Source organism: Callithrix jacchus, chromosome 4, assembly GCF_049354715.1.
Source record: "Callithrix jacchus isolate 240 chromosome 4, calJac240_pri, whole genome shotgun sequence".
NCBI lineage: Eukaryota > Metazoa > Chordata > Mammalia > Primates > Cebidae > Callithrix > Callithrix jacchus.
The window spans coordinates 156,280,085-156,346,392 of NC_133505.1; the positions used below are offsets into that span (position 1 = coordinate 156,280,085).

At 39.8% G+C, this 66,308-nt stretch overlaps 1 protein-coding gene, 1 non-coding gene and 1 pseudogene across 2 annotated transcripts; 2 read left to right on the forward strand and 1 right to left on the reverse strand.

Annotated features, from left to right (window-relative positions):
* Positions 1 to 1,052: 1,052 nt before the first annotated feature.
* On the reverse strand, positions 1,053 to 59,375 carry PPIL4 (peptidylprolyl isomerase like 4). The gene is made up of 13 exons (XM_035296936.3): positions 59,276 to 59,375; positions 52,384 to 52,451; positions 52,231 to 52,295; positions 51,812 to 51,929; positions 40,133 to 40,275; positions 39,523 to 39,619; positions 38,258 to 38,374; positions 31,600 to 31,724; positions 30,126 to 30,192; positions 22,477 to 22,588; positions 20,595 to 20,691; positions 14,990 to 15,137; positions 1,053 to 8,222 (listed from the first exon to the last, which is right to left on the reverse strand). The coding sequence occupies exons 1-13, from the start codon at positions 59,343 to 59,345 to the stop codon at positions 7,971 to 7,973; spliced, it is 1,479 nt and encodes a 492-aa protein (XP_035152827.1). The 5' UTR covers positions 59,346 to 59,375; the 3' UTR covers positions 1,053 to 7,970.
* Positions 20,129 to 20,190, forward strand: LOC118153331 (U7 small nuclear RNA). Its single transcript, XR_004742574.3, has one exon. It is a non-coding gene; the product is annotated as a U7 small nuclear RNA (small nuclear RNA).
* LOC103792673 (NADH dehydrogenase [ubiquinone] 1 alpha subcomplex subunit 5 pseudogene) lies at positions 54,553 to 56,895 on the forward strand (annotated as a pseudogene).
* Positions 59,376 to 66,308: the final 6,933 nt, after the last annotated feature.

Here is a 66,308-nt window from a genome sequence, read left to right on the forward strand (position 1 = left end):
AGGCTGGAGTGCAACCTCCACCTTCCAGGTGGAAGCGATTATCTTGCCTCAGCCTCCCAAATAGCTGGGGTTACAGGTGTGTGTGGTTTATCACCACACCCACCTAATTTTGTTTTTTGTTTTTTTGGGAGTTTTTTTTTTTTGTTGGTTTGTTTGTTTGAGATGGATTTTCGCTCTTGTTGCCCAGACTAAAGTGCAATGGCGCGATCTTGGCTCACTGCAACCTCCACCTCCCAGGTGCGAGCAATTCTCCTGCCTCAGCCTCCCAAATAGCTGTAATTACAGGTATGCACCACCAAACCCGGCTAATTTTTTGTGTTTTTAGTAGAGACGGGGTTTCACCATATTGGCCAGCCTGGTCTCAAACTCCTGACCTCAGGTGATCTGCTCACCTTGCCCTCCTAAAATGCTGGGATGACAGATGTAAGTCACCATGCCCAGCCAGTAATCATACTCTTAAATGCATTGATGAGACTGCAAGACAGGGATATTCCTCATGACACAAATATATTTGCGAAATGGTGGGCAGGCCACTAGCCAGGATGACCCTGCCTGCACAGCCAGGGACTAAGGACTTCAGGTCACAGTGATGAGGGATATCTATAAAGACAAGGCTTTGGGCCTAAAAGAGAACTGGGAAGCTAAGCCTGAGATCTTCACATGAAGCTAGAAGGGTTCGCCTAAAGCAAACTTGTCAGAGAAAGAGAAAGACTGGGCTAGAAAAAAGCCAGCTGCATTTTCCCTGGTTCTCCAATCATGGGGGTATAGATAGGCGATCTTAATACTAGACATGTTTCCCCTGATATTTTGTCAATTTTCATCAAGGTCTAGGGGTCAAAAATACATTATGCTTGCACATGGAAAGTCTAAGCCAGAAATGAAATGGCCCGCAGTGATTGCATCACCGGGAGTCTGCAAGGTAAATATGCATCCTCTCTGGAGAAAAGCATCTTCATTTTAGGTACCTTAGGAGTCCCAACGTATGTCCTCCCAATTTAAGGGGGAAAAAAAAATCTGAAACAGATAAGGAAATAAGCCACTATGCACAAGGGTCAGCAGGAAAACTTTTTTAATTCTTAAGAAATTAAGATACTGGAATTATCAAAAACACAATAGAATTATGTAATTAAAACAGAGTGGAAATAAGTGAGCCAGGAACAACAGAAAATCAAAAATAATCAGGCAAATTCTAGAAAGAATCAAACAGAACTCCTAAAAAAAAATACTGAAATTAAAATTTCAGTAGATAAGTTAAATAGGAGACTAGGCTTTTATGAAAAAGAATGGGGGCCCTGGAATACAGACCTGGAAGAAGTATTCAGAATGCACTATCTGGAAAATATGAGTTGAGATACAAAGAACAGAATGAGAAAGCCTTACATCAAACCGACTAAGATTACAAAAGGAAGTAATCGAATGTGAAGAGAGACTATTTCAAGAGAAAATGGTAGAGAAGTTTCCAGAATAATAAAAAACATGAAGCCGTCAGACACAGAACATAACAAGATAAAGGAAATCCCTATCTAGACACATTATAGTGAAATTCTAGAATACTAAAGACAAGGAATACCTTAAAAGCAGCCAGAGACCTTTTCAACAAATAGTGCCAGTGCCAGTCGATGTTCATAAGCCAAAAAAAACTCAAAATCTCAAAATGGATCACAGTCTTAAACATAAAACTAGACAATTTTTAGAAAAAAATTGGAAGTATAGAAAAATTTCAGAAGCTAGTGATCCGCAGAGTTCTAACTTTTGACACCAAAAGCATAATCCATAAAAGAAAAACTGATAAACTTCAGAAAAATTAAAATCTTGTACTCTACAAAACTCTGTTAAGAAGATTAAAAGACAGGCTATACACTGGAGGCTAGATGTGGTGACTCATACCTATAATCCCAGCATTTTGGGAGGCCAAGGCAGGAGAATTGCTTGAGACCAGCAGTTCAAGGCCAACCTGGGCAACACAGAGACCTCGTCTCTACTAATAATAAGAAAAAAATTAGCTGGGTATGATGGCAGGCACCTGTAGTCCCAGCTACTAAGAGGCTGAGGTGAGAGGATTGCTTGAGCCCTGGAGGTCAAGACTGCAGTGAGCTGTGATCGAATCACTGTACTCCAGTGTGATAGAGCGAGACTCTGTCCCAAAAAAGAAAAAAAAAAAAAGGAAGACAAGCTATGCATTGGGAGGAAACATCTGCAAGCAACATATCTGACAAAAAAAAAACTAGTATGCAGAATCAAGAACTCTCAAAACTCAAAAATCACAAAACCTAAAAATTCAATTAGATGTAAAATAACATTTCACCAAACAGGGTACGCAGATGGCAAAATCAATGCATGAAAAGATACTCAACAACATTACCAATTAAAGAAATACAGGCCGGGTGCAATGGCTCACTCCTGTAATCCCAGCTCTTTGGGAGGCCAAGGCTGGTGGATCAGCTGAGGTTTGGAGTTCAAGACCAGCCTGGCCAACACAGAGAAACCCCGCCTATACTAAAGATACAAAAGTAGCAGGGTGTGGTGGCACATGCCTGTAATCCCAGCTACTCAGGAGGCTGAGGCAGGAGAATCACTCAAACCCAAGAGGCAGAGGTTGCAGTGAGCTAAGATTGTGCCACTGCACTCCACCCTGGGCAACAAGACAAGACTCCAGCCCAAATCAATGAATAAAACAAAACAAAATAAAAGTGAGCTATTGATCCATCAACAACCTGGGAGAATCTCTGAAGAATAAGGCTGACTGCAGCTAAACGAAGCCAATCCCAAAAGGAGGTTTGGTTTATAATCCTGTAAAACAATCCTGAACATTTAATCCTGCATGGTGAAAATCCCAAAAGATCAAAGTGCCTAATCTAAAATCCGTAATGTCTCAAATTCCAAAAATCACAATCACAGGATACCGGCATTGTGTTAGGCAGAAGTACAACTTTCTCAGTCTTTATTTGGAAATTAAGTACGGTTTAAGGAGGTATGTATGGGTGCCGAGTTGATAAGAGGTAATTTTAGGTGTCAAGTAGACTGGATTAAGCAATACCTAGAAACTTATGATTTTGAGTGTGTCTGCGCAAGTGTTTCCAGAGATTAGCATCTGAGTGAAACCCGTGGAAGACACTGGTTGTTCTTAAAGTATTTCAGATGACTGCAGTTACAAAACTGAGTGTACACAATTACCAACCATCAGGCTATGCATTGAGACATTTCCCTTTTTGACCTATTTCTTTATAAACACCATTCATCTATACCCATGAGACTGTCATTAGTAGGGCAGAGAACTGGTTATGCTTGCAAAAATAAGTAATGTTGCCTATCTTATTGTGTAAACTGGCCTGTGTTCTGTCATGTGTTAGTATTTCTCAAATAACTCCTCTTTTACAAATGTAAATAACCTGAGGTCAGGAGTTTGAGACCAGCCTGGCCAACATGGTGAAACCCATCTCTACAAAAAAATACAAAATTTAGCCAGGCACGGTGGCACACACCTGTAGTCTCAGCTACTTGGGGAGGCTGAGGCAGAATAATCTCTTGAAACTGGGAGGTAGAAGGTGCAGTAATCGAAGATCGTGCCACTGCACTCCAGCCTGGGTGACAGAGAAAGACTCTGTCTCAAAAAAAAAAAAAAAAAAAATGTAAAAAGTATCTTTTAAAGAGTTTTAAAATTATTCTTTCCAGAATTATATATTTTGGATTGATTTTCAGGATTTCAACCTTCATGACTATGGCATTTGAGATTATGTACTTCCGAATTATGACTGACTCCCTCAAAAGGCTACATAATATAGAATTCCACTTATATAAAATCCTTGAAATGACATAATTATAGAAATGGAGAACAGATCAGTGGTTGACAGCGGTGAAGGAGAAAACAGAAGTGGCAGGGAAATAGATGTGCCTATGAAAGGATGGCAAGAGGGGTCCTGGTAGTGATGGAAATATTCTGTATCTCCGCTGTGTCCATGTTGGCATCTAGGTTAATACTGTACTAGAACTTTACAAGATAACATCACTGGGAGAAAGCAGGCAAAGGGTACACAGGTTCTCTCTGTATTATTTCTTACGACTGCACGCCAGTCTCCAACTGACTTCCAAATTGAAAGTTTAATTAACAGTGAAAAAGCAATCAGAAAGAAGTCACATTATATCGAAAAGAATGACATTTGGAATGACAAAAGATTTCTCCCCATTAGTAACACAAGTAAAGACAGTAGACTGATTCTTCAGAGTACTGAAAAAAAAAAAACCTGTCAACTTAGAATTATGTACATACAAAATCAGCTTTATAGAATGAGTGACTTTAAAACATTTTCGATAAATGTAAAGTAAGAGTTTGTTATCAACAGCTGTCACTGGAGGAACATCAAAGGACGTGCTTCAGAAAGAAGGAAAATTATCCTAGGTGAAAGGCCTGAGATGCAAGAATGAGTAAAGAAACACTTCCAACATATAAAGTAAATCTAAACCAAAAATTATCTGTACAAAAGCAGTAATAATCAGAAGGTCTAATATTTTTTCTAAGAAACGGTACCTCACTATGCTGCCCGGGCTGGAATGCAGCAGCTGGTCACAGGCACAGTCACAGTGTACTGCAGCCTCTAACTCCCAACCTCAAGGGATCCTCCTGCCTCAGCCATTCAGCAACCGGAACTACAGGTGTGCACCACTGAGTGCAGCTCAAGGTCTAATTTTAAGGTTAAAAATCGTAAGCTATGACTAAAATACTGGATGAGTGACTTAGCGAGTTCCAAGACTTTCAATTAGGAGGGTAAAGATAGAGCATTACACTTTTTAAGTATGGATGTAATATTCCAAAGCAACTCCCCAGAACAGAGGGGGCAGATCGATGAGGGTGGAATTAAAAAACATTTGATTCCAAAAGAAAAAAAAGGGTTGAAAAAAAACATAAAAAGCACAAAATAAGGTGGTAAGAAACAAATCCAAATACATCCATAAACATAAAAATAAGCTCACCAGTTAAAGTTCAGATTAAATTTAAAAATAATCAGCCAGGTGCGGTGGCTCACCCCTGTAATCCCAGCACTTTGGGAGGCTGAGGCTGGTGGATCACAAGGTTAGAAGTTTGAAACCAGCCTGGCCAATATGGTGAAACCCAGACTCTTTAGAAAAAAAAAAATACACACACACACACACACACACATTAGCCAGGCATGGTGGTGGCTACCTGTAGTCCCAGCTACTCAGGAGGCTGAGATAGAAGAGTTGCTTGAACCCAGGAGGCAGAGGCTGCAGTGAGCTGAGATTCCACCACTGCACTCCAGCCTGGGCAACAAAGCAAGACTCTGTCTCAAAAAATAATAATCATCTAGCTATATGCTATTTATGAGACATACTAAAATATAACAACATTCATCAACAAAGCAAAATGACAGTAAAAATCTATCAGCTAAAATCTACCAGCTAAACTATGTGCACCTCCATCAAAATTAAAAACTTCATTGAAAATAAATTCCCAGAGAAATGTAATAAAAATGACTAACATTAAAGAAATAGAAAGACTAATAATTCTATAATTTTTGAAACCTAATCAAAGAAATTTTCTCACAAAAAATGCAAAGTTCAGACAATTTTATAGGTAAGCTCTATGCAGCTTTTAAGGAACAGATAATTTAAATTTTTTTTTTCTTCCAAGAGAACAGAGAGGGAGAGAAAGAGAGACACAGCACTCCCTAACTTATTCTTAGTATCCACAATCTATTAAATATAAAAAGACAACCTACTATATAGCCAAGGTAAGATTTGCAGGGTAGAATATTGGGTTTCCCTTGAGTCTTCAGCTAAACAACAAGCAGTGTATGCATGTGAGGTAATTACACACAGCTGGGAAGAACCAGCACAAAGGAACAAGAAATACAACTGGGAGCTCAATAGGGCTCAGTAACCAGGAGGATTATTCAGAACAGTATTACCTTCATAGTGGGTCAAATTAGTGCTAAACTGTCCCGGAACTGTCTCACTAAGCTTAAAAGCAAGCTACAAAATGATCAGATTGTTTCCAAGTAACTTTATGTCCCCAAACAGAGTTCAAGATACTTAAATAAAAGAACTTAAGCTCAATGTTAAAAACAGAATTACCAGGCACATAATGAAGGAAATTACAACCCAATATGGGCAGTGTAGGGGTTGGGGTAGGGTCAGAATCAATCAATAGAAACAGACCCCAGAAATGATGCGGATGACAGAATGTGCAAGTACACTGAAACAGCTCCTATCAATACGCTCCAAATGTTAAAAATAGAGGAAGGCATGAGCATGTGAAGAAGACACACGAGAGATAATGTCCCAGACACAGCCTCTAAAAACTAAAATGTCTGAGGTGAAAAATACCTGGATACGATTAAAAGGAAATTAGATACTTCAGAAGAGAAGATTAATGAACAATGAGGACACAGCGGTGGAAACTACCCAACATGAAACACAGCAAGAAAAAGGCTTTTTAAAAAGCTGAGAAAAGCATCAGCACACTGGGAGACAACTTTGAGGGGCCTAATGTACATCCAAGTCATCGGAGCCCCAGGAGAAGCATGAGAGGGGCAGAGAGACAGAAAAACAAAATAGAATGGCCAGGTGCGGTGGCTCAAGCCTGTAATCCCAGCACTTTGGGAGGCCAAGGCGGGTGGATCACGAGGTCGAGAGATCGAGACCAACCTGGTCAACATGGTGAAACCCTGTCTCTACTAAAAATACAAAAAAAATTTCGCTGGGCATTGTGGCACGTGCCTGTAATCCCAGCTACTCAGGAGGCTGAGGCAGGAAAATTGCCTGAACCCAGGAGGCGGAGGTTGCAGTGAGCCGAGATTGCGCCATTGCACTCCAGCCTGGGTAACAAGAGCGAAAATCCGTCTCAAAAAATAAAAAAAAAGAAAAGAAAAACAAAACAGAAGAAAAAAATGTCCCCAAATTTCCAAATTCTATGAAAACCATAAACCCACAGGTAGAATAGCTACAGCAGAAGAAACATGAAAAAAAAAAAACCAAAAAAACAGTATCAAGCACCTATCAAACTGCTTAGAATGAGTGACAGAGAGAAAACCTTAAAAGCAGCCAGGAAAAAAAGGACATCTTACACATGGAAGAACAGAGAATAATCTTGCTGGAAATCACAGTAAGATACCACTTAACATTCACTAGGTTGGCAAATTTTTAAAAGTCTGAACTTAACAAGTGTTGGAGATGGTATAATACAAAGGTAAGTCACAGAGCCAGGAGGGGTATAAACCAGCACAGCCACTTCAGAATATAATGTGGCATTATTTTATCAACATATCAAGCAACATAATTCCTAGACAATGTTCACAGCAGCATTGTTTCAACAGCAAAAATAAAAATAAACAGAACTCAAATGTCCCTCAAGAGAAGAATAAGCTGTAGTATATTCATATAATACTATGTAGCAATAAAAATGAAAGTCACAGAAGTAAACATTTTGCCATTTATATAAAATTCAGAAACATACAAAATTAACATTTCATTTACAGATACATACATATGTTGTAAAACTATAATAGGCAGATGACAAACACAAAATTCCAAATAATTACTTGAGAGGGAGAGGGCACTTAAGGGACTTCTAAAATGGAGGCCATATTCTGTATTTTAAGCTGGCTGATGAGTACACAGATATTTACATCTATTATCCCTTTACTTTATATATACATGCTTATGTATTTTTGTAGTATGAAATATTTCATTAAAAAAAGATGAAAATGTAAAATATTTCAAAAATGAAGACTACCATTTATGTTTAACAATAAAATTACTGTAAAAAAGTATACAAAGAAAATGTTCAGTTCTTTATTTTTTAATGCCCTATATAATCAGTATTAATCTAAAGGGCCACAATCCTAGTATGAAAAAAAACAAGCTTTGACACAAAATCTAAGCATCTGCTTTCCTGACACGCTAAGTTAGACAAGAGTAAATATGTTAGCCACTCAATTCTGCCTCTTCATCTTTCATCTGTACTTAGATTTTTCTTTATCTTTGGATTTCTTTGGACTTCTGCTTCGGTCTCTCTTTTTACCCCTTTCTCTTTCGTAAAGATCTGTTTGGTATTTGGATTTGTGACTATTACTATAATGGCCATCCCTCTCTTGAGATCGGCTACGACTTCGGTTCTGAGTTCGATCTCTCTTTTCACTCTTTTGTTTCTCCCAACAGCTTTCTTCTTCTTCATAGTGACCAAACCCCATTTCTCTATAGATATCCTGTCAAAGGAAGGGAGAATTACAAGTGAATCAGTAAAATCATCATGTTGTGGGCATTTTCAATTAATAAAACTTAGAAAGACTATCATTAGCAGGCTGTTATAACAGCTCAAACGTGAACACCACCACTAATGTCAAGAATCTTGTAAATTACAAAGCAATAAAATAATTCAGAAAAAGGTTTAACCATTTTTTTAACAATTTCATTGCTTTGTATTTAATATTTTGGCTGAAATGAAGGATCAGATCCCAAAATATGAAAATGAAACAGCTCAACTGAAATTAGAACATGCCTTTAGAAAAATGCTGCAATATCAAAAATTCTGATTATTATAGTCTTATTCCCACCTCCCCATCCTTCACTCCCCCAAAATGTGGCCCCATTATTGATCTGCAATAAAACTACTAAAATCCCCACAAGAATCCTGTGAGAAGATATCACTGAAATAACTCAGCAGGAAGAGATCTTAGAAAGTCAGTAAGTCTTAAACGAAAAGAAAACGGGTTAATGTATACTTGGGTCTGAGCAATTTATTTTTAAAGTGTTTTACTTTATAACAGCTCCTCTCTAGATCTTCAAATACATCTGCTATGTTTAGAAACACAGAAGCTAGAGAGGAGGTGCCTCTGTCACCCAGGCAGGAATGAAGTGGTATGATTACAGCTCACTGCAGCTGCAACCTCCCAGGCTCAACCGATCCTCCCACTTCAGCCTCCCAAGTAGCTGAGACTACAGGCATGTGCCATCACACCTGGCTAATTTTTGTTTTTGTAGAGACGGGCTTCACCATGTTCCCCAGGCTGGTCTCAGACTCCTAGGCTCAAGCGATCCCTTCTCACCTCAGCCTCCCAAAGTACTGGGATTATAGGTATGAGTCACCTCACCCAGCTGACCAGGCTTACATTAAAATTATTACATTTCTTTAAAATGAGTTAAAAAACACTAGAAGAATCCTTTGCCCCAAAGATAATAAAACTGCTAAATTTAATTCTACTCTTAGACTAGAGCCAATGCTCTTTCAAGAGATACTTTGTAAAATTCAACTTTCTTTAAGATTGCCCAAGGGAAAGGCAAAATTATAAGGACTGAAATCCCAAGGGTCTCAACTCTATCACCAGACATTACTGTAGTAGATATAAATGTCAAGGCTTAAAATCCAGAGTGATGAATACCTATGGTTAAGGACTGGGTTTTAGGCAAATTATTAATTATTCCATATACTGTCTAGATACTGTACCCCTTGAGTTTGGCAGTGTGTGAAAACAGACGTAACATGATTGTTACCATAATAATCAAAGTGTTTGTGGAATACATTATAAACCAATTTGTGATTTTCCACACAATCCAAATAGTTCTTGTCATATTGTAAGAGTCCCTGAGGTAGAAAAAATGAGTAGGCATTTTGGTTTAGCCCTTTACCATCTATTTTCTAGTAAATTATGACATTTCTAGATAAAAGAATTTTTGTGCTTCCGACATATACAAAATAGAAATATCCATATAGTATTATATCTGTACATCTTATCCTTATTTCTGTACTGGTTGAGACAAACTTTTCAAAAGCAGAGACTGTTGGCTGATACATAACGTCATCAAATCCTCAGCATGTTATTATACAAATGGGCACTTAAGTGCTTTGAGTATTTAAAATAAAAGAGATAAAAGATTATATAGCACTTAATTCTTTTAAAAAATTGAAGAAGCTGAATATTTGAATTGGACTGAAACTTTAAAATCACTCCTACTTGGGAGTAGTTTTCAAAGCTACACAAGCTTTGAAGTCAAGCAGATCTGGGTTCAAGGAGTCTTTGACATTTAGGAGATGTGTCAAACAAGAAGTACTCTTAAGGTTAGACTAATTAGAGAAGGTTTCACGGAGAAGTCAGGATCTCAGATGAGCCTCAGAGGATAAGTGAGCTTGGGTCTGACTAGGCTGCAAGAAGGCTAATGAAAGTAGCATAAGTGAAAACTGGAAAGCAAGGAAAAATGAGCACTGTTTGTATGAAGGGGAAAAGTTTAAGTGGCTGAATGAGGCCACGTAAGAGCAGATCCTTTAAGTACATGCTAACACGGTGCTAAGAGCTTTAGGGGTGCAATATTATCCTCATTCTAGAAATAGGGAAACTGAGACTCAAGAGATCTGCACAGGTTGGAGATAATTATTTAATCAATCAGTAACTTGACATCCAAAATTAAAAAGGGGGGAGTGGTATAGAATAATGGGGAAAAAATCCAACATCTGACTGATTCAAATAAATGTTAAAACTCTAGCTCTTCCACTAAACTATAAAGGCCTAAAAGCCTGTGGGATTGGTATCTCCATATCTAAAGTGAGAGAAATGAATTAAAGCTCTAGGTCCTTTCCAGTATGAACTTCTAAAACTTATATTATTTATACATTTAAAACATAAGACATGATGACTAAATGGCCAAAAAAGAAAGAAAAAAACAAAGAACACAAAATGGCCAATTTAAAGAACCTAACAAATGACTTAATATAAGCAGTCAAAAAAAGTCTTGCTCAGGCCTCTGGGACCAAATCAAGGATCTGGTTAAATCTTAATCACCAAAGTAACATTAAATCACTAAAATGACAGCAAAATACAGTCAAGAATACAAACATTATGAAAACCCCGGTGGAAAATGGACAACCAGCATGAACACTGTCAGTAAGGCAACCTCCAGCTGAATACTCATTTCCTGTAACCCCCGTAAAACCCAAACCTCAACAACACAAAACCACTTCTGGAATTAAGACATGAGGTGGAAAATTAAACAGAGAGGTTTTTGAATTGATAAGCCTATCTACTCAATAAAAAACAAAGAATTTGAAGAAATAAGTTAAAATACTCTTGGGAAACCAGACCTACCAAGCAAAACACCAACAAATAGGAAAATATGAACTATAGCTGAAATTTGTCTAGTACTGAAAATTCTCTTTAAAGAATTTAAGAAAAGGAAAGCAATCAAAATAATAAAAAAAATTGAGGGCCACTAAAATCTTAAATACTGATGCTGAGTTTTATTAGGAGAAATTAATGTAGCTATATTATTAAATCGAAGTAGAAAACGTTTTAAAAATGTAATGTAAAGATAGAAGTAAAATTTGATCATTTTCAGCATTTAATAATTTTATAGTTAATATTGCCCTAAAATTAAAACTTAAAACTACCTTAAAATTCTTTTTAAAAATACTAACAGTATTCCCCCAAAATCTTGATGCTTTTACTTCAAGCAAAATGAGAAGGATTTTTGCTACTGTAAGGTTTCAAGTAATCAAACAGCAGAATTGAAAAGATTCACACAAAAAAAACACAACCAGTCTGAATTTTTTTAGACCTCTGATTATATCAAACACACCAATGTTTATTTATCTCAGGCTTAAATTCATTGAAGGTTCCATGTACAAGGGCAGGATGCAAAGCTGGAGCTAAAAGCAGCACATGGTAGGGGGAAGGAACTCAGAGTTTTTAGTGGAAAACATGCTAAACATTCATAGGAATGTGATCCAGTCACCAGTGAAAAAGACTGTGACCTTAGACTAAAGTAATCCATAGAGTACAGACATTTAAGAAGGAGGAGATGTGTTTCTGTTAGATCACAGTGGAATACTGTACTGAGACAGTACAAATTTTGTTAAAATAACAACAGAGTTTAGGAAGGAAAACTGACAAGAATATACCCCAGGTAAGAAGAGCAGCAAGAGTAGTTAGGAGTGCAAGTAGGAAATTAAACTATGGTTCCACTACTTACTAGCTGTGTAAAACTATGGGCAAGTAACAACTTTTTTTGTTCTCGCTTCCTTTGTTGTGTGAAAAGGGGATGAAAGGCCGGGCACGGTGGCTCACGCCTGTAATCCCAGCACTTTGGGAGGCCGAGGCGGGTGGATCACGAGGTCAAGAGATCGAGACCATCCTGGTCGAAATGGTGAAACCCCGTCTCTACTAAAGATACAAAAAATTAGCTGGGCATGGTGGCGCGTGCCTGTAATCCCAACTACTTGGGAGGCTGAGGCAGGAGAATTGCCTGAACCCAGGAGGCGGAGGTTGCGGTGAGCCGAGATTGTGCCATTGCACTCCAGCCTGGGTAACAAGAGTGAAACTCCGTCTCAAAAAAAAAAAAAAGGGGATGAAAGAACCTACCTCACATTGTAAGGACCAAAAAAAATGTTAACTACTGCTGCTGCTGCTGCTGATTCTACTACTACTACCACCACCACTACTACTGCTACCACTATTGCTACTACTACTACTGCTGCTGCTGCTGATTCTACTACTATTACCACCACCACTACTACTGCTACCACTATTGCTACTACTACTACTGCTGCTGCTGCTGCTGCTGCTGCTACTACTACTGCTGCTGCTACTACTACTACTACTGCTGCTGCTGCTGCTGCTACTGCTACTGCTGCTGCTGCTGCTACTACTGCTGCTGCTACTACTACTGCTGCTGCTACTGCTGCTGCTGCTGCTACTACTACTGCTGCTGCTACTACTACTGCTGCTGCTACTACTGCTGCTGCTGCTACTACTGCTGCTGCTGCTGCTACTACTGCTGCTGCTGCTGCTGCTACTACTACTGCTGCTGCTGCTACTACTGCTGCTGCTACTACTACTACTGCTGCTGCTACTACTGCTGCTGCTACTGCTACTACTGCTGCTGCTGCTGCTGCTACTACTACTGCTGCTGCTACTACTACTACTACTGCTGCTGCTACTACTACTACTGCTACTACTACTACTGCTGCTACTACTGCTGCTGCTACTACTACTACTGCTGCTGCTACTACTACTACTGCTACTACTACTACTGCTGCTACTACTGCTGCTGCTACTACTACTACTGCTGCTGCTACTACTACTACTGCTGCTGCTACTACTACTGCTGCTGCTGCTACTACTTTTTTCTTTTTCTTATTTAAATTTTTTGCAGAGACTGAGTCTCGCTATGTTGCCCAGGCTGGTCTTGAACTCTGGGCTGAGGTGATTCTCCTGCCTCAGCCTCCCAACATGCTGGGATTACAAGCATGAGCCACTGCACCTGGCCTACTACTACTTTTATTACCACCACTGATTCATGTGAGAAATATTTGAAGGAACCAACAAAAGTATGGCCTAAAACAGGATGAGTCATGAATGATGGCAGTCTTTAAACAGCTAAAGGGCTGTGGAAAGAAGAAATTCCATATCTGCTAGATTATAGCAAAGAGGTAAGAACATATGACAAATATTTACTTGCTAAATTTTTTTAAATGAATAACCCATAAAATACACAAAATACCCACAGAGGGAAGAAGGAAATGGGGAGGGAACAAGAACAGAAGCTAGGTTCTCTATATATACCATTTTGTAGATTTCATTTTGGAAACAGTTTTTAAAACTACAAAACAAAAAATTGTCAAAGCAACCCTTAAACATTAAAAATAAAAAGAAACAATTTAACTGAAATATAAATCTAGTTAATGTCATAACCACAGAGAGAAACTATTTCAAGTAACTCTAAAACTAGTAATTTGCTTCAACAGTTTAAAAAAAAAAAGTAGTAACAATAATAGCCATCGTAGAGAATGTTTGCAGAGGCATTTTTTTTTCCACTTAATCTCAACAACATGCCTGTAAAGTATTTCTCACTTTTCACTGAGGATAAAACTGTGGCTCAGAAAGTTAAAGAACTTGTCAAGGTCACTTGATGACTAGCAGTATGGAAATGTAAACGTTTCTAGCTCTCCTGACAGCAAATCCTTGACTTTTCTGCATCTTTACTTCACGTTCTCATCATCTTGAGTTTCCTCCCTTTTCAGCTCAACCCACTGAAATCCTTCTCATCTACCAGGGCCCAGTTCAAATGCCTCTATGTGGTAAAACAAAAGCAAAGAGCTCTGATGGGGAAAAAAAAATCAGTATTTTTTTGGAGACATGGTCTGGCTCTGTTGCCCAGGCTGGAGTGCAGTGGCACGATCTGGGCTCACTGCAGCCTCTACCTCCTGGGCTCAAGAGATCGTCCCAAGTAGCTGAGGCCATAGGTGCACACCACCAGGCCTGGCTAACTTTTTTTTTTTTTTTTGTAGAAATGGGGTTTCACCATGTTGCCAGACTGGTCTTGAATTCTGGAGCTCAAGCTATCTGCCTGCCTTGGCCTCCCAAAGTGCTAGGATTACAGGCGTGAGCCACCAGCACCCGGCCTGTAAACTGTTTTTTATTTAAGTAAGAACCAAAACACAGGTTGGAAATAATTACTTTTCTTCACACTAAATTTTCTTTGGGGAATTTTTATTACTGTTTTTAAAAGTGTGCTGTTCAGGACAGCTTTTTAGGATGCTCAATCTATCAGTGCTGTTTTTATTTCTTATATACAATATGGAAGAATATAAATGTTTTGTAGGACATAAAATCTCAAGAGCCCTTAAGAGCTATACATCACACTTGATGATAAATTAAGCAGATAAATGACAGTCTTTTTCAGCACAAACACACTTGTTTTTGATGGGAATAAATGAGTATCCACAGGTATGGAAATCACTCTTGCTTCACAATGTGGAAGTATTTGATACATCAAGTTATGTCAAAAATGACCTTTTATTATTTGTGATAAATATGTTTGAAAATTAAAACCCAATAACCCAGTGCAAACATTCTACTTCTTAGGAACACTTCCATCTCTGCTTAGAATGATCCCTTACTTCCTAAGTGGTATCACTAAGGCATCATTTACAGAGGGATAAAACACTTATTTCTCCACATCTAAGTCTTGACATTAGAGGTACCTGATTAGGATTTTTGATTGGCATGTAGTCCTCATCTTCTTTTTCTTCAGAGCAGTGCCGGGTTTTCTTCTTGTGTTTTTTACTTGTGTGTGAGTGACTTGATTTTGAGTCTTCTGCCTGCTCATCTAGTATAAGATCGTATTTTGCACTGCAGCAGTTAGTTAAGGATAAACGTGAGAAATAATGCTGGTAAGACATCAAAACTTAAGAATCTGGTAAACAAAGATCATAGGTGAAAAGTAACTTTAAAGCAAAAAGCATCTCAAAAGAACAGAGTACATTTCTTAAACAAAACTAACATTTTCTTTCATTATACAGTCAGGAGAAATGGAAAGAATCCTAATCCTAAACAATCTTAAAATAACAACTAGTAGGCAAAAAAAAAGAGGGGAAAATAAACATGTTTGTCAAAATAATAAAATAAACAGAAAATGAGGTACATCTTTAACCAGAAAAAAACAAGATATTATAAATTCCAATGCCCAGAAAAGCTATATAAGATAGCAGGTATGTCCCTTGTTTTAATTCAGTACTACAGGAGGAAATTCAGCAATGCATATCAAGTTATCATGTTTAAATTCTTTTTTTTTTTTGAGATAGTCTTTCTCTGTCGCCCACACTGGAGTGCAATGGTGCAATCTCAGCTCACTGAAACCTCTGCCTCCTGGGTTCAAGCGATTCTCCTGCCTCAGCCTCCTGAGTAGCTGGGATTACAGCTACTCACCACAACAACACCCGGCTAATTGTTTTTTTTTTTTTTTTTTGAGACAGAATTTCGCTCTGGTTATTCAGGCTGAAGTGCAATGGCACAATCTCGGCTCACTGCAACCTTTGCCTCCCAAGTAGCTGGGATTACAGGCATCCGCTACCACACCCAGCTAATTTTTCATATTTTCAGTAGAGACAGGGTTTCACAATGTTGGCCAGGCTGGTCTCAAACTCCTGACCTCAGGTGATCCACCTGTCTTGGCCTCCCAAAGTGCTGAGATTACAGGCATGAGCCACCACACCCAGCCTTTTGTATCTTTAGTAGAGACAGGGTTTCACCATGTTGGCCAGGCTGGTCTCAACTCCTGACCTTGTGATCTGCCCGCCTCCGCCTCCCAGCTAGGATCACAGGCATGAGCCACCACGCCTGGCCATCATGTTTAAATTCTAGTAAGAATTTATAAATAAAGTTAAATGAACAAAAGTATACATAATAGCCAGGCGTGGTGGCTCACACCTGTAATCCCAGCACTTTGGGAAGCAGAGACAGGCGAATCACTTGAGGCCAGGAGTTCGAGACCAGCCTGGCCAACATGGTGAAACCCCATCTCCACTAAAAATACAATAATTAGCCTGGCGTGGTGGCACACACCTATAATAACCCCGGCTACTTGGGAGGCTGAGGCAGGAGAACCGTTTGAACCCAGGAGGCAGAGGCTTCCGTGAGCTGGGGTTGCACCACTGCACTCCAGCCTGGGTGACAGAGTGGGACTCTATCTCAAATTACAAAAGCATAATAGGATTACTTTTAGTATCCAAGTGGGAACAACAAAATACCTAGTAATAAAGATATACTTAAATATATTATAGTACTTCAAAGAGATATTATAAAGGAAGTTAACAATGATAAATGTTACAGAAAAAAAACCTAGAAAGGTGTTTATGAAAATTAACATGAAAAAAGCTTGAAGCAAAAACTACATATACTATACAACAATTATAACTCCACATAAGACAAAGGCTTGAAAGAAACAAGGAGAAATAAAAAGTATCATGTGTCTAGGTGATGAAGCTATGAATGAATCCTTTTAAATTTCATATAAATGTGTTAAAAACTCCTTAATGTTTGAATTCAGAGATAAGTATTTTCTTATATCTTAGAATAAGATAAAATATATAACAGTTACAACTTCTGCTGAAAATAATCTCGACCTCAAAGGTGGGTTTTGAGGAAGGCTGACATGAGCTGCAATGGTGGTTTTCAAAAGAAAGCTTATGAGGAAGCCCAACAGGCAGAGCTATGCTAGTTCCATGTGGGCCCACAGTAAACACTTCTGTCAGGACTGGAGGCTCAGGTCGGCTTCACAAAGCCACAGCTCCACATTCCCCACAGGAATGTCTCACTTCTACATAAAAGCAAATGAAAGACACTGTCCCTCCTGGCTTCCCAAGAGATAGCTAAAGAGGGTTTGTCAGCTCATACCGTCCTCTTATGACTCCATTATCTCCAACTTCTTCCATCTTTTTACTATGCCACACTGTTTCCAGGGCATCTTCTGGATCTTGCCTGTTCCAGATACACATTCCATAGCTCCTGCCTATGATTTCATCCTAATGTGTGCTCTGCACATGCTGCTCCCTCTATCCAAATTCTTCAGAGCAGTGTTTTTTTTTTTCCTTTTTTTTCCTGAGACTGAGTCTCCTCGGTCAGTGCACTTCAAACCCAGGCTGAAGTGCAGTGGCCCAATCTTGCCTCCCTGAAACCTCCCCATCCCTAGTTCAAGCAATTCTCTTGCCTCAGCCTCCCAAGTAGCTATGATTACAGGTGTACACCACCACACCCAGCTAATTTTTGTATTTTTAGTAGAGACAGGGTTTCACCATATTGACCAGGATGGTCTCAAACTCATGCCCTCAAGTGATCCACCCACCTTGGCCTCCCAAAGTACTGGGATTACAGGCATGAGCCACTGCACTGGGCTCAGAGCAGTGTTTTTCAAACTGATGACTGTAGTCCATCAGTGGGGTACAAAATCTATTTAATGGGTCACAACAGCATTTTCTAAAAATACAGAAATACAGTATATGCCACCTAAAATTTTTATTTTATTAACCTTTTGATTCAAATGTGTGTGTGTGTGTGTGTGTGTGTGTGTGTGTGTGTGTAAGACTGTACCGTGACTGTACTGGGTTAAGTTAAAATCTGTATTTAAAAAAAAAGATGGAGACAGGGTCTTACTATGTTTCCCTGGCAGTTCTCAAACTTCTGGGCTCAAGCAGTCCTCCCAACTTGGCCTCCCAAAGTGCTGGAATTAAAGGCATGAGCCACTGCATCCAGCCTATTTCTTAAATGATGGATCACATAAAAGAAGACAGCATTCCACCTCAGCCCTCCTATCTCCCATATTAGTGTCACAGCTTTAATGTCACTTTTTTCAGTGTTGAGGGTATTCTCTAACCTCTCGCCCCCCATTATGAGTCCCATATCCCTTTGCAGTATTTCTGTGCAATAGTTTAGACATTTAGTTAATGGTAATTAGTCCATGTCTGTTCTTTTTCCCCACTCTAACAATAAAATGTAAGCTCTGGCCAGGCGCAGTGGCTCAAACCTGTAATCCCAGCACTTTGGGAGGCTGAGGTGGGCGGATCACGAGGTTAAAAGATCGAGACCATCCTGGCCAACAAGGTGAAACCCCATCTCTACTAAAAAATACAAAAATTAGCTGGGTGTGGTGGCGTGCACCTGTAGTCCCAGCTACTAGGGAGGCTGAGGCAGGAGAATTGCTTGAACCCGGGAGGCAGAGGTTGCAGTGAGCCAAGATCGTGCCACTGCACTCCAGCCTGGTGCCTGGCAATAAAGCAAGACTCTGTAGAAGACACTTGTTATATTTCTTGCTTCCTCACTTGCCCACTATCTTGTACCTACCACTAAAATCAACAGTTTTAGAAGACATCAAATCCCTCCCTTTGAATAAAACACAAATTTGTGAGCTCACTGCCCTCTTTTCTCCAGTTTCTTCCCTGAGGCCTAGTTGGGCCAAGTTACTTCCTTCTCCTACTTCTATTTTTGATTGTTCTTATTAAGAATCTAGATTTACAGTAATTTCTTTCTCTCAAGGCCCATAAAGTAAATGCCACCATGCCTTAATTGACTGACAACAACTTATCTGCACATCAGACTATCCCCTAATGGCATTTCTCTGTCTACATCAACATCAGAGGGCTAGAAGCTACACTATTCCATATAGGTATATGTGTGGTTGTTTCAATTAATTAAAATTAAAGAAAACTTAAAATTCCCCATCTTCTAGCTACAGTTATTAGTAAAAAGCCTAAATTTAGTTTCAAAGATTTAGTAAATATATCTCAAATGTATTCCATTCATACCATTTATGATTTAAAGCTTTCAATCATATGCTAATATTTTATATTATTCTGTTAATATTTTCAGACCAAATCCCGGTTTCTTGTTTGGTCTGTCTGCATGTGAAAGCCTCTCCTCATGCTGATTTTATCAGCTTCCTTCACTTTATCCAGCTCTAACACCTCGCAATGCTTTATGCATTGTAGACAGTCAACACATCCTAAAACATGAATATAGACCAGGTCAACCTGATACTCATCTTTCTTGATGAGTACTTAGAAAAGAAATGTCTACATAACATGTATGGAAAAAAAATTCCTGAAATACCAATAGAAACTAGGAAACAAAGACGCCATTTACCAGAAAGAATCACAAAAGAAAGAACTTTGGCAATGTATAGAGTGATATGTTTATAATGGGAAAAATTAGTGAACAAATTAAAATGTCATAATATAAACAGTATCTTTCGGCTGGGTATGGTAGCTCAAGCCTGTAATCCTAGCACTTTGGGAGGCCGAGGCAGGCGAATCACGAGGTCAGAAGATCAAGACGATCCTGGCCAACATAGTGAAACCCCGTCTCTACTAAAAATATAGAAATTAGCTGGGTGTGGTGGCACACACCTGTAGTCCCAACTACTCAGGAGGCTAAGGCAGGAGAATTGCTTGAACCTGGGAGGCAGAGATTGTACTACACTCCAGCCTAGTGACAGAGCAAGACTCCATCGCAAAAAAAAAAAAAAAAAAAGCCAGTATGTTTCATTGCTTTTTACATGTCTCAATCTAAAACTTGGAAGAACCTGAAGTAAATGGTCAAGTCAATGGATTTCTTTTTAATTCTACAAAAGTGAACCCTTGCACTCAGTAGAAGCCCAATACATGTATTGTTTAAATTATAACATACTATATAGAAAGATGTAACCTAATTGTGTAACAGAGAACAATAGGATTTTGTTATCTACATAAGAAAGTTAAACATAAGAGTGGCACAAAGGATTCGGCTTAGCAATAATAAATTTCTGATTATGAGGAATAAAACATTAAAATTACATATAGAAAATACAAAGCTAGTGTTACAGCTCTTTTAAAATTTGTCTAGCAGGCTTTCCAGTTTTTGTAGGAAAGCCCCCCAAAAAAGAAAATACAAATCTTACCTGAAGATCTGCTGAGAATATGCTAAGTAGGAAAGTACTTAACCTAGAGTAGGAAGGTATTGATAAAAGAATTAGGCTACAGATTTCTTTCAACCTTAACTTTTTCAATATACTAGAGTATAGTGAAAAAGCAAAGTATATGTAAGATCTTGAAAAGAGATAATGATAGAACTGAAATGTCCTTTGACATGATAAAAAAAATTTAAATTTAAAAAAAAAGAAAAGAGATAATGATAAACTAAGTTACTTCCTCACAAACAATCTGGATTCAGGAACTTTGTCTTCTATAGCTTTTGTGACTTTTGATAACACATCACACAGAACTCTACACATAGCAGATAATCAACATATATTAACTAACTGATTCTTGGTAAGGATACTCCTGTTTGGGCTTTACTTTATCTTTCAGAACCAAATTAGATGGATTATTTTGTTCTTTTTCATATTCCTTGAAATCACTCTTGGTGTATTTCCCACCTATTTATTAAAAAAAAGAAAAAAAAAAGAGCTTAGTAAAAAAAAAAAACACCTAATCAAGAACAATAATTATTTTATAAAAGGTGTAAGAGTTATTTTATGAATCGCATATATCGAGAGACAGAAAAAGGGAATAAAAGAATCATGGTAATTCCATCTCCATTACTAATTTAACTGATATCAGATATCCATTTTGCTAGGTAGCCACATGCTGCCACCTAACGATATATGTGAATATTACAACATCAAACTTTCAAATAAATTACACACAAATGTAGTGTTCAAGTAGAGCCACTGAGTCCATGACATTAAGTCAAGTGGAAAACGGAGAATTTGGGACCTGAGTTTAAGATCTGAAAGACCAGGTTTGGAAGAAGTGAGACTTTAAGAGACCTTTTAAGATCTAACAAGAGATACTCTGCTGCCAAATGGCAACTTCCTTGCCTACTTTAGTCACATTAATAATTTCTTCCTTCTCTCCCATAAAGTAACAGAATCCACCAAACAATTCAGCAATTCACAACTAGTGTTTTTCTTTCTTACCAAAAACAGACAAAAGAAAGTTCATTAAAATCATGGGAAATAAGTGTTATAGAAAAATAAAGTAACCCTAAAATTCCCAGTAAAATTTAGCATTACGTGTGAGTAACTATCAAAGTAAAACCTTTTAAAAACCCAAAACCTAAAAACTATTTCAACATACAAGAGACCCAACTTTAAGACTGACATGCTACCAGGAATTTATTTGACATATGTGTATGTATATATGGGAAATTTAATATGTATAGGGGCAAAACATACTGCCATGGAAATGAAAGAGTAAACATTTAGAAAACTTATCAATAGGACTGGTTCATTTTATATACTCACATGAAATGATTTCTTAGATACACTGTTAAGTGAAAAATGCAAGGTACAAAAACAGTATGTATAGACTGCATCCTTTGTATTTTCCTTTTTAAAAAGAGAAAATCGTATATATATATAGGCATGCAGATATATATTCAAAGACTATAGGGGAAGGAAAATTAGTACCAATAGGTAATAATGGTTGCCCCAGAAGAAATTAGATACGAGGAGCAGGAATGAATGAGACTTTTATCTAACTTTTCATGGACCTTTTCTATTTTGCATCATATGACAACTAAAACAAACTTTAAAAAATTTAACTTGTGTACCTAAAAAACTCAAACCACCATAAAGTCAAAATAATTACTTTGGAAACATATCATGTCTGCAGTGGGTAATTAGTAGTTTATAATACAGTCAAACATAGAAAATATAATTTTTCCTCAGTTTAAAATACCTACACACAAACACACTCTACCTCAGTTTCTACACAGCAGGTATGCAAAATTATAAATGGCAGAAGTTACATGAATTAATATTTCCCCTAATTAATAGCACTCAATCAAAGGCTCAGATAAGCATGAAAAGCAGAACAAAAATAAGGCCAGGTGCAGTGGCTCTCGCCTGTAATCCCAGCACTTTGGGAGGCCGAGGTGAATGAATTACCTGAGGTCAGGAGCTGGAAACTAGCCTGACCAACATGGTGAAACCCTGTCTACTAAAAATACAAAACTTAGCTGGCCGTGGTGGCAGGTGCCTGTAATCCAGCTACTTGGGAGGTTGAGGCATGAGAACGGCTTGAACCAACAGACAAAGGTTGCAGTGAGCCAAGATCACGCCACTGCACTCTAGCCTGGGCAACAGAGTGAGCCTCCACCTACAAAAAAAAAAAAGAAAGAAAGCAGAACAAACACAAAAGAAGATAAACTATCATACCTTTTCCTTTCCATTTAACCTTTGCAACAGACTGGCTAAAATCCACATGTATTCTTCTGTCATCTATAAGTACATTGTCCATTTTGAAGAATGCTTTCTCACAATCTTCTTCCTGATAATAATTATAAAAACTCAAGCATAAATCTTTATGGAAAAGATTTCTGTAGCTAGAATACTGAAAATACAAAAAATATGTTATTACAAAAACTAATGTTTGAATACTTATTACACACCAGACGCTGTTAAATGCTTTGTATCTATTATCTCAAATAACTCTGGTAACAGCCCCAGAAGTACTATCTAATATTATTTCCATTTTCTCAATAAGAAAACAGACATTTAGAGAAGCATGGAAGTTGTTGGCAAGGGTCAGAGGAGAATTTTAAAGAGTTGGACTGCAGCAGACAGATAAATACACACTTACTGACTGTATTATACAAGTTCACAATCCTTTTTTTTTTTTTTTTTTTTTTTTTTTTGAGACAGAGTTTCACGCTTGTTACCCAGGCCGGAGTGTAATGGTGCGATCTCGGCTCACCGCAACCTCTGCCTCCTGGGTTCAGGCAATTCTCTTGCCTCAGCCTCCTGAGTAGCTGGGATTACAGGCACGCGCCACCATGCCCAGCTATTTTTTGTATTTTTAGTAGAGACGGGGTTTCACCATGTTGACCAGGATGGTCTCGATCTCTTGACCTTGTGATCCACCCGCCTCGGCCTCCCAAAGTGCTGGGATTACAGGCATGAGCCACCGCGCCCAGCCCACAATCCTTTTTACTCAAAATCCAAAAACATCTTGAAAAGTGAAAGTTGTTTTGTAAGTTTGGTGTTAAAATTTATTTAGCAGCAACACTGGACCTAATGGTAGGTTACGACTTTTTAAAAATCCTCTTAGTATAAATTTTCATTTGTTGCACTGCAGAAATACTTTTTTTTTTTTTTTTTTTGAGACAGTTTCGCTCTTGTTAGCCAGGCTGGAGTGCAATGGCTCGATCTCAGCTCACCGCAACCTCCACCTCCTGGGTTCAAGCAACTCTCCTGCCTCAGCCTCCCAAGTAGCTGGGACTACAGGCGTGCGCCACCATGCCCAGCTAATTTTTGTATTTTTAGTAGAGACGGTGTTTCACCTTGTTGACCAGGATGGTCTCAATCTCTTGACCTCGTGATCCACCCACCTCGGCCTCCCAAAGTGCTGGGATTATAAGTGTGAGCCACCGCGCCCGGCCCAGAAATACTTTTGTGACGGCTTATGAAATGCTGACCCAGAAGGATATTACATAATCACAGATGTAATATGTATGTGTGTGTATGCATACACACAGTATTACCTTTCTGAATTCTGAAAAATTCTAAATTAGGAAGTCTGCTTATTCTCAGGGGTTTTAGAAAGCAAACTGTGAGCCTGCAATACCAAGGTCTGTGCTACACAAGAATCCTTCCTGTCAGTAGCTTCCCAACTCTAAATCCCTGTTTCTGACACTGACAGGAACATATTTCAACTTAGCACTGATCAATTTTCTTTTATATTCCTGGAAACTTATTCTTACTAGAGATAATCCAAAGAGAAAAAGATAAAATAGTTATATCATATTTATTTATTACATGTGTCAAAAATAAAATTAATTATAAACTCATGAAGATACAGACAAAGCTTTATTCATCTTTGTAACTACATCATTTAGAACATCACAAGCCATGGTATCTAAAACGCAGGCAATCAGTGTACGTTTCAATAAACTGACTGATTATTTTCAGGCAAGTGTAATTCTATAACCATGCCATTTCTGCAAAGAGAAAGTGCTCAGATCACTTTTCAGGAGGATAGTATTTGCAAATACTCAATTTACTTACACCTAAATAATAGTTAAGAAATCTCTTCAAAATTAAGAAATTGATTCAAATATATATATATATAAAAATTCAAAAGTCAAAAACAGCTATCACAATCTTCAAAAATAACAAAGTTAGAAGACTCACACTGTAAGTTATCAAGACATTATAAACCTACAGTGATTAACACAATGTAACAGTGGTATATGAATAGACAAATATATCAGTGCAACAGTATAGCATCTAGAAACAGACTTTATACATATATGGATACCTGATTTATAACAAAGGTGGTATTACAGAGATGTGGGACAGGACAACTTTTTTATTATTTTCATCAGTAGAGACCTCAGAGAAAAGGACAACCTTTTAATGCTGAGCATCGCTTGGCAATCCAAGAAAAATGAAATGATGTAATCCACATACACAAAAAGCATTTTACAGAATTGAATGGAAAACAATTTCACAACATAACTTCTAAAAATAATACAGGAGAATATCCTCAAGTCTTTGAAGTAGGCAAAGATTTCTTAAATAGACCATTAAAAAAAAAAAATATTGACAAACTGAACCATTAAAATTAGAAATTTATTTATCAGAAGACACCATTAAGAAATGAAAAAGGGGGCCAGGCGTGGTAGCTCACACCTGTAATCCCAGCACTTTGGGAGGCTGAGGTGGGCAGATCACAAGGTCAGGAGTCCAGCCTGGCCAATATGGTAAAGCCCTGTCTCTACTAAAAATACAAAAATTAGCTGGGCGTGGTGGAGGACACCTATAGTCCCAGCTACTTGGGAAGCTGAGGCAGAAGACTTGCTTCAACCCAGGAGGCAGAGGATTGCGGTGAGCTGAGATCGCGCCATTGCACTCCAGCCTGGGCAACAGAGCAAGGCTCTGTCTCAAAAAAAAAGAAAGAAAGGAAAAAGGCATGCCTGTGGTCCTGGCTACTCAGGAGGCTCAAGTTGGAGAATGACTTGAGCCCACAAGTTCAAAGTCCAGCCTGGGCAAAACAGAGATCCTATCCCTTAAAAAAAGAGAAAAAAGGAAGAAAAAAAAAAGGAGGCTGCTGAGAGAACGATCCAAGATGGCCGATCGCTAACATCCCGAGATTGCAGCTCTCAGGGAAGGCGCGGAGAACTAGAGGACGCCACACTTTCAGACAAATTCTGGTCGCTCACGGAGCAGAAGATCCTCCAGTGGAGGAAACACATGGGTGGCCAGCGCGACTCTCGTGGCTGGCGCAGCGGTTCCGCCGGCACCCCAGCGCGGCACTCGGAGCAGAGTAAACAGGTTCGGAGGACCCGCACGGGCCCCCAGCACGACACCAGAGCCCAGCGCAGCGGCTGTGACAGCACCTAGGCGCGGCAGCGCTCGGTGCAGAGTAAACAGGACCGGTTCCCCTTCTGACCGAGGTTTGGAGTCCTGGGAAGGCAGAGTCGCCTACTACGGACACAAGAAGGAAGCCAGACAGGAGAATCCTGGGCAGAAAAGCACCATTAGTTTTAACGCCGCTGCTCTGGCCCTGGGAACTAACAACCTGGACACCCATGCAAGAGACCTAATCTGAAAGTTGGTAAATTCAAAGACGACAGGAGTATAAATTTACAATGACGGGAAGAAACCAGCGTAAAAAAGCTGAGAACACTCAAAGTCAGAACGCCTCTCCCTCTAAAGATGATCACAGTTCCACATCAACAATGGAACAAGGCTTGATGGAGAACGAGCGCATCCTGATGACAGAATCACTCTTCAAGGAATGGATAATAACAAACTTCGGTGAGTTAAAAGAACATGTTGTAGCCCAACGTAAAGAAACTAGGAACTTTGAAAAAAAGGTTTGATGAAATCCTATTGAGAATAGACAACTTAGAGAGGAGTATGAGTGAATTAATGGAACTGAAGAATACAATACAGGAACTCCAAGAAGTATGCACAGGTTTAAACACTCGAATTGTTCAAGCAGAAGAAGGGATATCAGAGGTCAAAGTCCAACTTAATGAAATAAAATGTGAAAAAAAGATTAGAGAAAAAAGGATAAAAAGGAATGAGCAAAGTCTCCAAGAAATGTGGGACTATGTGAAAAGACCAAATTTACGTTTGATAGGTGTACCTGAATGCGACGGAGAGAATGAATCCAAGCTGGAAAATACCCTTCAGGATATTATTCAGGAAAATTTTTCTAAACTAGCAAAGCAGGTCAACATTCAACACCAGGTAATACAGAGAACACCACAAAAATATTCCTCAAGAAGAGCAACCCCAAGGCACATAATTGTTAGATTCACCAGGGTTGAAACAAAGGAGAAAATACTAAGGGCAGCCAGAGAGAAAGGTCAGGTTACCCACAAAGGCAAGCCTATCAGACTTACAGCAGATCTCTCAGCAGAAACTCTACAGGCCAGAAGAGAGTGGGGGCCAATATTCAACATCCTCAAAGAATAGAACCTTCAGCCCAGAATTTCATATCCAGCCAAACTAAGCTTCACAACTGAAGGAAAAAGAAAATCTTTTATGAACAAGCAAGAACTCAGAGATTTTATTACCACCAGGCCTGCTTTACAAGAGCTTCTGAAAGAAGCATTACACACAGAAAGAAACAACCAGTATTAGCCTTTCTAAAAATATACCAAAAAGTAAAGAGCACCAACATAAAGAAGAATTTACACCAACGAATGGATAAAACAGCCAGTTAACATCAAAGGGCAGTAACCCTAAATTTAAATCGACTAAATCCCCCAATCAAAAGACACAGCCAAAACCCAATGGCATGTTACATCCAGACCTGTTTCACATGCAAGGATACACAAAGACTCAAAACAAAGGGATGGAGAAAGATTTACCAACCAAATGGAGAGCAAAAATAAATAAATAAATAAATAAAAAGCAGGAGTTGCAAATCTTGTATCGGATAAAATAGATTTTAAAGCAACAAAGATATAGTGATAAAAGGATCAATGCAACAATAAGAGCTAACGATCCTAACACCCAGACACATAGAGACTTAGATTCAATGAGACAGAAAATTAATAAGGATATCAAGGACTCGAACTCAGATCCAGAACAAGTAAACTTAATATATATTTATAGAGCTCTCCACTTCAAATACACAAAATAGACATTCTTGTCAATACCACATCACACCTACCCATAAGTTTAAATGAAACATTGATTGGCCATTATTAATACCCAATTTTTTTCAAAATAAAGCAATATTTCCATTTACTCTCCCTCTTTTTCTTCCTCTTCTTTACTTATTTTTTTTTTCTTTCCTTCTCTCAAAAAAAAAGAAATCAACTTGGAAACCTCTAGATATAGGTAGGCAATGTCCCTCTCATTGCTTGATTTCCTTCCTTCCCTTCCCTCCCTCCCTCCCCGCTTCCTCCCTTCCTTCCTTCCTTCATCCCTTCCTTCCTCCCTACTGTCCTTCTTCCCTCCCTTCCTGCCTTCCTCCCCCCCCCAAAAAAAAGGAGGCTGCATGCAGTGGCTCACGCCTGTAATCCCAGCACTTTGGGAGGCAGAGATGGGTGGATTACTTGAGGTCGGGAGTTCAAGACCAGCCTGATCAACATGGAGAAACAGCATCTCTACTAAAAATACAAAATTAGCTGGGTGTGGTGATGCATGCCTGTAATTCCAGCCACTTGGGAGGCTGAGGCAGGAGAATTGCTTGAACCTGGGAGGCAGAGGTTGCAGTGAGCCAAGATCACACCATTGCACTCCAGCCTAGGCAACAAGAGCAAAACTTCATCTCAAAAAAAAAGAAAGTAAAAGGAAATCACAGAGCAGAGATATCTGTATCACATCTAAACAACAATAACAAAAAGCTTGCCTCCAGAAAATATAAAGAATCCTTAGAGAGCAATAAAAAAATCAAAACAGCGGGTACAGCGGTTCATGCCTATAATTCCAGTACTTTAGGAGGCCAAGGCAGGTGGATCACTTGAGGTCAGGAGTTCAAGAACAGCCTGGCCAAAATTATGAAACCCCCTATCTACTAAAAATATTAAAATGAGCCAGGTGTAGCGACACACATCTGTAATACCAGCTACTTGGGAGCCTGAGGCAAAAGAATTGCTTGAAACTGGGAGGTGGAGGTTGCAGCGAGCTGAGATCATGCCACTGCACTCCAGCCTGGGTGACAGAGCAAAACTGTCTCACAAAAAGAAAAAGGAAAAAAAATGGTATAGCTCCAGAAAACTGAAAAACATGGGCAGTCATTAGCCTATTTGCTACAAATGAAATAAAATTTTCTTTGTGAGGAAATAAATAATAGATTCTATAGTGTCAATGAATGAATGCTAATGCAGGTCTACAAGTTTTCACAACAAACCAAAGGTAAAGGTCTTTCTGCTGGCACCAGTGTACCTTGTAAGTATCATTTCTGGTACACAGTGCCTATGTATATCTTTATGTGTCTATCTACCTCAACTCTCCATGATTTATCTTGTATCCCTAAGCCTTATTGCTGTGTCTGAAAACATAAAAGGTATTCCATAAATGCTTAATAATTAGAACTTAGAATGAGCTACTATTGGATACATATTAGTCTGAAGTTGCATTAAAAAACAGTATACCATAGCATAATGTAAACTCAATGGGAACAGAATCAGACATATCTGAGTCCAAATCCTAGCTATGACTTTCATTTACTAGGTGTGTGATTTTGAACAAGTCACATTAGCATTATGTGTCTCAGTGAACTTATTTGGTAAAGCGAATGGTCCCTCTCTTATAGAACTGTGAGGATTAAATGCAGCAAAAGTAACATAATGCCTAGCAACATAAGCTATCATCATTATTACAGCTCAAGAAGGGACCATCTAATCTAATACCCAAGTTTTATTTATAGGAAGGTAAGACCTAGAAAGAAGGGTTAACTAAACTGCCGAGTATCATACAATAGCTAGCTGGTGACATTATTTCTATTATTCACTTTTATCTCCACTTAAGTAACAGGGAAAAATTATTAGAGTCTATGAGGCCGGGAGCGGTGGCTCACACCTGTAATCCCAGCACTTTGAGAGGGTGAGGCAGGCAGATCACTAGGTCAGGAGTTCAAGACCAGCCTGACCAACATGGTGAAACCCCGTCTGTACTAAAAGTACAAAAATTAGCCGGGCACAGTGGTGCACACCTGTAATCCCAGCTACTCAGGAGGCTGAAGCAGAAGAATCACTTGAACCTGAGGGGCAGAGGTTGTAATGAGCCAAGATTGCGCCACTGCCCTCCAGTCTGGGTGACAGAGCAAGACTCTGCCTCAAAAAAAAGAGTCCATGAAGGCCTGTACCTAGTTCTAAAGACTGGCTGGCTGCAATGGCTCATGCCTGTAATCCCAGCACTTTGGGAGGCCAAGGCGGCAGATCTCTTGAGGTCAGGAGTTCAAGAACAGCCTGGCCAATACAGTGACACCACATCTCTACTAAAAATACAAAAAAAATTAGCAGGCCATGGTGATGGGCACCTATAATCCCAGCTACTCAGGATGCTGAGGCAGAAGAATCTCTTGAACCCAGGAGGTGAAGGTTGCAGTGAGCCAAGACTAGGCCATTGCATTCCATCCTGGGTGACAGAGCAAGACCCTGTCTCAGAAAAAGTTCTAAAGATACTTTTATGCAGATTGCACCTGAACCTAAAGTAAAAGTATGGATATTAACATCAACAGACGTTAGATTTATCCCCTGTATAAATACAATAAAGTTAATTTTGAGGAGTGCCAAAAGAAAGGGCAGTTCTAGAAACTAGAAAAAGTTCTACAATTTTTCATATTTTAATATCATATAAAAGCAAACAAATACCAAACTTATGCCTGTATTATGACATACCTTTTCAAATTCAATAAAAGCGTAACAGAGGGACTCTCCTGTCTTCCAGTCCCGGATAACTTCACAACTGAAAGAAAGTATTTTAAAGTGACTTAAAAAAAAAAAGTGGGGGGTCGGGGAGAAAGCATTCACTCTCATTCTTCAAAACTTAAGAGGAAATAAGTCAGTTATTACAAGGCAAAGTTAAATTCATAGATTTTTTCCAAATTTCTTTAATAACAATTCTTTTTTAAAAAACAGTTCACCAAACCAGTAACTAAATTATCTGAATTCTACTCTAAATGCCCTATGCAGGCCTACAGTCCTAAATTCCCTTAAGCACTGAAGGAAAAATAAAAATATTTCATTTTCATTTGGCAAAATGAAACTGCTAAAGATTTTTTAAATCATAACACTTTCTAGTCCAAATATAGATGAATTATAGAATAGCTAATATTACTTTAGAATAATGTATGCATCTTCATACATATGTTATAGTAAGTTTAAGCTCTGAAATTTTTGATTTTTTTTTTTGAGACGGAGTTTTGCTCTTGTTACCCAGGCTGGAGTGCAATGGCGCGATCTTGGCTCACCGCAACCTCTGCCTCCTGGGTTCAGGCAATTCTCCTGCCTCAGCCTCCTGAGTAGCTGGGATTACAGGCACGCGCCACCATGCCCAGCTAATTTTTTATATTTTTAGTAGAGACGGGGTTTCACCATGTTGACCAGGATGGTCTCGATCTCTTGACCTCGTGATCCACTCACCTCAGCCTCCCAAGAAATTTTTGATTTTTAATAGTCAAATTAATAGCTCAAATTTAACACTGTTAAGTACAATGTTAATTACAAAACTAATATACCATAATAACCAAGTGAAAAGGCCAATAAGCTGGAGTTGAAAGCACCTGGCTTGTCCCTTTCCCCAAGTGTCATAAATCTCATTTTAAAAACCTGAAATGAAAGGAAACCCTACATATGATACTTTTTAATCAATGACAAAATAGTCCCCTTCCTCACAGACATAGTAGTTTCACAGACTTTTTCATTTATGCAGGGAAAATTAGCCAAAAGAAAAATTTTGGAAAATTTAGTTTTAAATTAATTTTGACATAAATTGCTGTTAATTCTAGAAGTTAAATGAGATAAATATTTTAAATATTAAAGAAGGCTGTTAACGCATATTACAAAACTAGATTTAAATTGTTCCTTTCATTTCCTGTTTTAGAGTGAAAATCTGTGGGGAGTGGGAGATTCAACTATTTACCTCTATATGTGTGTGTATATATGTATGTACACACACACATATATACTTTTCTTCCCTACTGTCCAAAGACTCACCTGTAAAAATTTACCAGTATAGAAAAAAAAAAAATTGAAAAATTCACCAGTACAAAATTCACCTAGAATTCACAGAATCATCAATATTTGTCATTAGAAAGCCACCAACTAATACCTCTTTTTTCCAAATTTCTTTTTCACTAATTCTAATGATTACCTTCTTATTGGCCCAAATCTAGAGAATATTATTTCCAGATCCTCATCTGTGGTCACTGGGTTCAATTTACATACAAACAGCACATTTTCTGGAGGTTTAATATCTGCATCAGGTAGGTCTCCCACCTAAATCATAAAGAAGCAAAAACATAAATCCATTCCTGTTTAGTTTCCATTCTAAATCTTATCCAATCCCCACAATACTGATTTCCTTAAAACATCTACGTTTATATCATACACTCCAGGCTCTGGAAAAGAAATCCAAATAAGATTTCAAAATTTGAACTATACTGTTCCTATTCTTAACAAGATTAATAGCTAATATTTGCATAACTCATACTTTGTGTGAATATTGCTTGGGACTTCAGATATATCACACTAATTTTTTAAACAATCCTGCAATTTCCATTTTAAAGACAGTAAAGTGGCTGAGCGCGGTGGCTCACGCCTGTAAACCCAGCACTTTGGGAGGCCAAGGGAGGGGTAGATCACTTGAGGTTAGGAGTTCAAGACCAGCCTGGGCAACCTGGTAAAACCCTGTCTCTACTAAAAACACAAAAATTAGATGAGCGTGGTGGTGTGCACCTGTAGTCCTAGCTATTAGGGGCACTGAGGCAGGAGAATCGCTTAAACCCAGGAGGCAGAGGTTGCAGTGAGCTGAGATAACATAACACTGCACTCCAGCCTGGGTGACAGAGATTGAAATTCCATCTTAAATATAAATAAATATAATAAATAAATAAATAAGTAAATGAAATGAAGACAAGTAAAGTGAAATTTTAAAAAGTTAAACAAGTAACTTGCCCAAGGCCACACAGTGGTAAACAGTGCTGGGATTTGAACCTAGATTGTTCTGTCTTCAAAGCCCAATTTTACCCCTACTATTCCTTTCTTCAAGTATTTGATACATTTTTTAAAGGATAAGAATTTATGTAAAGTACATGTAAGTAATAAAGCATTAAAAATAAAAATTTCTATGACGCTAGAACCTAGCTTAAGAACTAAAACATCACCTGATCCCATTCTCCCGCTGCCTCCGCATCAGACAATGAGTACCCTGCTTTTTGGTTTTCCTTTTTAGTCACTTCTTTGTATATCATCAGAATTTTGCCACATATGCATGCAACTCTATGCAATATATTGTTTAGTTTTGCTTGTTTTTGAACTTTTGAAAAATATAATCATACTGAAGCTAGGCTTCTGTGGTTTGTAATGCCCAATTCTTTCCACATTATTGTTTAATATGGAATAGTAACAATTCCTGGATAATGTTTCTAGCTTTTGTCTCTTAATACTCACCCTTTGGCCTTCTACTTCAGCCAAACTAAAGTCAACTTCACAATCAACTAGGACAATAAACACAGCATGTCACTTCCTACCGAAGAACCACTGAGGGTGACAGTAAAAGAGAACCATGATGATGGTATTGGTCTTATTATGGGAAAACTGTATTTCCCAACTGTATTGCCTTAGATAGGGCAATAATATTCCTTTATACATATATTCAAACACTCTCTCACAGATGATTTCTGAAAAGATCACCTACAAAGAGTATCCTGTTGAATATATACATCCTTCCCCCCAAAATCTCGAAAATAAAAATTGACAAGCAACAGAGCCAGTAAGATCTGCTCAATGATTCTGAAGTCTATCAAAGACAACATTATGTCCAATAAAAAGTATCAGCCAGGCATGATAGTTCACGCCTGTAATACCAACACTTTGGGAGGCTGTGGTGGGAGGATCACTTGAAACCAGGAATTTGAGACCAACCCAAACAACATACTAAGACCTTGTCTCTATAGTCAATTTAAAAATTAGCCAGGCATGGCAGTGTGAGTAGTTCTAGCTACTCAGAAAGTTGGGTGGACACTTGGGTCCTGGAGATTTTGAGGCAGCAGTAAGCTATGATCACACCACTGTACTCCAGCCTAGGAAACAGAGTGAGATCCTGCCTCTAAAAAAGAAAAAAAGAAAGAGTATCAAAACACAGAAAAAGAAGAGCAAATTAGGAAAAATCCTCCAAAGCACCTATAATGGCAGAAAGAATGTACACATGAGAAAAAAGTTAATGAGTCAAAAAAGAGGTTGCTATACTAATTAGTCAAAGCTAACTTTAAAATATTATTGGGAAATTTCAAACATTTATAAAAGCTATGAGGTTCAAAACTGATTTTGCAAAACACTAGCTGAGGCTGGTAACCAACCTGACCAACATGGTGAAACCCCGTCTCTACAAAAAATACAAAAATTAGCCAGGCATGGTGGCATGCATCTGTAATCCAAGTATTTGGGAGGCTCAGGCAAGAGAGCCGCTTGAAGCTGGGAGGCGGAGGTTGCAGCAAGCCGAGATCATGCCACTGCACTCCAGTCTGGGTAACAGAGCAAGACTCTACCTCAAAAAAAAAAAAAAAAAAAAAAAAAACACTAGCTGAATTATCACTGCATTACAAACAAATGCAAATAAAGTAAGAGAAACAGATGTTCTTAGAAAAGAGATGAAACATGTTAATAAAAATCAAAAGGACAAAGAATCACCTTTTAGAATGACTAAAATCCAAAACAATACCACCACCAAATGCTGGCAAGGATGTGAGGCAAAAGAAACTCATTCATTGCTGGTAGGAGTGTAAAATGTAAAGCCACTTTGGAAGACAGTTTGGCAGTTTCTTACAAAGTGAAATCATTCGATCCAGCACCTGAACTAGGAGTTTACCTAGGTATTTACTGAAATGCATTGAAACTTCATGCCTACACAAAAATCTGCATGCAAATGTTCACAGCAGCTTTATTCACAATTGCCAAAACTTGGGAAAAAAACAAGGTATCTTTTACTAGGTAAAAAATAAACAAGCTGTGATACATCCATACAATTAAATATTACTTAGCAATGAAAAGAAATGAGCTATCAGCCATGTATGGTGGCTCCTTCCTGTAATCCCAACACTTTGGGAAGCCATGGCAGGAGGATCACTTGAACCTAGGATTTCAGGATCAGCCTGGGCAACATAGGGGAGACTCCATCTCTACAAAAAAATAGCTGGGTGTGGTGGTGTGTGCCTACAGTCCCAGCTATTCAAGAGGCTGAGGCAGAAAGACTGCTTGAGCTCAGAAGTTCAAGGTTATAGTAAGCTATGATAGCACCACTGCACTCTAGCCTGGGTGACAGAGAGAGACTTTGTCTCAAAAAAAAAAAAAAAAGAAATGAAATCCCAGGTAGGCAACAGAGTGAGAGTGTCTCTACAAAAAAATAAAATTAGCCACACATGGTGGCACACGCCTTTGGTTCCAGCTACTTGGGAGGCTGAGGTACGAGGATTACTTGAGCCTGGGAAGTCAGGGTGCTGTGAGCCATTATTGCACCACTGCACTCCAGTTCGTGCAACAGAGCAAGAACCTGTCTCAAAAAAAAAAAAAAAAAGGAAGAATGGGAGTGAAGGAAGGAAAAGAAAAAGGCGAAGAAAGGAGAAGAAGGAGGGAAGGAGGGAGGGAGGGATGGAGGGAGGGAGGGAGGGAGGGAGGAGGGAGGGAGGGAGGGAGGGAGGGAACGAAGGAATGAAGGAATAGTGGAACCTTAAATGTCACTGCTAAGTGAAAGAAGACAGTCTGAAAAGGCTACATACTCTATGATTCCAACTATATGATACTTTGAAAATGCCAAAACTATATAGGCAGTAAAAACATCAGTAGTTGCCAAAAACTGGGTGATAGGGGTAGAGATGAGCTGGAAGAGCCCAGGAGATTTCTCAGTGAAACTACCCATATGATCCTGTAAGGGTAGATACATGTTATCATATATCTGTCAGTTCCACAGAATGTACAACACAAAGCTTGAATTCTAAAGTATACCATAAATTTTAGTTAATAATGTATCAATATTGGCTCATCAATTGTTAACAAATATATCACAATAATGCAAGAATAAGGGACAGAGGAAGTATATAGAAATTCTCTGTACTTTCTATTCAATTTTTCTATAATCCTAAAATTGCTCTAAAATTGTCTCTTTATTAAAAGCAAAACTTAAAAAGGAATCCATGAGTCAACACTGATAATAAATAGATAGATAAGAGTTAAGAAGGGAGGGCTCAGCCAGGCAAGGTGGCTCACGCCTGTAATCCCAGCATTTTAGGAGGCTGAGGCAGGCGGATCACAAGGTCAGGAGATCGAGACCAGCCTAACCAACATGGTGAAACCTCGTCTCCACTAAAAATATAAAAATTAGTCGGGTGTGGTGGCAGGCAGGTGCTTATAATCCCAACTACTCAGGAGAATTGCTAGAACCCAGGAGGCAGATGTTGCAGTGAGCAGAGATCACGCCATTGCACTCCAGCCTGGGTGACAGACAGAGACTCCCTCTCAAAAACAAGAAGGGAGGGCTCTTCTTACAGCAGAATGCAGGCTGGTAATTGTTTAAGGAGTGGTGGAGTTGGGAAATTACCAATTTGCACTTAACCAGAGTCAAGACGTGCAGTCAGGAATCACGAATGGCTGAGAAATTTATGGGGGAAATTTGACAAGGAACAAGATACTTGAAATATCTCAAAGCGTCTAGCCACAGATTATCTATTGGAGACACTGGGCAGTGGATTACCATGACCAAGTAACCAAAATTACCATCGAGGAAATGATGAATATTGTACACCTCCAGATGTGATATCTGAGAAGGACAGAACATCACTCATGTACAATTTTGGCTGTGGGTGCATAACTTGAATCTAATCATGAGGCAAGAGTAGATAATCCTAAATTGAAAAATATTCTATTGGCCGGATGCAGTGGTTCACACCTATAATCCCAGCATTTTGGGAGGCTGATCCAGGGGGATCACCTGAGGTCGGAGTTTGAGACCAGCCTGGCCAGCATGGTGAAACCCCATCTCTACTAAAAATACAAAAATTAGCTGGGTGTGGTGGCAGGCCCCTGTAATCCCAGCTACCCAGGAGGCTGAGACAGGAGACTCGCTTAATCCTGGGAGGTGGAGGTTGCAGTGAGCCGAGATCGTGCCATTGCCCTCCAGCCTGAGCAACAGAGCAAGACAACATTTGAAAAAAAAAAAAAAAGCAAAGAAAAATATTCTATAAAATAAATGCAACAGATGATAAATCATGAGCTGGATTCTAGTCTAAAGGAGGAAATGATTATAAAAGGATATTATTAAAACAACTGTCAAAATTGGAATATAAACTAATTTCTGTCACTTTTAAATTTTCTGATTTTGGTAACTACACTGTGAAAATGTATATATTATTATACGCATCGAATACTGTTGCTCTTAGGAAATACACACTGATTAAGCCGTAAAGGGAAATGATAGGCAACTTACTGTCAAATAGTCCAGAAAAAAATATGTGTGTTTATGTGCTTGAATAATCAGAGACAGAAAAAGAGAGAATCATAAAACAAATGTAGCAAAATGTTAAAGACTGGTGAAGTTGGGTAAAAGGTATACAGAAGTTCTATGTACTTTTTTCCATAAATTTGAAACTACATGAAAACAAGTTTTTAAAAGTATGTTAATCTATTTTCTTCTGGCATAAATTTCCAAAGTGTTGCTGTTGCAAAGTCTGATAACAATCTAAACTCATTCCCTTATAAGTAACTCACTGTTTCTGCCGAGTTGCTCAACATATCTTTCTTTCAAGTTTAGTAATTCGCTTAGGATTTGTCTTGGTGATAGTTGTTCAGGGTCAATACTCTGAGATACACAGTGTGCTCATTAAAATATGTATTTTCTTTTTTTTTTAATTTCAGTAAAGCTTTCTTCAACTATAGCCTTTACTATTTGTTCATTCAGACAGGTGATAGTAATAGAAACTTAAGCCTGGGCAACACAACGAGATCCTGTCCCTACCAAAAAATTTAAAAATTAGCAGAGCATGGTGGTGGGCAACTGTGGTCTCAGCAACTCAGGAGGCTGAGGCAGGGACAAAGCTTGAGCTGAGGAGTTGGAGGCTGCAGCGAGCTATGGTCATATTGCTGTACGCAAGCCAGAGAAACAGAGTGACACCCTGTCTCTAAAAAATAATAATTAAATAAATAAACTTTAAAACAGACTACAAATCTGAAAGTTGTATTATATAAAATAATAATAAAAACTTTATTATCTATTCATTAAAATATTTATTATCTATGATATGACAGGTATGTCCATTCTACAAAAATAAGAAATGGAAAATAATAGCAAGTAGGTCAATTAATCATCTACTGAATTATTGTTCCTCAAATGACTTTGTGTTGTTAGTTATACGGAGAATGTATTTTGGAGTGCTCAGTTTCCACCCATTATTTTCCCCTACAACTACCATTCTATTTAATCTTAACACCTGCGTGGTACAATGAAGAGCTATTCTTTAATATACATGAAATTCAGCCCACTAAACACGCTTTAAAAATGAGATGAATATTAAACAACTAAAATTCAATTAATAAGTTAGAGATCCACTTCCCATTGTTCAAAAAGGCACTTAGCACTATATTGACAGTACAGCCAAATTTATTTTCATCTGCATTATTATGCCATACCTAATTTAAACCAGAAAAAAATCCTAACTAAATTTTTAATATTTTAAGACTACTAAAGAGTCAGAAATAAACACTCAATTAGTATTATTAAATATATTACAGAACAATTATTTGAACAAAGACAATTATCTTACCATCTCTAAAAGTATAGCCTGAGTTTTAGCCTCTTTTTCTGCTTTTATTTCTTCTACTTCCTCAGCTGATCGTCCTTTGAAATCATCAATTTCTTCATCTGCTCCTATTCGACCACTCTGTAATGCAGAAGTTACTGATGTATATATTTAAAGAATTTAAAAAAAAATCTGAGAAACACGGAAGACATACTTTATTCTTAGTTATATCAAATATGCTGAAACAGCAACTGATCAAGGCTGCAGTGAGCTACAATCACACCACTGCACTCCAGCCTGGGTGACAGCATGAGATCCTATCTTTTAAAAAAATTTTAATAATTAAACAGCCACTGAGACAAACTTATAAACCTCCAAAATTGATTTAAATTAATTCTAAAGTATTAGCAAAGTGGGCTTCTGTTAAAATCAAAGTAGGCCAGGCGCAGTGGCTCATGCCTATAATCCCAGCACTTTGGGAGGCTGAGGAAGGTGGATCACTTGAAGTCAGGAGTTCGAGACAAGCCTGGCCAATATGGTGAAATTCTGTCCCTACTAAAAATACAAAAATTAGCCAGGCATGGTGGCACGTGCTTATAATCCCAGCTACTCAGGAGGCTAAGGCACACGAGAATCACTTGAACAAGGGAGGCCGAGGTAGCAAGGGAGGCCAAGGTAGCAGTGAGCCACTGTACTACAGCCTGAGAAACAGAGCTGAGACTCTGTCTCAAAAAAAAAAATCAAAATAACTATTTATATGGACACTATTATCCAATTCTAACTGCTGAATGAAGAGAAATAATCTTAGAATTAAGCACCAATCCCAAACATAAAGACAAATTCAGCTTTGAGGAAGCCTCACAAACAGAAATTTATATGTTAAAATATGTTGGGGGAAAGTCTGTGCTGTTCCACAGAGATTTCTGGGTTCTAGCCTGGCTCCAGAGTATCCCCAGTTGAAAAGTTACCTCACAAGATGACAGTTTAATTTGGCCTCAAAAACTCCTAAATTAGTTAGATGACAAGAAAAACACTTCCTAAGGTGTTCATGTAAGCTTCTAGAACTGAGGTTGTCCCAGAAAAGAAACTGAAGAAAGGAAATTAGGAAAATGAGAAGATAGCTAGAAAAATTAGTATCTCTGTGGAAGAGAAAAAGAACTCTCAACTTGTTCTAGTATAATTAAGCAAAATAATAATTCTGAAAAAATTAACTTTAATAGATGAAAAAGATAAATCCATACAAACCATTAATATGAATGTACATTTAATGACAAGGGGGTTTTACTTACATCTAATTGTTCCCTTGTAGGTTCTGGTGATCGATCAGGGATTAATAAATCAGGAGGGTCATCAAATGGATCATCTAAAATCACCGTGTGATTTATCCTTACAAAATAAATCCAAGTCAAATGTTACATTTAAGTTATTTCAGAATCCATATTTTATTAGATTACAACAAATTACTTGATTATCTCTAATGCCAAAAAAACCCGTATTGCACATGGATATTACTAACCTAGATATACTTTCACAATGAGTGTTACTGTTCTGCATTGAGTGATACCATATTCATTACCCTGCATTACTTTAAGATGTAAACTAAAATAACTGTCTAAATCTTAGTACTTTTGCCCTATTTCTCAATTAAAAAACTAAATTAAAGCATTAATAATTCCTCCAAACATAAATAATTATAAATAAATAATTAGTATAAATATAAAAATACAAAAGATTCTTTTTATTACAAAGATTCTTATAGTCTTATATTAATTCACCGTTTGGAATTAGAATGATCCAGAAACCAGTCCTATGCATACTGTTCCTATCCATACCACTATGTGTCAAACATCTCAGTATGGAAACATTCTAGTACATTCAGATAGTAAACTGTAACCACACCTGATATCCTGATATGGTACAAAGTCCTTGTCAACAAAGGTCTCATTAATTTTCTTAATTATGTCCATTCCTTCTGTCACCTCACCAAACACTGTATGGACACCATCAAGGTAATCTAGATTTTCTCCTGTAGTGATGAGAAACTATACAGAAAGACACATAATAAATACCAAAAAAAAAAAAACATAACTCAAACTGAAATCAGTTAGACTGACAAAAAAAAATACACTAAAGTAAGAGTCCACATTTACTGCACTTGTTACTAGAACTAAGTAAAAAAGTACAAAGCTTATGCAGGCATACCTCATTTTATTGCGCTTTATAGATAGTGCATTTTTTACAAGTAAAGATTTCCAGCAACCATGTATTAAGTCTATTATTGGTGCCACTTTGCCAAAAGCATATGCTCATTTCATGTTTCTGGCTCACATTTTGGTAATTCTCACAAGATTTCAAACTTTTTCATTACTATGATATCTGTTACTATGATCTGTAATCTCTGAACTTACTACTGTAATTGTTTTGGGGCACCACAAAATTGCCCATATAAGATGGTGAACTTAATCTATAAATGTTTTATGTGTTCTGACTACTCCACCAACCAGCCATTCCCGTCTTTCTCCCTCTCGGTGATCCCTATTCCCTGAGACACAACAATATTAAAATTAAGCCAATTAACCCTATAAGAGACTCTTAAGTGTTCAAGTAAAAGGAAGAGTGGCACATCTCTCACTTTAAATCAAAGGCTAAAAATGGTTAAGCGTAGTGAAGAAGGTATGTTGAAAGCCGAGATAAGCCGAAAGCTAGGCCTCTTGTACCAAACAATAGCTGAGTTGTAAATGCAAAGGAAAGTTCCTGAAGAAAATTAGAAGTGCTATTCCAGTGAACACATGAATAATAAGAAAATGAAACAGGCTTACTGCTGATGCGAAGAAAGTTTTAGTAATCTACATAGACCGTCAAACCAGCCACACGATCCCTTAAGCCAAAGCCTAATTCCGAGCAAGCCCTAACTTTCTTCAACTCTATAAAGGCTGAGAGAGAAGAGGTAGCTGCAAAAGAAAGGCTGAAGCTAGCAGAGGTTGGTTCATTAAGTTTTAAAAGAAAGGACAGGTGCAGTGGACTACTCCATCACAAACAAACAACAAATATTTTAAGGAAAGAAGCTGGCTCCATAATTTAAAAGTGCAAGGTTAAGCAGCAAGTGCTGACATAGAAGCTGCAGCAAGTTATCTGGAAGATCTAGCTAAGACCACTGATGAAGATGACTACATCAAATAACAAATTTTCCATGTAGACGAAATAGCCTTATATTAGAAGATGACGCCACTTAGGACTTTCATAGCTAGAGAGGAAAAGTCAATGCCTAGCTTCAAAGCTTCAAAGGACAAGCTGACTCTTCTGTTACATGCTACTGCAGCAAGTGACTTTAAGTAGAAACAATACTCAAAAATCCTAGGGCCCTTAAGAATGATGCTAAATCTATTCTGCCTGAGCTCTAGAAATGGAACACAGCCTGGATGACAGCATATCTGTTTACAGCAAGGTTTATCAAATATTTTAAGATTATTGTTGAGACTTGCTGCTCAGGACAAAGATCCTTTTTAATACTACTGCTCTTTTAATAAGAAATCCTTTTAAAATATCACTGCTCATTGACAATACTCCTAGTCACCTAGGAGCTCTGATGGATATGATGGAAATTAATATTGTTTTCAGCTCTGCACAGTGGCTCACACCTGTAAACCCAGCACTTTGGGAGGCTGAAGCAGGCAGATCACTTGAGGCCAGGAGTTCAAGACCAGCCTGGCCAACATGATGAAACCCCCATCTCTAATATAAATACAAAAAATTAGCCAGGTGTGGTGGTGCATGCCTGTAATCCCAGCTACTCAGGAGGCTGAGGCAAGAGAATCATTTGAACCTGGGAGGCAGAGGTTGCAATAAGGCGAGACTGCACCACTGTATCTCAGCCTGGGTGACAGACTGAGACTCTGTCTCAAAAAAAACTATATTGTTTTCATGCCTACTAACATAAAATCCATTCTGTAGCTATGGATCAAAGAGTAATTTCCACTTTCAAGTATTATTATTTAAGAAATACAGCCTGACATGGTGGTGTGCACCTGCAGTACCAGCTACTCAGGAGGCTGAGATAGGAGGATCACTTGAGTAACATAGTGAGACCCCATCTCTAATAATAAAAATAAAAAAAATGGCCGGGCGCGGTGGCTCATGCCTGTAATCCCAGCACTTTGGGAGGCTGAGGCGGGTGGATCACGAGGTCAAGAGATTGAGACCATCCAGGTCAACATGGTGAAACCCCGTCTCTACTAAAAATACAAAAAATTAGCTGGGCATGGTGGTGCGTGCCTGTAATCCCAGCTACTCAGGAGGCTGAGGCAGGAGAATTGCCTGAACCCAGGAGGCAGGTTGCGGTGAGCCGAGATCGCGCCATTGGACTCCAGCCTGAGTAACAAGAGCGAAACTCCGTCTCAAAAAATAAATAAATAAATAAATAAAAATAAAGATAAAAAAATACATTTTGTAAGGCTATAGCTGCCATAGACGGTGATTCCTCTGATGGATATGTGCAAGTAAATTGAAAAACCTTCTGGAAAAGATCACCATTCTAGATGTCATTAAGAACATTCATGATTTGTGGGAGGAGGTCAAAATATCAACATTAACAGAAGTTTGGAAGAAGTTGATTCCAACCCTCATGGATGACTTTGAGTGGCACAAGACTTCAGTGAAGGAAGTAAGTACAAATATGGTGGACATTGCAAGAAAATGAGAATCAGAAGTAGAGCCTGAAGATGGGACTGAATGCTGCAACCTCATAACAAAACGCGAACAGATGTGGAGCTGCTTCTTAAAAATGAGCAAAGTGGTTTTTTTCCCCCTTTTTGAGAAAGAGTCTTGCTGTGTCACCCAAGCTAGAGTACAGTGGCTTGATGTCAGATCACTGCAACCTCCAGCTCCCAGGTTCAGGCAATTCTCCTGTCTCAGCCTCCCAAGCAGCTGGGACTACAGGCATGTACCGCCACGCCTGGCTAACTGTTGTATTTTTAATAGCGATGGTGTTTCACCATATTGGTCAGGCTGGTCTCGAACTCCTGACCTCACATGATCCACTTGCCTCGGCCTCCCAAAGTGCTGGGATTACAGGTACAAGCCATCGTGCCTGGCCAAGTGGTTTCCTGAAATGGAATCTACTCCTGGTGAAGATGCTATGATCATTGTTGAATGACAACAAAGGATTTAGGATATTACATAAACGTGGTTGATAGGGCAGTAGCAGGGTTTGAGAGGGCTGACTTCAATATTGAAAGAATTCTACTGTAGGTAAAATGCTATCAAACAGCATGTCATGATACACAGAAATCTTTCATAAAAGAAAGAATCCATCAACATGGCAAACTTCTGTTGCCTTTATTTATTTGCAAAACAAGGCCTCACTGTCACCCAGGCTGGAGTGCAGTGGTGCAATCATAGTTTACTGCACCCTTGACCTCCTGGGCTCAAGTGATCCTCTCACCTCAGCTTCCCAAGAAGCTGGAACTACAGGTATGCACCACCATGCCCAGCTAATTTTTGTATTTTTTTGTGGAGATGGGATTTTCACCATGTTGCCCGGGCTGGCCTCAAAATCCTGAGCTCAACTGATCTGCCTGACTTGGCCCCCGAAAGTACTGGGATTACAGACATATGCCACTGAGCCAGTCTATTGTCTTTTTTTTTTTTGTGATGGAGTCTTGCTCCATTATCCAGGTTGGAGTGCAACAGCACGATCTTGGCTCACTGCAACCTCCACCTCCCAGGTTCAAGTGATTCTCCAGCGTCACATTCCCAAGTAGCTGGGATTACAGGTGACTGCAACCAAGCCTGGTTAATTTTTGTATTTTTAGTAGAGACAGTGTTTCACCATGCTGGCCAGGCTGGTCTCAAACTCAGTCAATCCACCTGGCTCTGCTTCCCAAAGAGCTGGGATTACAGGTGTGAGCCACTGCACCAGGCCACGTTGTCTTATATTAAGAAACTGCCACAGTCACACCAACCTTCAGCAGTCACCACCCTGATTAGTCAGTGGCCATCGACATCAAGGCAAGACCCTTCACCAGCAAAAAGATTATAATTTACTGAAGGCTCAGAGATCAGAAGCATTTTTTAGCAAAAAAATAAAGTATTTTTTGGCCAGGCATGATGACTCATGCCTGTAATCCCAGCACTTTGGGAGGCTGAGGCAGGCAGATCACCTGAGGTCAGGAGTTTGAGACCAGCCTGGCTAACATGGTGAAACGCCACCTCTACTGAAAATACAAAAATTAGCCGGGTGCGGTGGTGCATACCTGAGGCAGGATAACCGCTTGAACCCGGGAGGCAGAGGTTGCAGTGAGCCATGACCACACCACTGTACTCCAGCCTGGCGACAAAGCAAGATTCCAAATCAAAAAAAAAAAAAAGTATTTTTAAATTAAGGTATATACATTTTATACTATTGCACACTCAAGAGACTGCAGTATAGTATCAATGTAACTTTTATATGCATTGGGAAACCAAAAAACCTGTGACTTGCTTTACTGCAGTGTTTGCTGTATTATGCTGGTTTGGAAGCAAACCCACAGTATCTCCCAGGTATGTCGGTATATAAAACATCAACACATACAAAGATGTCCCCTTGATAGTTTAAAATACTTGGACAAGCCATGACTCAACTTCATGTGTATATAGCAGAAAATACAAGTACCTACTTTAATGGGGTTGTTGGGAGAATTAAACAAGGCACTGAGTGGAAGGTACTCTGCATAATGTTTTTAAAAAATTAAGAAATACTGAAAAATGAGCCACAAATGTGAACAGTGATAATCATGGAGAGTGGAGTTGTAGGTAACGTTTTTCTTCGTACTTTTCTGTATTTTCTCAAGTCTTCACAATGGGAATGCCTTACATTTAAAAGAAAATAATGTTTTTCAGGCCAGGCGTGGCGGCTCACACCTGTAATCCAAGCACTTTGGAGGCCAAGGTGGGCAAATCACCTGAGGTCGGGAGTTCAAGACCAGCCTGACTACATGGTGAAACCCCATCTTAAAAAAAAAAAAGGCTCTCGAAGGACTCAAGATGGCGCTGTGAGAACAACCCAGGATTGGAGCTCGCGTTGAATCCGCAAACGGTGAGTCAGAGCTGCATTTCCAGACTGATCTTTGTTGCCCACAGAACGGGGAAACTCCCAAGTATAAAAAGACACGGGACGCCAGGCAGTAGGTCTGCCTGGCGAAGCTGGCAGCCGGGGTGGCTACGGCCGGCCCTACCCAGCAATCCCCACAGGGCGCGCTTGTCCGGGTGCCTTGTTGAACCGGCAACCTGAGACTTGAGAGGGCTGGACTTGAGACTGAACGAGACTTGGACAGTAGCCCAGCCCAGGGGATTGCAGGGACAGATCGTTTGGGATACCCAGTGGGACGAACAAAACCGCGATTTCAAACTATGCCGAGCAGACGGTCCGAGACGCTCTCTGGGGGAGGGGCGTCCACCACTACCGAGGCAACCCGCCCCAACTGAGATACACGCCCACTGCTGACGCAGCCAGCCGTTGCCGAGGCAACCCGCCCCAACTGAGATACACGCCCACTGCTGATGCAGCCAGCCGTTGCCGAGGCAACCCGTCCCTACTGAGATACACGCCCACTGCTGACGCAGCCTGCCGTTGCTGAGGCAACACACTACAACGAAGAGACTCCGCCGCAGGGCGTGGCGGAGACCACAGCAGAGCCTGCAGGAACAGGGCGAATCACACAACAGCAGGGCGGAGCCTCGGCAGCCAAACAGTGGCTAGTCTGCCTTCTAGCTGGGCAGGACACCTCATCGAACATCCAAAAATAAAGCCCAAACCCTTCAACACAGAGCATTTGAGAAAAAAAAAAAAAAGGGTTTTTTAATGAGCTCTGTTGCAGCAGAATCAAACATAGCAGCCTAACAGCCCTGAAGGAACAACAGAGCGCACAGCTCAGCAATTAAGCCCCTATAAAGTACAAACTGTCTCCTCAAGCAGCTCCCCGACCCCTCTATATCCAAAAGACTGACATTAGGCAGGCATCATCCTGGGACAAAGATAGCAGAAAAAGAAACTGGTAGCATCCCTCGCTGTGCCACAGCTGCTAGAGGTGCACCCCAGACAAGCAGGGTCTGGAGCAGACCTCAGCAGTCGTACAGCAAAGGGGCTAGACTGGTAGAAGGAAAACCAAGCAACAGAAATACTTCATCATCAACATTCTGGGTGTCCACTCAGAGACACAATAGAAAAGTCAGCAACTACGCAGACGACCAGCGGACAAATCCACAAAGATGGGAAGAAACCAGCGCAAAAAGGAGGAAAACACCCGAAACCAGAACACCTCGCCTCCTAGAAAGGACCAAAACTCCTCACCAGCAAGGGAACAAAGCTGGACGGAGAATGACTGTGACGAAATGATGGAATTAGACTTCAGAAGATGGATAATGAGAAACTTTTGTGAGCTAAAAGATCATGTATTAAATCAATGCAAAGAAACTAAGAACCTTGAAAAAAGATTCGAGGAAACGATAACAAGAATGGATAACTTAGAGAGGAATATGAATGAATTAAAGGAGCTGAAAAACACAATACGAGAACTTCGCGAAGCAAACACAAGTTTCAATAGCCGAATTGACCAAGCAGAAGAAAGAATATCTGAAGTCGAAGACCAACTCAACGAAATAAAACGAGAAACCAAGATCAGAGAAAAAAGTGCAAAAAGGAATGAACAAAGTCTCCAAGAAATGTGGGACTATGTGAAAAGACCTAACCTACGTTTGATAGGTGTACCAGAAGGGGACGAAGAGAATGAATCCAAGCTGGAAAATACTCTTCAGGACATCATCCAGGAAAATTTCCCCCACCTAGCAAGAAAGGCCAACACTCAATTGCAGGAAATACAGAGAACACCACAAAGATATTCTGCAAGAAGAGCAACCCCAAGGCACATAATCGTCAGTTTCAACAGGGTTGAAATAAAGGAGAGAATACTAAGGGCAGCCAGAGAGAAAGGTCGGGTCACCCACAAAGGGAAGCCCATCAGACTCACAGCAGATCTCTCGGCAGAAACACTACAAGCCAGAAGAGAGTGGGGGCCAATATTCAACATTCTTAAAGAAAAGAACTTTCAACCCAGAATTTCATATCCAGCCAAACTGAGCTTCAGAAGTGAAGGAAAAATAAAATCATTTGCGAACAAGCAAGTACTCAGAGATTTTGTCACCTCCAGGCCTGCTTTACAAGAGCTCCTAAAAGAGGCACTACACATAGAAAGGATCAACCAGTACCAGCCATTCCAAAATCACACTGAATGCTAAAGAGCTTCAACATAATGAAGAATCTACAACAACTAACAGGCAAAACAGCCACTTAGCATCATAATGGCAGTATCAAATTCACACATAACAATCTTAACCCTAAATGTAAATGGACTAAATGCACCAATCAAAAGACACAGACTGGCAAATTGGATAAAAATCCAAAACCCATCAGTGTGCTGGATCCAGGAAACCCATCTCACATGCAAGGATACACAAAGACTCAAAATAAAGGGATGGAGGAAGATTTACCCCAAGCTAGTGGAAAGCAAAAAAAAGCAGGAGTTGCAATTCTCATCTCTGATAAAATAGACTTTAAAGCAACAAAGATCAAAAGAGACAAAGAAGGCCATTACATAATGGTAAAAGGATCAATACAAAAAGAAGAGTTAACGATCCTAAACATATATGGACCGAATGCAGGAGCACCCAGATACATAAGGCAAGTTCTTAATGACTTACAAAAGGACTTAGACTCCCACACAATAATAGTGGGAGAGTTTAACACTCCACTCTCAATACTAGACAGATCAACCAGACAGAAAATCAACAAGGATATCCAGGGCTTGAATTCAGACCTGGAGCAAGCAAACCTGATAGACATTTACAGAACTCTCCACCCCAAATCCACAGAATACACATTCTTCTCAGCACCACATCACACCTACTCTAAAATTGACCACATAATTGGAAGTAAAGCACTGCTCAACAAATGCAAAACAACTGAAATCATAACAAACAGGCTCTCAGACCATAGTGCAATCAAGTTAGAACTCAGAATTCAGAAACCGACCCAGAACCGCACAGCTTCATGGAAACTGAACAACTGGCTCTTGAATGTTGACTGGGTAAACAACGAAATGAAGGCAGAAATAAAGAAGTTCTTCGAAACCAATGAGAACGAAGACACAACGTGCCAGAACCTCTGGGACACATTTAAAGCAGTCTCTAGAGGAAAGTATATAGCAATAAGTGCCTATATGGGGAGAATGGAGAGATCCAAAATTGACACCCTATCATCAAAATTGAAAGAGCTAGAGGAGCAAGATCAAAAAAACTCAAAACCCAGCAGAAGACAAGAAATAACTAAGATCAGAGCTGAGCTGAAGGAGATTGAGACACGAAAAACCCTTCAAAAAATCAATAAATCCAAGAGCTGGTTTTTTGAAAAGATCAACAAAATAGACAGACCACTAGCCAGATTGATTAAAAAGAAAAGAGAGAACAACCAAATAGATGCAATAAAAAATGATAAAGGGGAAATCACCACAGATTCCACAGAAATTCAAACCATCATCAGAGAATATTACAAACAACTCTATGCGCATAAACTAGTAAACCTGGAAGAAATGGATAAATTCCTGGACTCCTGTGTCCTCCCAAGCCTAAACCAGGAGGAAGCTGAAACTATGAATAGACCAATAACAAGGTCTGAAGTTGAGGCAGCAATGAAGAGCCTACCACACAAAAAAAGCCCAGGTCCAGACGGGTTCACAGCCGAATTCTACCAGACACACAAGGAGGAGCTGATACCATTCCTTCTAAAACGATTTCAAACAATCCAAAAAGAGGGAATCCTTCCCAAATCATTTTATGAGACCAACATCATCCTGATACCAAAACCCGGCAGAGACCCAACAAGAATAGAAAACTTCAGGCCAATATCCGTGATGAACATAGATGCAAAAATCTTCAATAAAATATTGGCAAGCCGATTGCAACAGCAAATCAAAAAACTTATTCATCATGATCAAGTAGGATTCATCCCAGGGATGCAAGGCTGGTTCAACATACGCAAGTCTATCAACGTAATTCACCACATAAACAGAACCAAAAACAAAAACCACATGATTATCTCAATTGACGCAGAGAAGGCATTTGACAAAATTCAACAGCCCTTTATGCTAAAAACCCTCAATAAACTCGGTATCGATGGAACGTATCTCCAAGTAATAAAAGCTATTTATGACAAACCAACAGCCAATATCATACTGAATGGGCAAAAACTGGAAGCATTCCCTTTAAAATCTGGCACTAGACAAGGATGCCCTCTCTCACCACTCCTATTCAATATAGTACTGGAAGTTCTAGCCAGAGCAATCAGGCAAGAAAAAGAAATAAAGGGTATTCAAATAGGAAAGGTGGAAGCCAAATTGTCTCTATTTGCAGACGACATGATAGTATACCTAGAAGACCCCATTGCCTCAGCCCAAAAACTCCTGAAACTGATAAGCAACTTCAGCAAAGTCTCAGGATATAAAATCAATGTGCAAAAATCACAAGCATTCGTCTACACCAATAACAGACTTAAAGAAAGCCAAATCAAGAGCGAACTGCCATTCGCAATTGCTACAAAAAGAATAAAATACCTTGGAATACAACTCACAAGGAACGTAAGAGACCTCTTCAAGGAGAACTACAAACCACTGCTCAACGAAATCAGAGAGGACACAAACAGATGGAGAAACATTCCATGTTCATGGTTAGGAAGAATTAATATCGTGAAAATGGCTATACTGCCCAAAGTAATTTACAGAATCAACGCTATCCCCATCAAGCTACCATTGACTTTCTTCACAGAACTGGAAAAAACCACCATGAACTTCATATGGAACCAAAAGAGAGCCCGCATAGCCAAGTCAATTCTAAGCAAAAAGAACACAGCGGGGGGCATCACACTACTGGATTTCAAACTATACTACAAGGCTACAGTAATCAAAACAGCATGGTACTGGTACCAAAACAGAGATATAGACCAATGGAACAAAACAGAGGCACTGGAGGCAACACAACATACATACAACTATACAATCTTTGATAAACCTGACAAAAACAAGCAATGGGGAAAGGATTCCATGTTTAACAAATGGTGTTGGGAAAACTGGCTAGCCATGTGCAGAAAGCAGAAACTGGACCCCTTCCTGACACCTTACACTAAAATTAACTCCAGATGGATTAAAGACTTAAACATAAGACCTAACACCATAAAAACCCTAGAAGAAAATCTAGGCTAAACCATTCAGGACATAGGAGTAGGCAAGGACTTCATGACCAAAACACCAAAAGCATTGGCAACAAAAGCCAAAATAGACAAATGGGACCTAATGAAACTCCACAGCTTCTGCACGGCAAAAGAAACAGTCACTAGAGTGGATCGGCAGCCAACAGAATGGGAAAAAATTTTCGCAGTCTACCCATCTGACAAAGGACTGATATCCAGAATTTACAAAGAACTCAAACAGATTTACAGGAAAAAAACAAACAAGCCCATTCAAAAGTGGGCAAAGGATATGAACAGATACTTTACGAAAGAAGACATATATGAGGCCAACAATCATATGAAAAAATGCTCATCGTCACTGGTCATCAGAGAGATGCAAATCAAAACCACATTGAGATACCATCTCACGCCAGTTAGAATGGCGATCATTAAAAAATCTGGAGACAACAGATGCTGGAGAGGATGTGGAGAAAAAGGAACACTTTTACACTGTTGGTGGGAGTGTAAATTAGTTCAACCATTGTGGAAGACAGTGTGGCGATTCCTCAAGGCCTTAGAAATAGAAATTCCATTTGACCCAGCAATCCCATTACTGGGTATATATCCAAAAGACTATAAATCGTTCTACTATAAGGACACATGTACACGAATGTTCATTGCAGCACTGTTTACAATAGCAAAGACCTGGAATCAACCCAAATGCCCACTGATAATAGACTGGATTGGAAAAATGTGGCACATATACACCATGGAATATTATGCAGCAATCAGAAATGATGAGTTTGTGTCGTTTGTAGGGACATGGATGAATCTGGAAAACATCATCCTCAGCAAACTGACACAAGAACAGAAAATGAAACACCGCATATTCTCACTCATCGGTGGGTGATGAAAAATGAGAACACATGGACACAGAAAGGGGAGTACTAAACACTGGGGTCTATTGGGGGGAAAAGGGGAGGGCCAGTGGGAGGGGGAGGTGGGGAGGGATAGCCTGGGGAGAAATGCCAAATGTGGGTGAAGGGGAGAAGAAAAGCAAAGCACACTGCCATGTGTGTACCTACGCAACTGTCTTGCATGCTCTGCTCATGTACCCCAAAACCTATAATCCAATAAAATATTAAAAAAAAAAAAAAAAGAAAATAATGTTTTTTAATGTAGAAAAATGTGCATTTTTTTCCCTAACACATATTTCTGATTGAAACCCTCTATTCCTTCCTTACTGGATACTTTTAAAAGGTCCTTCTGTGGGCTCCTTCCAGTCCTTCATTTCTAAGCAAAGCTCATATTCTCACTCATTTCCTAACCTGAGATCCATGTTGATCGCTGCCATTGTTCACCATGGACACTGTGCCTTTCTTCTTGTGCTTTATTCTTGGGACTTTTTCTGCCTCAAAAAAGCTTGCTTGATCACCATACAGTTGGCTGAAAAAAACATATAATAAGGTTATAAAATGTAAGTACTCTCAAAATGAAATACAGAAGCAGTAGTAACATATAGGATTACCAATTATTTCTTTACAGAAAGGACACTAGGATTCAAAATATTCCCCGTTTTTGCTAGACATTTAGGGAACTTCAAGAAAAAAAATATAAATTTGGACCATATTTTAATATGTACATTGAAGCATGAGCAATTATATTTTTCCTCATTTAAGAATAAAAGAACTTGTTCTGTGCTTCCAGAGGCAAAAAAAAAAAGAAGAAGAAGAAGAAAAGAACTTACCCAAAAATAGATTCTCCTCCACGGCCAGTCCCTGTAGGATCACCAGTTTGTATGATAAAATCCCTCTGTAATATGCAGGATTCTTTGTTAATTCAAAGAGTTTGTTAGATAGTTCCAATAACAAAGGAAATGACTTAGTATCTACCAACTCACCTGTACATTGTGAATAAGGCAATAATTGTAATATTTTATCTTGCACAATTTCAAGAAATTCAAGCAGGCTGAAAGAAAGAAAGTACAAAATTTATCACAGTAATCCACAAATACATTTTTAAATAAGTAAAAGCAAAGTAAAATGTAATTTCTAAATCACCATTAAAAGAAAAAAAAATCAAATGTCCAAAATTATAAAAAAGGGCAATAGGCCTGGCGCAGTGGCTCACAACTGTAATCCTAGCATTTTGGGAGGCCGAGATGGGCAGATCACTTAAGATCAGGAGTTCAAGACCAGTCTGGTCAACACAGTGAAACCCCATCTCAACTAAAAATACATAAAAAATTAGCCAGGCATGGTGACAGGCACCTGTAATCCCAGCTACTCAGGAGGCTGAGGCAGGAGAATCACTTGATCCCAGGAGGCAGAGGTTGCAGTGAGCCAAGATAGCACCACTGTGCTCCAGCCTGGGTGACAGAACGAGACTTACCTCAAAAAAAATAAACTAGGGCTGGGCATGGTGGCTAACGCCTGTAATCCCAGCACTTTGGGAGGCAAAGGCGGGCAGATCACCTGAGGTCAGGAGTTCAAGACCATCCTGACCAACACGGAGAAACCCCATCTCTATTAAAAATACGAAAGTAGCCAGGCATGGTGGTGTATGCCTGTAATCCCAGCTACTCGGGAGGCTGAGGCAGGAGAATCGCTTGAACCTGGGAGGTAGAGGTTGCAGTAAGCCAAGATCGCACCATTGCACTCCAGCTTGGGCAACAAGAATGAAACTCTGGCTCAAAAATAAATTAAATTAAATTAAAGATCAATAATTGCTCTAGAGAGCAATTATTTTTAAGTCTAGAAAAAAAGCAACATATTTTGAAGTACTTTTTTTTTTCTTTCATAGGATTTTCAGGGTATCTGGGCTAATACAGAAAACCGACACTTATCTGTGATAAGCAATCATTTATTGATAGATTGATTTTACTACGAGAAAAAAGAACACTTAAAGTGCATATTGTAATAGTAATGGATCTAGCATAATATATAAAAATGAATACAGATTATATCGATTAGGAAAAAGTCAAACATCTAGGGTCAGTTTTTAAATAATAAACAGTCCTTTATAAAAAGCCATACACTGGCCAGGCGCAGCAGCTCACGCCTGTAATCCCAGCACTTTGTGAGGCCAATGCGGGAGGATCATGAGGTCAGGAGTTCGAGACCAGCCTGGTCAACATGGTAAAACCCAGTCCCTACTAAAGATACAAAACATTAGCCAGGCATGGTGGTGAGCACCTGTAATCCCAGCTACTCAGGAGGTTAAGGCAGCAGAATTGCTTGAACCCAGGAGGCAGAAGTTGTAGTGAGCCGAGATCACACCATTGCACTCCAGCTTGGGAGACAGAGATTCTGTCTCAAAATAAATAAATAAATATTTTTAAAAATAAAAATAAAAATCCATACATTTATCACGAACAACCGTTTTCATGTAAATTAATCCTGCTTATCCAACAAACATTTACCGAGTTCTTTTTAGATGGCTTGAGGCTGCCATCACAAATGCCAGTAAACCGTGGTCCCTGCTTCCAAAAAGTTCACAGTCTAGTCATGAAAGACATGTTAACAAGTTCCTAAAGGCACTAAGTAAGAAACCGGACAGACAGTAAGATATATGAGGCAGTCCCTGCCCTCAAAAAGCTTATATTAAATTAGGGTCCTTACATGCGAATACAAGACGTGTTCAAATTACATACTGAGCCTATCTAATGAATAACGTGTGCCACTTAAATAGTAAAATGGTAAAAAGTAGTTTTAAAAATTCCACAAGAGTTCAAAAGATGGTTTCTGGCTAGGGAAATCAGAACACCTCAGGGAAGGTTAAGGCAAACATTAAAAGAACTACACTAGCAGAGAGTGAAGGGTGACCATTTTAAGTTTGGAAGACTACGAAAAGGCCTGGAAATGGGAATTTAAATGTTTTAAGGGTCTGTAATAGTCTGGTATTACACAGTAATAGAGGATGAAAAGGCTGGAGAGATAAGATGGGGCTAGCTGTTCAAGAGTGTTGAATATCAGTCTTGCAGTTGTTTTTCTTAATGTATTTCTGGGCTTCCTGTTAAACAGTTAGGAGTAGTCCTTTTACTAGAAAACAAAAATTATGGATTTAGGCAATGATCACCAATGGCTGCCAAAACAGTAAGTCTTTTATCAAAATCTGATGATTATAAGGGTAACAAGGCCGCCAGGCGTGGGGGCTCATGCCTATAATCCCAGCACTTTGGGAGGCCAAGGCGGGCAGATCATGAGGTCAGAAGATCGAGACCAGCCTGGCCAACATGGTGAAACCCCATCGCTCCTAAAAATACAAAAATTAGCCGGGCATGGTGGTGCGTGCCTGTAATCCCAGCTACTCAGGAGACTAAAACAGGAGAATCGCTTAAACCAGGGAGTCAGAGGTTGTAGTGAAAGAGATGGTGCCACTGTACTCCAGCCTGGCAACAGAGTGAGACTCCATCTCAAAAAAAAAAAAAAAAAAAAAAAAAAAAGAAAGAAAGAAAGGGCAACAAGGCCATAATGCGCTGACCAATTTTAACATCACAAAAAGAGCCAACCAGACATCAAGTGCCTCCTGAATGTGATGCAGCTGAAAGTACACACCATCTTATATGAAATATTCGTGCCAAAAACATTAGATCTGAATCTGATCAAGGCTCTAAAGCTGAAGAACAACTTATAGGAAATAGAGGGCATAAAGGAATATGTTAATGGACACAGTAAATAATCAGTCAAATCCAAAACAAGAGAAATTCTACAAGACAAAGGACCGAGATTCTTTCCCAAACTTTTTCAAGAAAAAAAAGGGGGAGAACCAATAGATTAAAACATACATAAGAGACATTTTAACCAACATAATATATGGACTTTGGGTCCTAATTTAAATTACCAGATACTCTTAAAATTTATGAGATAATAGGAAAGTTTAATGATACTAAAAAATTACTGCTAGTTTTTTCAAAGTGTGATAAAATTTGTGGTTCTGTTTTTCTTTTCCTTTTTTACAACTTTTTCTTTTTTCTTTAGCATTTTTCCCTTTTCCCTGTCAAATTTTCTTTCTTTTTTTAACCGTCACTTATGTGGCACTTAAGCTCATAGTTCTGGTTTTTTTTTTTTTTTTTCAAAGAGTCCTTATCTTTTACAAATACATACTGAAGTAATTACAGATTAAATAGATACACTGGAGGTGGGGGTATTTAATGGCTTTGTGTTCACAGCTGTTAAACAAAGCTGGTAATGTGGACATGAGAGTTCCTTTACATGATTCTCTCCACATCTGTGTTTTACATTTTCTATAATAAAAAGTTAAAAAAGAAAAGGAAGAAAGAAGGGGAGGAAGGAAGGTAGGTTAACTCTGGATACATTGATCGTAGATTGATAAGAGGGTATGAATATAGTAGGTAGGCATGTAAGCAGATCTCCAGTCATGTGCTTTCAAATACGTACAGGGGGTGGACTTAGGTTTTGGTGTTATGAGCTTATCTTTGCAGAACCACTGCTTGTTAACTGGGTGCGATAGCCCTACCTCCCCTTTATTTCCTCACAACTCTGGGGAAAGAGGCCCATTCATTTTGCCAGGTGCTGCTCTACATGAACAAAGTGTCAAAAAAACTCAAAGTAAAGTAAAATCAAGAGATAAAAAACAAAATTCCCTATCCTTTGAAACCCTGGATCCAGCCACCTTTAAAATGAAGCTTACCCCAGTATTATGAGGCAACAAGTTATTTTCTTTGTTTAAGCCAGTTTGAGTTGGGTTTCTATCACTTGCACAAAGGGTCCTAATACAATACACTTATATCCAGTAGTCAATATAATGAACCTCTAGTGTGTGCCCTAAAAGTAGCAAGCATTGTACTAGGTATTCAGGATATAGAGATGATAATTGTGGTATAGTTCCTGCTCTCACTGGAGTTTACATTCTTGAAAGAGGAAGACTTGTAATCGGCTCCAGAAAAATAGGCAAATATCATAATAGAGTGTGTCATAGGTCTATAAAAGACCTAAGACAGAGCAGAAGAAACCTCAGATAACTGCTTAGAAAGGAGGAAGAGCGGTTGTTCCCAGAGGGCTGTGCGACATCGATTCGTCGGCACTGTCACGGCCGGTGTGCTAAAGAAGACCGCTGGCCTTGTGGGATTGGCTGTGTGCAATACTCCACATGAGAGGCTAAGAATATTGTACACAAAGATTCTTGAAGTTCTTGAGGATATCCCTAAAAATGCAGCATATACAAAATATACAGAACAGATTATAAATGAGAAGCTAGCTATGGTTAAAGCGGAACCAGACGTTCAAAAATTAGAAGACCAACTTCAAGGTGGTCAATTAGAAGAGGTGATTCTTCAGGCTGAACATGAACTAAGTCTGGCAAGAAAAATGGTGCAGTGGAAAACGTGGGAGCCAGTAGTGGAAGAGACTCCTGCCGATCAGTGGAAATGGCCAATATAATTATTAAGTGATTTTGGCGGGGTGATGGGAAACTGATGTAATGAAATGTTCTGTTCTATTAAGAGCGTGTTCATATTACTGACATAATCAAGAAAACTGATATAGAAAATATCTAGGAGACTGTTAAAATTAGTGATTATGATAATTCAGTCATGTGAATCCATTTTTGATTTGTAGTCACACAAATTATTTCAAAGATGATATTTCTATGAACAGAGAGGTCATGGGAAGATTTGAGAATTAATTGGAAAAATTCCTACAGATCTTCAATGTAGAGGCCATAATCAAAAAGTAAAGTTTCTTTAATAGTATGTTCAACACATCATTCAATTTTTTAAATTATCCTGAAGAAGAAGAGAAAAGGTCCTTAATTATTATGGTCTAAACAAATTTATAGATCACTGTTTGAGGTAAAAAATAAGAGTGATTTTTTAAATGTGATAAAATAGCACAGAGGCTGGTAATAAAATTTGAAATTATGGTTAACCTCCTTAACTGTGATCTTATGGATGTAAAGTTTAAATATATAGTTATATATTGATTACAAAATCCATAATGCCATTTTATTTTAGTCATTATTTGAATTATACCATTTACTCTGTTTTCTTATAGTCTTAATTTTATTACATTTTGTTGTTACGTATATTTAAAAACTAAATTAGAATACATTGTACAGTTGAAGAAAATGACTTGGTACTTGAAGGAAAGATTTCCCATTGCATAGAGGTACTTGGAAAAACTTTTCCTTTTGTTGCATTTGTGGAAGTTAGTTTTCTGGCCCATAGTCTTTAAATGTCTTAACCTAATTACATCAGGATAGAGATAGAATTTCTGTAAAAGAAGAGACAATAACAGTTCCTGACATTTATATCTGGCATATGGATAGGCTTCAAAACATCTTAGTCATAGGACTATAAATTCAAAGTGGAATCACTAAGTAATTTGCAGTATGTTTCTAATATAAGTGTAGGTGGGTATAAAAACAAGACAAATGCTGTTCAGGGAAAGAAGTTGGCAAGCTTAAGATTAAACAAAAATAAAATTACATGTGTTTTTGCCTTTAAAAAAAAAAGAAAGAAAGAAAGGAGGGAGGGCTTCAAAGAAGAGATGATGCTTGATCTGAGATTTAGATATAAGTAATCGGTTTGCCAGAAGGACAAAAGTGGAGAGGAATACTGGTTAGAAGGAACAGCAAGAGAATGGTAAAAATGGCACGGGAGAGTTTGTAGTGTTTCTGCCGGGTGGAGAGGAGGGAGGAATAGCTGGGTGCGGGGGTGGGGGGAATGGAGCATGTCAGAAAGTAGTTATTGTACAATATTGCAACTTATTTCATCTTCTTTGATAGGCTCTGCATTCCATGTGGGTAGGACCCTGTCTGTAACTAATCTCTCCTGGTCTCCAGTTTCTTCCTGACTCTGATACATTCTCCACACTGCTGCCTATTATCTTCTCAAAACAAGTATGCCACACCTCAATACTGCTTTTAAAGTCTTCAAACACTCTGATCATCAGTAGGACACACAAGACTATTCAAGAGCTGACCTAAGCGTATCCGACCAGACTAGAGTATGCCTTTGCACGACTCATACCAGTCCTTCTAGTCACACCAAATTATTTGCCGTTTCCAGAAAATTCCAAGCAAAGAAAGTCTCAGCTAAGAAAACCCTCATTCACATTCATCTTTGAAAGAACTACTTCAAGTGTTCTACTTGCAAGCTTTGCTTCTCCCCATCCCCCGCCCCAAGAAGACGCCCTCTTCTGGTTTCCATGGCAACTTACACATTCTTCTACCAAAACACAGAAAACTAAAATGGGTTCCTATGTCAATTTCCCCCAATGGAAAATCAGACCCTCAGAGGCAAGAAGCCAAGCCCAGGACTTAGCCCAGTGCCTCAAAGGCTCAAGTTCACACTCCGGACGACCTCTTCTTCCAACCAGGCGGGATGCCCACACTCGCTGCGCCAAGCACACCCTACCTGCCTTCATCAAGATTTAACCAACCATGCATCAAGCAGTAGTTGCTATGTTCCTCTCCCAAGTAAACACAGTAAAGGCACAAAAGCTATGGGTATTGTATGTACAGCTCGAATCACACCCACAGCCGCCCCCCGCCCCTGCGACACACACACTCCCAAAGGCAATTTATTGACCGCAAGCACCCTCCACCGGACTGGCCAACACAAGATACAGGAGAAGGGCTGCCAAGGCTCAAACGAATTCGTCACAAAAACTTTTCTAGCCAACGCAGGTTAATAAAAAGCCCAGTCGCAGACACCAGCAGCCCAGAAGTTCGAGCTCCAACCAATCTATAGCCTGGACTGCGCAGAAAAGGGAAAGTGGGGGGACAAGCTCGGGGGTCCCTGCGACAGGTGAGCGGGGCTCAAGCCTCACCACGCGGCCGCTCCTCGGTGTACAAGTCGATGACGACGTCGCCCAAAGTGGTCTCCAGCAGAACCGCCATGGCGCCCGCTCCTCCTCTGCTACAAACCCCAGGGGGTGGTGACAGGCGCAGGTCGTCAGTATGGTTTACGCCACACGTCACCCTCGGCGCGACCCCTGTTGCGTCATCTCGCCGGCGCCGCCCCTCGCTTCCGGGCAGTTTCTTCCGGCCGGTGGGTGGGCGCAGGGCCGCTGCGCTGACGTGCAGTCCCTATTCGTCCCGCCCCCGACGCGGCCTTTTTGAAAATTCCGTTGGCGACTTTTGCGGAAGCCTGTCGCTCAGAACAGCCACAGAATAGTGTTTTGTGTCCCATTTGTGTCCGTCTCAAGAGCAGAGCGGCTTTCCAATCGGCCCTTTAATCCACCAGGGGGCGCCCACGACGGGATCGTCTCCCCACCTTTTTGGGCGGAGTCCTTCGGCTCTCCTGTCAGTCTCCTCTTCGCAAAACAACTTTTGGCCTCTACTGTGGGTTTCCGATTTTAAGAACTAACATTTTGTTTCGTATTGTTTTCTGTTTTGAGACGGGGTCTCGCTCTGTCGCCCAAACTGGAGTGCGGTGGCTCTATCTCGGCTCACTGCAACCTCCACTTCCCCGGCTCCAGCGATTCTCCTGTCTCAGCCTCCCAAGTACCTGGGACCACAGGCCGCGCCATCACGCCCGGCTAATTTTGTTCTCTTATTTTTTGTAGAGATGGCGGTGGGGGAAGATGGTCTCACTATGTTGCTCGGGTTGCTCTTGAACTCCTGAGCTCAAGGAGTTCGAACTCTTCCTGCCTCGGCCTCCCGAAGCTCTAGGAGCCAGGATTACTGGCGTGAGCCACAGCGCCCGGCCAGAACTAACATTTTGTCATGCAAGTTTATTCCCTAAACACTCTTCTGGACACGCCTGTCACTCTCTTTTGTGACATTTTATAATCTTATAATCTCCAATAACTTCACATCTGACAAAAAGCCAAAGCTGTTATAATGGCTGACAAGGCCTTACAAGATCCTCTCCTACCCCATCTTATTCCCGGGGAACTACGCTAGACAGTTTGCTATTCTCTGAACACTGCTGACACAGTCCTGCCTTAGGTCTTTTCAATTGCCATGGTTGGGAGACTTCTTCCTCCAGTTATTTTCATGGCTCCCCTTCACCCTCTTCAGGTACTTTGGCATCCGATACCCTGTCAATGAGGCCCTCCATGACTTTTTCTCCAGGGTACTTTTTACAATCTAACATGCTCTTTACGAATTTGTTTCTGTTTCTTTATTGTTACTAGAATGTGTAATCCATGTTGTTTTGTTTAAAGCTGTATCCCTAATGCCTATGACAGCCTGGTACATAATGTGCAAATAAATGTTTATTGAATGGATGAATGAATGAATATTGTGTTTTAGCTTTTGGCTTTTTCTGAGATGGAGTCTCACTCTCTTGCCCAGTCTAGAGTGCAGTGGTGTGATCTCAGCTCATTACAACCTCCGCCTCCTGGGTTCAAGCGATCCTCCTGCCTCAGCCTCCGGAGTAGCTGGGACTACAGGCACCTGCCACCACACCTGGCTACTTTTTTCTGTTTTAGTAGAGATGAGGTTTCACCATGTTGCCGAGGCTGGTCTCGAACACCCAACCTCAAGTGATCCACCTACCTTAGCCTTTCAAAGTGCTGGGATTACAGGTGTGAGCTACCATGCCCAGCCATGAATATTGTTAATTAAAGAGATACATTTCTGATGGGAATGCAAAATTATATTAATACAAATAGGGAACAGCAGCTAGAGCTTCTCCTGGGGTCAATCTAAGGTTTCTCAGGAGAAGGGTGTCCATGCGTTGTTCAGTTTGCAGTACCATTTGGAGTTTGTTTGCTTCTAGGTGAGAAGAAACAATTGGAGTTACAGTCTTGAGTATACGGGATCCAAATATTAATACAAGACTTATAAATAAGAAAGGGCTTAATAAAGGGGTTACCCAATTCCATAAAGAAGGCTGGAATTCATTAAAGGATTGTAGCCACCCAGGGGCTGAAGCTGGCATTTTCCCTGAGCCTGTCAATAATTTTAATTTGATCTTTAAGTACCTGTAGATTTTTCTCTACTTTACTAGAGGTGTTCATCCAGAAGAAACATGTTTCACTTAAAAGTGCATAAGTACAGCTGGCACGGTGGCTCATGCCTATAATCCTAGCACCTTGGGAGGCTGAGGTGGGAGGATCACCTGAGGTCAGGAGTTCAAGACCAGCCTCGCTAACATGGTGAAACCCTGTTTCTACTAAAAATACAAAAAATTAGCCGGTGTGGTGGCGCGTGTCTGTAATCCCAGCTACTCGGGAGGCTGAGGCAGGAGAAGCACTTGAACCTAGATGGCAGAGGTTGCAGTGAGCCAAGATTGTGCCATTTGTACTCCAGCTTGGGCAACAAGAGTGAAACTCATTCTAAAAAAAAAAAAAAAAAAAAAAAAAGAGGCCAGGCACAGTGGCTCATGCCTGTAATCCCAGTACTTTGGGAGGCTAAGGCAGACAGATTGCAAGGTCAGGAGTTCGAGACTAGCCTGACCAACATGGTGAAACCATATCTCTACTAAAAATACAAAAGTTAGCTGAACTTGGTGGTGCATGCCTGTATTCCCAGCTACTCAGGAGGCTGAGGCAGGAGAATCGCTTGAAACTGGGAGGTGGAGGTTGCAGTGAGTCAAGATTGCACCATAGCACTCCAGCCTGGGTGACAGAGAAAAGAGAGAGAGAGAGAGAGAGAAAGGAAGGGAAGGGAGGGGAGGGGAGGGAAGGAGAAGGAAGAAGGGAAGGGGAGAGAAAGAGAGGGAGGGAGGAAGAAAATGCACAGGTACCTCCTACTTCAGCCTTAAGGACATCTAAGGCGTGTCTATTTTGTGCTACTCCTGAGGCTAAGAGTCTATAGATTGCTGTTGTGCCTCTGTGGCCCTTACAGTTGCATTCCATTCTTGTTTCATCATAATAGAGATATTAAGTATTGATCTTTCAAGGAGAGGGATGCCCCCAAACCAGAATAGATTTCTAGCTATAAAATTTCCCATCCATGATTTTTCTAAGATGGGATTGTCATGTGCATGCCCTCCCTAGTCTGCCCTTTCAGTTAAATCTCCATACGAGGGCATAGAAGTGATATATCTCTTTGTCTGGTGTATTTGAGATAGTGCAGTTTCTAGAAAAGAAGCCTAAGTTAGGGATATCCCCAGATAATGCTGCCATCTCAGTGGAATTTTAAAAAAATAAGTCAGGAGGCCAAGTGTGGTGGCTCACATCTAGTAACCTCAGCACTTTGGGAAGCCAAGGCGAGCAGATCACCTGAGGTCAGGAGTTTGAGACCAGCCTGACCAACATACATGGTGAAACCCTATCTCTATTAAAAATACAAAAATTAGCTGGGTGTTGTGGTTGGTGCCTGTAATCCCAGGTACTCAGGAGGCTGAAGCAGGAGAATCACTTGAACCCAGGAGGCAGAGGTCGTAGTGAGCAGAGATTGCACAATTGCACTCTAGCTTGGGAGACAGAGCAAGACTCAGTCTCAAAAAAAAATTACAATAATTATAAGTCAGGAACTACTGCGACTACACTATAAATTCCCTTCCACTTTCTTAGGAGGATTAAGTGTATCCAAGAGCCACAAAGAAAATATAGCCCTGCTGCTCGTAGAGACAGTTCTAAGTTGTGGCTTGTGAGACACTGGCAAATTTTTCTCATATCTTAGAAATTTTCCTTCTTTACATATAATAGGGACATCCTTGGGATAAGGATAACCATATTTAGGATAGTCACTTAAGATGCCATTTGGAATTTGACATGCTAAAATGAAAAGCATCCACCTGACAAATGGAGTTTTAAAAAATTAGTGAAATAATATGCCCTGGCCAATATCTCAGATGATCACTGTGGCAAAGGCTGTCAGTCCAGATGTCTCCAATTCACTCACATATTTGTAAACGGCTACTATTAGCAAACATCATACAAGGGTCTGGAGTTCCTTGAGGGGACATGTTTGGAAAGGCCCGTGTGTTATTCTTTACATTATAGTCAAGGTGGTTATTTAGAACATGTCATTCCCATCTGGACTTCCAACCTATGGGAGAGGATAGATTCTGAAAGCCCCCTGTACTAGGGCTTCTGATTCTTGTAGATTACCCTTGTTGCATTCTCCCCAAATATTTGAACTTTCAGCAATTACAAATGTGATGTTACAATATTTGAGATGTCCCCAGTATGGTCCTTCTCCCTTACTTCTAAAGCAGTGGGAGGCATTTGCTATTACTTGGTCCACTTTTCCCAGCCTGAGGGTGTGAAGTTTGTCTTTGGGGAGAGTGTTCTTTGGCAATGAGGGCAGAATTTTTTCCTGAGAGGAGTTAGTCACCCAGTTGAAAGTGCTCCCATACCATGTTCCATTTATGCCTGATATGTCTTTAAGGGTTAAAGGTAAAGCCAACAAAGGGAACCCTAAGGTGGTGAGTTCTGAGTCATTGTAAGGTTTCCCAGTGCCGTTGAACTGAGTGATCTACTCAGGACAGACACAACAATTAGTCTCGGTGTAAAAATGGGCCATAGCAGATATTACAGGAGCTAAGGGTATGATGTATTACTAAGTCCAATAAAACATCCTAACGGACTTAGTAAAATGCTCATGTTTACTGCAGGTTAACAACTGTTATTCCAGCTCTTAGTAATTAAGCAAACTGCTACAGTAATTGAGATTCTTTGTTCGATATTCCACCCTGAGGGTGCTATAGTATATAGTCATATTTGGCTTAAGGGGAGAGGTAGAAATGGCAAAAGGGATTTCGTGAGGTAGAGGTGAGACGAAGTAAGGTGAGTAGTTATACTCTGTTCCTCATCTTTTGTGATTTTCAGCTTAAGGTTTCCTATTTCTTTGCATTGATATTCAGGTTGTTCCTCTGGGCTGTCAGGAGTTGCTCCCTCAGCTTTCCAGGCTTTGACTCGAGTGTGATGTATTCAAGAGTCGATTCCTGTAACTTTTATTGCCAGGGGGTTTGGAAGAAGAACAGTGTAAGGCCCTTCCCAGCTTGGGCTTAGGGAGGGAGAGAGAGGAGGGAGAGCCTTCAGCAGTACCAAATCTTCTGGGTTAATAGAGGGGTCCAATTTCCTGGGATTAGGCCTTTGCTACTTGTGCTAATTCCTGTTGGAAATGAGCCAGAGAAGTTACATGCTTGACTAGCTCAGAGGTTTTTTGATCTAATAGAAAATCATTGGTAAAGAAACGTCATCCATATAGCATCTCAAAAGGGCTAAGACCTAGTTTTGAAGGGGTATTTCTTATTTGTCGTAAGTCCATGGGAAGAAGAGTAACCCAAGGAAGGTGAGTTTCTTGGGATAATTTTTTGAGGTGTCTCTTGATACATCATTAGTTTCTCTACTTTTCTTGAGGATTGGGGTCTCCAAGCAGAGTGGAGATGGCATTCTGTGCCTAGTGCTTTTGAGACTCCTTGTGTGACAGCTGCCTTAAATGAGGGTCCACTGTCCCTTTGAAGATATTTAGGTAGACCAAAGCAAGGAGATATTTCATTAACTAACACTTTTATTATCTCAGAGGCTTTTTCTGTACAGCATGGGAATGCCTCTACCCAGCTAGTGAAGGTGTCTACACATACCAGCAGATATTGGATGCCCTTTGTGGGAATGCCTCTACCCAGCTAGTGAAGGTGTCTACACATACCAGCAGGTATTGGATGCCCTTTGTCTTTGGCATGTGGGTGAAGTTTATTTGCCAGTCTTCCCCTGGATAACCTCCTATTCTTTGGGTTTGAGGAAGAAGGAGTCACATGTTCAGGGGATTATTTTTAAGACAGACTTCACAAGCATTAACAACTTGCTTAACTGTTTTAAATAAATTCTCTCCTGAAAACAATCTCTGGGCACATTGATACGTCTTACCCTTTCCCAGGTGAAAAGCTTGGTGAAGGAAATTAAGGACTTTCCATTGGCTAGAGGCTGGCAAGTGGAGCTTGCCATCCTCCAACTGTCCCCATCCTGAGGGATGAAATGAATACTGCTGAGAAGTGGCCTGTTCTACTTCTGCAGGGGAGTACTGAGGTTTAATTCCTCTAATGTAGCCTTCCCAGACTAGAGGGATTTGAAGTGGGTTGATGTCTTGAGGCTGTCTTGCCTCTGACTTAGCTGCCTGATCGGCTAATCTGTTTCCTTCAGCTAGTCATCTGTTCCCTTTTGATGTCCCCTACAATGCATTACTGCAATTTCTATGGAAGGAAAATTGAGGATAGTAACCTAATAATTTCCTGGTGATATTTTATAGGATAGCCATTGGTGGTAAGAAAATACCTGTCCTTCCAAATGGCCGCATGAGCGCGGAGAACTAGAAAAGCATACTTGGAGTCAGTGTAAATATTAGCTAACTTTCTTTTGCTTAATTCAATTGCTTTTGTAAGAGCTATTAGCTCAGCCAATTGAGTGCTTATGCCTAGAGGAAGAGATGCACTTTCAGTGATGTCACTTAGATGACTACTGCGGATCCTGCCTTGCAGATCCCTTGTAAAGAGCTCCCATCTGCGAAGAGAGTCCAGTCTGGATTCTCTAGGGGAGTTTCCCTGAGATCCTCCCTGTCTGCATAGGCTTATACTGTGACTTCTTCAGTAATGCTTAGGTTCCCCAGTCTCCTCAGGGAGGAAAGTGGCTGGATTTAGGCTAGACCAAGTCTTTTTTTTTTTTTGAGATGGAGTTTCGCTCTTGTTACCCAGGCTAGACTGCAATGGCGTGATCTCGGCTCACTACAACCTCCGCCTCCTGGGTTCAAACAATTCTCCTGCCTCAGCCTCCCAAGTAGCTGGGACTACAGGTGCGCGCCACCATGCCAAACTAATTTTTTTTGTATATTTAGTAGAGATGGGGTTTCACCATGTTGACCAGGATGGTCTTGATCTCTTGACCTCATGATCCACCCACCTCAGCCTCCCAAAGTTCTGGGATTACAGGTGTGAGCCACTTCGCCCGGCCCTAGACCAAGTTTTTA

What these genes read in the sequence shown, in the direction of transcription:
- PPIL4 (XM_035296936.3), bottom strand. Translation starts at nt 59,345, where the DNA reads ATGGCGGTTCTGCTGGAGACCACTTTGGGCGACGTCGTCATCGACTTG. An exon ending in CACCGAGGAGCGGCCGCGTG is followed by an intron (nt 52,452 to 59,275) that starts GTGAGGCTTGAG and finishes TCTTTCTTTCAG; the next exon opens with CCTGCTTGAATTTCTTGAAA. An exon ending in GGTTAAATGGAAAGGAAAAG is followed by an intron (nt 20,692 to 22,476) that starts GTATGATAGTTT and finishes TTTAATAAATAG; the next exon opens with GTGGGAAATACACCAAGAGT.